Raw genomic sequence first — 68408 nt, forward strand, 5'->3', positions numbered from 1 at the left:
CAAGGAGCTTCCTGGATAGCTCACGGGGACTCGGAACTGCCTGGGGCAAGATCTCAGAGCAGCACTGAAAGCCCTTGCACGGCCGCTCAAGGGGAATCTCTGTTAGCGGTGAAGGGCCTATGACACACAGCCGAGAAGTTTGCGATTCCATCCAGCAGGGAGCACTGGTGACTCAGCCACGCCCACCGGTTGGTTGCCGAGCTGTGCGCGGCCATGGTGCCGTTCATCGCAGACACCCAGCGCTCCACAAAGGGAGCGATCAGTCGGCAGCATTGTCAGCACTTTGCCGATGGGGAAACTGCAGGTCAGAGGAGGTGGGACTCGCCCCAGGTCATGCAGGGAGTCAGTGGCAGAGCCAAGAATAAACCCCAGGAGTCCTGGCTGATGGCCCCCAGCTCAGTCCACTGCTCCTACGGCGAAGCTGGGAACTAGGTCAGAGTCAGACTCGCTTGGCTTCAGCTGTCGTTGCAGAGAGACAGGGTCTGAAGTGCTGAGCGCCCGCAGGTCCCGCCGGAGCCAACAGAAGGGTCAGGTGTCCGGCACCTCTGAAAACCAGGCTGTGAACTTGCGCCCAGAGGCCTTTTCATCACAACCCAGGCCTGACTCTGAGCTGGGCCCAATCTGCTTCTTGACTTCGCCTTGACGCCAGGTGGAATTCGCTCAGCCAACGGGGCCTGTTCTGCACCCGCGAAATGCAGGCTCCTCGGGGATGACGCTGGAGCGAGGGGCCAAACCCCCCACTCTTGCACACCCACGGTACCAGGGCCTGGCCTGGCCCATGTCTGCAGCAATGTAAGTGCAGGGCCCCCGCATGGAGCTGGCAGGGACGCAGCTCCTCCTCCAGGTTCCCTTCCAGGCCGCTGCCCAATTACCCTGGCAGATGGCGAATGGCACCGTTCTCTGTTGCGAGTGCAGGGCACGTGACTGGGAGACCCTGGGTTTCGTGGGAGGGGGATCAGGTGATCTGGGCACACCAGCCAGCCAGCCTGGGAAGGTGGGTGGCACTTTGTGGGGAGAAACAGATGCCAGGAAAGAGAGAGAAAAGAGAGAGCTCAGCACAGCTCCCGCTGCCCCTATCCTGGGGGGAAAGTTCCCTGTTGTTTCGGCTACCGCAAGTCCAGAGCGTTCCCCCGTGCAGCTTCCACTGCAGTAAAGAGCAGGGTGCGTGGGCACGGACAACCCAGCTGCACTCCTGCGGCGCCTGCTACGGGACACAAGGCCACTGCACGGCTGGGGATGGGCCCCGCTGGCAAAATGCAGCTGTGGGGCTCGGGGGAGATCTGGAAGGGGCTGCACTAATCTGGCGTGTGCGTGCGTGTGTGAGAGAGAAAGACCATTGCCCCCTACTGGATTGAATCAGAATGACACAACTGCTGTCATAGGCCCCTGTCTCATTAATAACCAATGGGGCGTCTCCCCTAGCTTAAGCCCTCCGGGCTCCGGGCCTGGGCTTTGGTGCCGGAGGATCTGGGCTCTGCCGTGGAATTCTGGGGGGCCGCAGTGCGCCTATCGTGGGTGTGTCAATAATATTTGGCCTCCCTCTAGCCCCTCGCCAAGAGGTTTGTGTTTGCAGTGGGTGATGTGAGACAGGCGTGGTGACCCCCTTTCCAAAGACTGGGAAACCGAGACGCTGCCACTTCAATCTATGAACCCAGGAGTCCTGGATTCTGGACTAGCCCCTGTTATTATCTATCATGTGTATTAACGGCAACTCCTCGAGGCCTGCAGTGAGAGCGAGACTGCTCTGCGCACAGTTCCTGCCCCAACGAGCTTATAGTCTAGCTAGACTAGGAGGTGGGGGGGAGCGTGTCACGCAGCAGGTCACAGGAAGGGATCCCCCCGCCGCCCCCCGGCAGCTCTTTGGAGTCCCAATTCACTGTCCTAATCACAGGATCATCCTGGATCTAAGTCAACACCCCCTCCCCAAATCACTCTGACCAGGAGCCTCAACGAAGCAATAAACAGCAAAGGAGCTGGAGCTGGGGAATGAAGAATGAATCAGGTGCCCATCAGCCCTGAAGCCAGCCTGTGCTGGGATGCACCTGGGAGCGGGTAGCCAAGAAGGTGGCTTTGATTCTGTCTTCAGCGCCGGGGTTGCCAGCTGCAGCACCTCCTCGAACGCACAGCTGCAGCTCCCAAGGAGAACATGTCCCAGCTCGAGCCTGGCTGGGGAGGCAACACGCTGCCTTGATCTGATTGGTGAGGCCCGCGTAGACAACGGGTCCCAGCACGTGAGTCAATCTGCGGCTTTGCACAACTATTTTGATTGTGCATGTGGCAGTAGCAGAGCATTTCCAGCCCAGCATTGCCACATCCCCTCAAGACGGCGAAGCGAATGAAGATGATCCAAAACCATCTGCCGGGTCTGCCCCTTCAGATGGCCTCCCTCAGCCGGAGGGCTTGGCTAGAGATGTGAGTGCCAGGTTGGAAAGAAAGCGCTTTCCCCTTACAAGCCTGCCAGTTGTCCCAGAGAACGAAAGAACGGTACCTCTGTATTTGCAGTAAGTAGAGAGAGGTGCAAAGGATTGGTACAAATACTGGAGTATTCCAATTTATCTCAGAAAGGGGCTCCCAAATGTTCCCTCTTGTGGATAGCCCTCCCCCCTCATCTTCTTATTTATTATCTGTATGGCCCTACCACCCCTCCATGGTGCTGGGCTCCGTACAGACACAGAAGGAGATAATCCCTCCCCCAAACAGCTTACAATGTAAGTATAATACAAGAGACAACAGATGGACACAGACAGGGGAGTACAAGGAAATCTCTCCTCCCATTCCTCAAGGCCTGGCCCCCACCTCCTTTCCCAGTCCCTATCACATCCACGGGGGATTGTCCATCACTGGCCATTTGAAAATCAAGCTTGGATGGTTTTTTTTCTAAGAGAGCTTCTCTAGGAATTATTTGGGGACGTTCTGTTCTGTTCTGTTACCTGTTCTGTTCATTCCCACTGGGGCACCTGGCATTTGGCCACTGTCGGAAGACAGGATACTGGGCAAGATGGACCTTTGGTCTGACCCAGTACGGCCGTTCTTACGTTCTTATGTTCTCTGGCCCATGTTACGCAGATGGTCAGACTATATCACAATAGTCCCTTGTGGCCTTTGAATCTACGGCTCTTGAAATTGGGGAAAGTAATACTGAGTGAATTATTAAACATGTCGCATCTTTTAACATGGTGTAGCAGTTGGAAAGGAGGGGAGCCGAGCCGACCCCAATGCCCCACGTGCCCTGCCCAGAGCTCTGCGCAAAGACAACGCCAGTGCCCAGCCCGTTCCTCGGGGGCCATGGTTTGAAACCCACTGACTGGAGGAGAGACGACTCCTCAGAGTGGGAGCAGGTGCCAGCCTTCCTGGGTGTTTGGGAAGGGCCTGGCACTTGGCCCACGCTACCGTAAATAAAGAGTAAATAACTGTAATTAACGATGCCTGCTGAATCTTTCCTGGGGTGGGATGGGGGCGGGTCACAGCCCCTCTGGCTGCGGCGCCCACCCCGGGATTCAGCCCCATTTCTCCGCAACCTGCCGGGGGCCAGCACAAATGTCTGTTAATAGATTCCAACTGGCAAAGGGGCACCAATAAATAACCCCCCAAATAACAGTAAAAAAAAACAACCCCGACCATTTGCTATAGGCTGGAAAACACCACCGCCCCACCCCCCATGCCAGAGGGGCGGCCCCGATGTCTCTGCCTAGGACCGGTATTTGTAAGTATTAAACCCCCCCCCACGCTAGTGCAGCCAGGCTCAAAAAAAAACTACCACTCCCAGCAAGCTCCGCGGCGCGCGGTGCTCTTCCAGCCAATCCGTGGAGGGGTTGTTGGTGGGTGCCAAGATGGCGGAGCCCAGGGGCTGAAGGAGGTGCTGTTTGGGTGCTGGTTGCGAGGGCTGGAAGGTGAGAGAGCCCCTCTCCCCCCGCGGGGTGTGTTTCCAGGTGGGGGCAGATTCTGGGTGTATTTCCGGGGGGGGGCTGCCCTCTCCCCCATAAGCAAGTTCAGGGGGTGCTAATAGGAGACGGACTCACACACCCTTCCCCTGGGATGCCCCACTGGGGGGGGGGGGGTGATGGGCTTCACTCCTCCACCTCTAGCCACAGGCGCCTGCCCCCTCCCAGAGCTGGGAGCAGAACCCAGGAGTCCGGGCTCCTATTCCCCTGCTGTAAACACTAGGGCACACGTGTTCCCCAGATCTGGGAATGGGAAGGGAACCCAGGAGTCCTGCCCCCCCGCCCCAGCACCCTGTGCTCCCTCCCAGTGTGACTAGAGCCCAGGAGCCTTTGCTCCTGCTCTAACCGGTGGACTGCATTCTCCCCCTTATCATGGGAATAGAGTCCTGGCTCCCAGCCTCCTGCGTGAACCAGGCCGCCCTGCCTCCTTCTAAATGAATCTTTGATTATAGAAATAAAAGATGTGTTTAATGTATAGAGCCCCAGGGGAGATGTGCGGGGGAGCTAAATCTATGAGAGGAATGGGTGCGAAATGCTGTTGCGAACAAGCTGCTGTATCTTCTCTCTCCCTTTCAGAACGGAAAGATGAAGGTTGTCAATCTAAAACAGGCCATTCTCCAGGCCTGGAAAGAGCGGTGGAGCGATTACCAGTGGGCCATAAACATGAAGAAATTCTTCCCCAAAGGAGCCACGTGGGACATACTTAACTTGGCAGGTCAGGGTTTGGTTTTGTTTGACTGCTCGGGTGCACATGTCTGTTTGCGTTATGTGCGTGGTACAAAGTGAGACAAACGTATGGTCCAGAAAAGCAAACTGCAGCACTTGTATTATGTTCAGTGTTATTTCTCTGCTGGTGTTGAAACTTACCCTAGTTATCAGGGCTGAAAAACTCCCCATCAGGAAACTTGGAAACAAAGGCTCCTACCCTCCAAAGACTTGTATATGTGTGGAGCCGTTCACTGGGGCCACTCATGTGCTTAAAGCCAAGTATGTAAATCTTAGGAAGAGTGGGGTATATAGCGTGATTGTTGGTTGCAATAACTCGCTGAGCTATTACTGACACTGAGAGATGCAGGTTGGCTTAGTGGATAGAATACTAAATGGGGATTAAAGAGACCTGGGTTTTCTTCCCAGCTGTGCCTCTGGTTTGCTTGGAGACCTCAGGCATCCCCTTATGCCTCAGTTTCCCCACCTGTATAGTGGGGATAATGATCCTTATCTCCCCTGTAAAGCACTTAAAGATCTATGGATACAAAGTGCTGTATAAGAACTAGGTACTTCTGTTGTTATAAGCCTTAGGGATTATTGTTTATTAAGAAACCGAAAGCATCTTCCGACCCACAGATCTCATTAGAATTTGTTTTTCTCATCCCAGTTCAAGAAGGGAGATTGACACAAATCCTGCTAAATGGTGGTACCTGCTGAGTATACGTAGGTAAAATAATTGCCAGGCTTTTATGCCAATTATGGTAACATGTTGTTAGTTTTTGCTGTATATGGTGTGTGTTTGAAAGACCTGTGTAAACTAACACAAATCACTTGTTCTCGAGTTGATGTAAAGGAGTGGTTTTCAAGGGAAATATTCCCCATTCAAACCAACATGGAGAACTGGACTGAACGTCCTAATTATGCTAGATGAGGGTTGGCTCTCCCGTAACCTAAGATCATATCTTCCCCACATGCGATTCCATTCATTTGGGTCCATTTTCTGTTTAGTGAGAGGTGGGGAATTTTCTGTTTCACTCGTGAGATCCCATTTCTGTTCCTTTCAAAAGTTCTTTATTGGTGCATTAACATAGTCTTACAGAATTTACCAGACACCTACTGGCCAGAGGACTAGCGTGGAATCTGGATTGCAGGGACACCAGTAAGGTCCCAGGGCTGTGGGTGAAAAGTCCAGCTCAAACCTGCTGGGTAGAAGGAGGGTACTGTAATGCTATGCCTGGACATTGCCTGAGAGTACCATTTTTGTAATCTTACTCTCTGGCTAGAGGGTAATTGCTAAATTTTGAAGCCTCACCTTGCCTGCTGGGATGGAAAAGAGTTCTGCTTTGCTTGCCCTCCAATTGCAAGCCTACTGTAAAGTGAGGTATCTGCTACTCTACCCGACCCCATCTTCTCAGCTGCTGCAGAGGGTGTATTCTTCTGCTACAGTCACTGTCCCCTGTGAGTAGCTCCATTTTCTGCTTCTGCTGTTAGCTATCTTGGGCAGCAGAAGAGTAAAATGTCCATGATTATTTTCACAGTTGTGAAACTGATTAGTGTTCTATTATTTTTGCTGTGGTGCTGCTTGGAAAAGCTCTGAGCAGCGGCACTGAGGCAGTCTGCAGGCTCAGGAAGACGACGCTGTATTTATATTTGGCGTGTGCTCTTTAGAACTACTAGGATTAGAAAGGTAGTGTTTTGAGAGCTGCAGAAATGTATCATTTAGTGCTCCCCTCCCCTAATTATAGAAAGCTCCCCATTCACCAGTGGTGAATAGCTTTTGTTTTTAAAGCCCTGCATGATCTGATACTTGTCATACAAAAGAATTTACTGGGTACCACATGATCCACATGGAAGATCTGTGACTCTGAGTTACCACTTATAACTGTCGTGTACTGCAAATCAGTCCCAAGATAAAAATCCTTCAGATAGCATTGTGATAGGATATAGCTAACCCCTCTCCCCCTCAAGTTCTGTAAACGGTAACCGTAAAAATACACCTATACCGAGAGACTAACCCGCTTCAGAGCTCAGCCACCCGTAGCGGCTGTGTATTCCTCCTCCCAGCCCTACGCTCCTCTCTGCCTGTTGTTTCCTGCCTTCACTCCTTTGTCTGCACTTTATCTTCTTAGATGGTAAGCTCATTCGGGGCAGAGATTCTGCCTCTTCTAGGCCTTGACCGTATTTAGCACCGTTTGGGCACGGTGGGTGGCTAATATTTTCAAACCCAGGTACTTAAAGTTAGGCTCCTACGTCCAGATTTAGCCACGTAACCTCAGCTCTGCTGGGGCAGGGGAATTGCAGCCGTTCAGAATTGTTGACATTCAGGGCACTTCCATGTCGTTGCCTAAATCTGCATGCGGGAGCTTGAGTTTACGCTCCTGTATTTGAAACTTTTGGCCCATATCAGTTATAACAGAGTCTCTCTGTCATCTGTAGAGTTTGTGTAGAAATGAGGCAGCACAGGTGAACCAGTGATTCCCCGTTATGAAGAGGCTAACCTGAGTGATGTGGGTGGCAGGGGGATGGGAGGCAGCGGAAAGGCACTAGGCAGATTCTGGAGACTTTGGTTCTAGCCCCAGTTCTGTCACTGCTGTGCAGCCTTTGGCAAGTCTGTTCCCCTCGCTGTGAGTCTATATTCCCTTCACCCACGGCCTGTCTCGTCTGTGTAGGGTAAGGACTGTCTCTTACGATGTGTCCATAAAATGGGCCTTTGGTCTCGATTGCGGTTTCTAGCAGTGCTACCTTAATACAAATAATGACAGGGTTGTGGGAGTCCAGGGAGGACTGGTTTGTCACGTGGAAGAGCTCTGATGATCATCCTTGTTCGTAATTTCGGATTAGGTGATTTCCTTTAAACCCCCCATGCATTAGCCCTAGAACGGTGCTTTTTAACGTTCAGACGCTGCTTTCAAATCCAAAGACCGAAGGAAAATATCTGGCCGCGAGATGCCAGAACAGCCCCAGTGCCTGGCGGAGCTGTAGTGATACATCCGCGATGGATCATAATGTCTCGCCTGGGTTGTGTCATGCTCCCTGGTTACAGGATGACGGGAAGGGGAAAGTTACCGTTAGAATTCTCTCTCTCTCTGGTGAGCAGAAAGATGCATTTAGTTTCCCAGTGTCCATAATTGCTGAGCAAGCTCTAGGATGTGTCTTGCAGCCAACAATTCTGATTCAGTGCTTGTGATTTATTATAGTCTGGGGATCCAGACTGGTGCATTATTTTTGAGCAATTGCCCTCCAAGAAAGTGAGGGATGCACTTATGTAGAGATTCCCAAACGGCAGCTTCCACCTCCAGCGTCTGGCTGCCTCAGACTAATTAAAACAAATGCTGCAAAATATGGGTCTGCCTTTGTGAGGCAGCCTCCGTGCGCTGCTGCAGTAGTTCAAATGGTCAATTAAAAGCTTGACTGAACAGATAGGACGTGCACTGCACCCGTGAGCTGCCAAACCCAGGCTTTGGCAGGGGAATTGCCCGGGGAAGCGGGCGCCAAAAGCACCCAGACATTCTCAGCAGAAGGGCCATTCGCCAGGCCTGGAGAGTCAGGAACCAATAGCAAAAGCCACCCAGCTGTGGCAACAACCAAGAGATGTGTGTGAGCAGAGGTTTTCTCCCAGATCATTGGGCCCCAGTAAGTTGGAAGTAAGTGATGGGATGTTAGATGGGGTGGGATCTGAGTTACTACAGAGAATTCTTTCCTGGGTGTCTGGCTGGTGAGTCTTGCCCAAATGCTCAAGGTTTAGCTGATCGCCATATTTGGGGTCGGGAAGGAATTTTCCTCCAGAGCAGATTGGGGGTTTTTCACCTTCCTCTGCAGCCTGGGGCACAGGTCACTTGCTGGAGGATTCTCTGCACCTTGAAGTCTTTAAACCATGAGTTGAGGATTCAGTAGCTCAGACATAGGTTAGGGGTTTATTACAGGAGTGGGTGGGTGAGATTCTGCGGCCTGCGTTGTGCAGGAGGTCAGACTAGACGATCATGATGGTCCCTTCTGACCTTAAACGCTATGAGTCTAAGAAGGGTGATGCACCTTGATAACAGCAACTTTCAGACAGTGGGTTCCATTTTGGCCCAAGATTCTCTGCAAGAGCTGAGTTAGCGGCAGGATGCTTTATGCTTCCTAAGTTATTTATTGTCCTCTGCTACTGGGAACGGACCGTTGTAGGATTGGTTTAATTTAAAGAAGGCGTTGTGCTAAATCTTTGGGATCAGCAATATTTTCTTTGTCTCCCTTCCTGCTTGTGGGATGTGCCGACAATGAGAGATCATGTGTTAGCTGAACTGAAATCTCCGGCCTTTCTTGTTTTCATTTCAGAAGCTCTTCTTGAACAGGCCATGATTGGCCCATCACCCAACCCACTGATCTTGTCCTATCTGAAATATGCAATCAGTTCCCAGGTAACAACCTCCGTAGCACTTCCCCTTTTCAAAGTGCCTCACAGACACTGAGGAATTACCCTTCCCAACCCCGAGTTGGGGGACTTGTTGCTCCTGGGAAACCAAGGTTCAGAAGATAAGTGACTTGCCTAGATCCACAGAGGGAGTCGGTGTGTGAGCCAGGATTGGAATTCAGAATTTCCTGTCTCCCAGTGTGGTACTCAATCATGCTTCTCTCCTCCGCAAGGAGATAGTGGCGGAGTGTCCCCCTGATCAGTACGTGCCAAAGCAACGAAGCTTCTGATGGTGGCCTGTGCATACAGGCTGGCATAGAGATCCCTTGCCCTCTAGACAGTGCCTCAGCTGCCAGACACTTGCTTTCCTTAGCTTGTTATTTAAAATTGTAGTTTAATGTGAAGTTTGTGTAAAGCAAATCAGTGATCACCTAAAAATGTCTCTTTAAATTTGTGCTGGGTCACTGCCAAAGCCCCTTTTTAAGAGACAAGTTGCGCAGCTGTAAAATGACCTCATTATTCCTTGGCAACAGCAATTGCATTTTAAAATGTTAGCTAATAACTTTCTTGCTCTCTCTTTTTTGTTCCTAGATGGTGTCTTATTCCACCGTCCTGACGGCCATCAGTAAGGTAGATCTTGACGGATGCTGTCTTTCATTTTACCTACAATCTATGCATCCATTTCTGTCCTACTAACTCCTACCAGATATAGGTCAAGCGGAAAATGACATCCTTTGCTGAGTCAGCAATGATCAGATGGCACAAACCAAAGAGATTACATTTCTATGTCCCTGCTATGTGGAACAGGCTGTTCACCATCAATGGAAAGAGACCACTTTGCCTTTCCTTTGGGAAACTGCGCGCAGTTCCTTGCGAGACAAGTTTAAAAGCCTAATCCATCTACCATGTGGGTACGACACATTTAAAACCACATGCTGGCACATCCTTTTCACAGCAGTCGACAACTCCAGCAATGGTGGCGTTAATACTTAAAGCCAGCAACATTGGGCCGCTGTCGGAAGACAGGATGCTGGGCTAGACGGACCATTGGCCTGACCCAGTCTGGCCGCTCTTACTGGGCAATGAACCGTTCTGAAAATCTGTCCATGGAGACCTTGTGTTTTAGTGACGGAGGGAAATGCACTCCCAGCACAGGGTGCTATGGGTAAAAAGTGGTTCATATGAAAGAATGCTAGTGGTTGCTAGAGTAAGTTACCTGATCAGTGTTCCTCAGCCTTTTAAGGTGGGGAGCCCTTGTTCTCAGTCAGAAATTTTTCACAAGCCCTTATGTTTACTATAGAAATAAAGGGAATAAAGGTTTGATGATGATAATGCTTTAATATTTATGTGTGAGAGTTGAGAGGTTAGGTTGTGGGGAGGGATAGCTCAGTGGTTTGAGCATTGGCCTGCTAAACCCAGGGTTGTGAGTTTAATCCTCAAGAGGGCCACTTAGGGATCTGGGGCAAAATCAGTACTTGGTCCTGCTAGTGAAGGCAGGGGGCTGGACTCGATGACCTTTCGGGGTCCCTTCCAGTTCTATGAGATAGGTCTATCTCCATATATTCTAAGGTTGACAGAGATCACGTGAAGGGTAAGAACATGTGGGCAGTGGGGGAGTGAGATTTTCTTTGCTTTAGATTGTAATAAAACTTCCAACCCTTGGTGGCCCCTGACTGCCTTTCATGATCCCCTCCCGGCAGGTCGCGACCCACCAGTTGAGAAACATTGACCTAGAATCATAGAAATGTAGGACTAGAAAGATCTTGATGGGTCATCAAGTCCAGGCCCCTGTACTGAGGCAGGACTATGTATTCTCTAGACCATCCCTGGCGGGCGTTTGTCTAACCCAGTGATACTCAGACAAGGCTCGTGAGCCGCAAGTGGCTATTTAATGTGTCTCCTGCGGCTCTTTGCAGCACATGATATTAAAACACTGTGTGATTTAATTATTAACCAATCAGGAGGCTTTTACTGTGTTGTTAACCAATTAAGTTATCAACTTGCACTAAGTTATTAACTTATTTGCTATGAGAATAATGTATATAAATATTTCCCCGGTCCTACTGTTTACATCGGAATAGTACTATAGTAAATGAGACAATGAATTCACATGATTGTGGGTCTTCTAGGTAATGTTGATCACTAATTTGGCTGATGAACCACTGAGATTCACTGCTCTAACCTGTTTTTAAAAATCTCCTATGATGGAGATTCCACAACCTCCCTAAGTAATTTGTTCCAGTGCTTAACCACCCTGACAGGAAGTTTTTCCTAATGTCCAACCTAAACCTCCCTTGCTGCAATTTAAGCCCGGTACTTCTTGTCCTGTCCTTAGTGGAGAAGGACAATTTATCACCCTCCTTTTTATAACACCCTTTTACGTACTTGAAAACTGTTATCATGTTTCCCTTCAGTCTTTGCTTCTCCAGACTAAACAAACCCATTTATTTCACTCTTCCATCGTAGGTCATGTTTTCTAGACCTTTAATCATTTTTTGTTGCTCGCCTCTGGACTTTCTCCAATTTGTCCACATCTTTCTTGAAGCGCGGTGCCCAGAACTGTCTCATCGGTGCTGAGCAGAGTGGTAGAATTACTTTGTGTCTTGCCTACACCATTCCTGTTAATACATCCTTCATTTCTGACTAGCTGTGAACTAGCTGCCAATACAAACTCTTGGCTGGGAGCCCTGTCCTATCCCAGAGTGGGACGCAGACTATCTTTTAATGTTTCTGTTTAAAAACTGAAATCTGGATTCAATGTGCCTGGTTTCAAGATCCCCTTGTATTCCTGTGTTGTAGTTCGATGACTTCTCCCGAGAGCTCTGCGTCCAGTCCCTGTTGGAGATCATGGATATGTTGTGTGATCGGCTCAGGTACCATGCTGCTGTTCTGTTCCATCGTGCTCTCTTCTGAAGGGCTGTGTGATGACGCTGTGGGAGGAGTTGTTCTAATGCCCCTCAAAGGCAAAGATCCATAACACTGACGAGCCAGGAGTAGTGGATATGTGGGACAGCGGTTCCCAAACTGTGGGTCGCACCCCCAAATGGGGTCGTGCCATCAGCCAGTGGGGTCGCAGTGATCCCTAGTGGACGGAGGATGGCACTTGGTGACCTCGCATGTATGATGCATGCGAAGTCACGATGCATGGAGGACGCCATTTTGTTCTACAAAGTAGCATCCTCTGCACAGCATGACCTCACATGCACCATATGTATGAGGTCACGCTGCATGGGGGACGCCATTTTGTAGAGCAAAATGGCATCGTCCATGCAATGTGACCTCACCTGTGGTGTGTGCGAGGTCACGCTCTGCGGAGGATGCCATTTTGCCCTTGAAAATGACGTCATCCTGCTGTCTGGGGTCCCAGGAGGAAGTGGTTCGTTACAATGGGGTCATGCCAAACAAAAGTTTGGCAGCCCGTGGTGTAGGATCTGGGCAGGTCACTTCTCTCAGCTCTGCCTGTGCACCTTGATTGGCAGCCCTCCTGCTAGTCTAGTCCTGGACGCCCCACACAGCTGCGCTAAACACAGGGCATATAGGAATTGCCAGAGTGGCCTGTCCAGGCCAGTGTCCTGTTGCTGCCCATGGCCAGTGCCTGCTTTATAGGAAGGTACAAGAAACCCTGCATCTGGCATTATGGGGTAACCTGCGTCCATGGAAAGATTTCTTCCTCAGCCCCAGTAGTTAGAGGTAGGCTTAAACCGTCAATGGGAGGGATGATATCCCTGCTAATGCATCTCAGTCCTCACCTGCGGCACCTCCTGCTCCATGGTCCTGGGCTGTGCACACCCAGCACTGCCAATGCACCTCACTGTTGCAGCCCTTCCTACTTCTGTCTTTGAACACAGCTGGCCATTCTTGCAACCTTGAGCATTTGCGTTTTGCTAGTCAGTAGGCGTTTGCTGTGACGCTGCTGAGACTGTGTCCAGAGAGCGAGCGAGGGGCTGATGTTCTGTCGATGATTCGGGGCATTAAACCGTTTCTCTCAAACCCAGAATGCTTGTAGTTTACCTTAAAACCCAACTAAACCTGTTTAAAGGCATCAACGATATTGCTGAGGTTAGTCTGTGCAGGGGAGTGAATAGATGGGGTAGGAAAGCAGAAATAGCTGCTCTTATATTTCATGAAGCAGAATTGCAACAATTAATATTAATTTGTCACCAACTGTTGACAAGGAGCTGCCGCTGGCCAAATACAAAGCTGGCCGCTTCATCCAGTCCCCGGTTAATTTGATCCTCCATTTAATTAGATCCAAACCTCTGATTTGTGCTCCAGAAGGAGAACTCCCACCCCATAGTTTGTTGATCAATGCTGATCACTTTTGGCAAGATAATTCAATTGGGGGCTTAGAAAAGTATCCCTTTAATTAAAAGACCGGAGAGGCCAGGAACACCCCGAGATGGTGAGATTTTTCAGCCTACTGGAGGTTATAAGCGTGACAAAGTGCTTTGTGCGAGTCGAGGAGGGAAAAACAGTCAACAGGTGGATGAAATTCAGCCACATGAATAGGAGGAAGGATGGTCCAGTGGTTAAGGTGCAGAGCTTGGGGTCAATTCCCCAGCTCCCTGTGTGACCTTGAGCATCTCCCTTTGGGTGTGTCTACACTAGAAACGCTGCAGCAGCACCCCTGTGGCACTGTAGTGCAGACCCTTCCTCCACTAACTGAAGGGGTTCTTCCCTCACTGTAGTAAATCCAGCTCTCCGAGAGGTGGTAGCTAGGTTGACAGATGGATTCGTCCATGGACCTAGCGGTGTCTACACCAGAGCTTAGGTCAGTGTAAGTACGTTGCACAGGGGGTGGTTTTCTCACAGCCCTGCGGGATGTAGTTAAGCTGACCTCGCTCTGTAGGATTGTTAGCTGTTTGGATGCTGCAGTGGTGGGGGAGCCTGGCTAGCTGGAATAAGGGGAAGGTCCCATCATGAGACATTCAAACCTACTCTTTTCTTCTGCCCACCTCTCTCAGCTGCCATGGCAAAGCGGAGGAGTGCATTGGCCTATGCCGGGCCCTGATGAGCGCCCTCAACTGGATGCTGCGCTGCGCGGCCTTCTATACGGAGAAGTTCAAAGAGATGCTGGACCAGGCGGCTGCTGAGAACCAGCTGAAAATGTGCCTGGAGCGGCTGGAGAAGATCCTGGGGAGCGCCAAAAACCGGGCCCTGATTCACATCGGCAAGCTGGAAGAGACGTGTATGTCGCTGGGCCATTACCGGTGTCGCTCCGTCCGTCCCACCCCCTCACCTTGTCTTGTCTTGCTGGTGTCTCTGCCATGGCCAGACCTGAACTCCGGAGCTTCCCTCCCCTTGACTCTCTCGCTGCCATCCCCTGGGGGATGGTCTTCCACTCCTCCTCTCCTTTCCCCCGCTCAGCCAAGCCCTGCCATCACTGCTCCCGTAGCCTTCTTTGTCCCTGCTGCTCCAACACCTGTTCCTCTGCTGTCTCAATCGCTGTAGCCACCTGCTCCCTGACATGGCACCCGTGCTGCCTGCCCTCTGGTCCCCGCCGCCCCGGAAGAGGAGTCGGCTTAGCATGAAGGCTGGGGGAGCTAATGGCTGCTGCAGACTCGCTCCCTTGTGGTAGGGCTTTCCCCAGCACACCTGGAGAGGTGCTGTGCAAAGCCGAGCGGTGTCCCAGAGCAACTCTGAGGCAGAACAGATCTCGGCTGCGATTCCCACAGGCGCCTGTGGAAGTCGGGCACCTCGTTCCCAATGAAATCCAATGGGATTTGGCTGCCTACTCCCTTGAGCTCCTAGGCAAGTCCCAGCCCTTGCCAGGACCTCTCCGCTGTACAGACCTGCTGGGACTCTCAGATACTCCCTGGGATCCCCGCATTGAAAATCTTACGTTTCCCGCCCCCCCTTTTCCTTCCAGCTTCGTGGAGCACCATAGAGCAGTCGCTGATCAAACTGGGGGAGAATCTGAGCAGCCTCAGCCACCCCCAGCTGCGCAGCCAGGCAGACGAGTGCATTTCCCTGATCAAGAGGTAGCCCCACTGTTTTGCCTTCCGGGCGCTTGGGGTGACAAGTTGGGGGCGGGTGGGGCGGGGGATCCATGCACCTGCTCTGCCTGTTGGCTGGGACAGCAAGGGTAGCTGTGGGAGCAGCATTGGGGATGAGCGGGCGGCTCACGTTGACGCATCCCAAGAGGGCTCCCGGCTGATGCCTGTGGACTCTGCTCTCGCCCTTGTTTGCGTCCCTGCTCCTCTGCTGCTGGCCAGAAGAAGCCCAAGAGGTCAGAGAGCCTCATGCTCCTCCCGGGCGTCTCCTGTGCCCATTGTACAGCCTGTCCTGCCCCTGAGTCAATGGAGGGGTTGGGAGCTGGCAGCGGGGAGGGAGGATGCCGGGCTAGGTGGAACTCAGTTGCGTCGCCGGCTGGAAGCCCCATTCATGGTACCCCCTCAGCAGCCCCTCCCCCTTTAACTCTCCGGCCTTGTCTACATGGGAACATGGCAGGAATAGCGATTCTGGAATAAGGCCCACGTGGATTCTGTTCTGTACTAACAGTGTCCATGCAGGGAGCTAGCCAGAGTCTTTAAACTCTCACCCGACCTTATTTCGGACTCACTTCCCCATGTGGACAAGCCCAGCGCCCAGGGTGTTAAACACCAATGACCTAGCCAGTGCCCAAAGGTTCATCTGTCAAACCAGAGAAGAGTCTAAGGGCCGTCCCCTGTCCTGACCCAGACGTGGCAGCAGCATAGGGGAGGGTTCAAACCCAATGACCTTCAGCTCTGGCAGGTGTAGGGTGTCCCCCACGATCACTCGAGCCCCCTGCCCGATTACCACTGTTCTTCTTTGGCAGCATACCCACCATGCTCTCAGCCCACTCCGAGCAGCTGAACAAAACCGGCTTCCCCACCGTGCATGCCGTGGTGCTGCTGGAAGGAACCATGAACCTCACGGGAGAGACCCAGCCTCTCGTGGAACAGCTGATGATGGTGAAGCGGATGCAGGTACAGCGAAGGAGCAGCAGCTCGTTTCCTCCCTGTCCTGGGTGAATCCTGACTCAGAGAGGCAGCGTGGCCGAGGGGGACTGGAAGCCGGGCCTCGTGAGCTCTAATCCCAGCTGTGGTGCTGAATCTGTCTGGCCTTGGCAGGCACTTCTCGTCTTGCACCAGAGGGGGTGAGGCTGAGGCTGGCCCCTGATCTCGCACAGAAATGCAGGGAAGTACGACTCCCTCCAAATCCAGTTGTGCGTCACCCCCATTAGTGCCGGGTGGGTCTCTGCCCTACCCTCGTGGCTGGTCCGTGTAGGAGTCTGCTTGTGCCTCTGGTGAATGGAGTTACTCCTCCAGCTCAAGCAGCAGAGGCACCTGCTTTTAAATCAAGAGGCTCCAGGTTCGATCCCCGCTGACGACCCACGCAGTAGGGTGTGTGTATGGGGTGGGGGGTGGAGTGGGTGGCATACCTTAGACTCTCTGGGTCTGAGATCTGTTCCATCCCACTTGTAGCGCATTCCTTCACCGCTTTTTGTGCTGGAGATCTGGAAAGCCTGCTTCGTGGGCCTGATCGAGTCCCCGGAGGGGACGGAGGAGCTGAAATGGACGGCCTTCACCTTCCTTAAGGTAACCCCTTGTCCTGCATCCCGCCCCTGCTGAGAACCCAGAGTCTGCCACTGCCTGGCTCCTCCGGAACCCTGCTGAGCGCCAAAACCTGGCGCAGCAATTCTCTCTCCTCTCCCACTGCGTCCCCCCGGGGACCCTTTTCATGCCCCAGCTGTACACAGCATGTTAAATCGCAGGCTCGGAGGCTGAGCCCCCAGGCAGCAGCCCTTTACACAAGCCACCAAACATTGATTTGTCGGGCTTATTTTAGTTTTGCAAAACAGCTTTCATCTCACTTTGTTCCTGGCTGTGGGGCGCGGTTGGTCTTGGCTTAATGGAGAACCTGCGCCCTTGTGGGACATGACATCGGCTTGACTTGATCCAGCTGTATGCAGAGATGCCCTGATCTTATATGTCAGCCGAGAGCTGGCTCAGCAACGTGGCGATGATCCCAAGGTTCAAATCTCAGTAGCTTCTCTGCCTCCTCCCCCCCATGCCTCATGCGTTTCTCCTCAGAGCTTTTGGTCCCAGTGTGCAATGTGGGGATGGTGGTTAACGCGCATGATTGAGAGCCAGGAGACCTGGGTTCTGTTCTTAGCACTGCCATGTTGCTTTGGCCATGCCCGCCTCAGTTTCCCCAGCTGTAAAGCAGGGGTGATCGCCTTCCAGGAAGGCTATGCTTGCAGAATGCCTTCGAAATGCTAAGTGACTGTCTGGTTTAGATCAGAGGGGGAAGTAAGTGTTATGCTAAGCCCTCGGTGCTGTTGCTTTTTCGCATTCCTCCTTTGTCCTTGGCAGACGGAAAGGTTATGTGTTCAGCTTCTTTCTTCCCCCCTCCCCAATGTAAACAGCAGCAGATGGCCCTGGATCCCCTGTCCCAGCTCTTGTCCGCTCTTTGTAAAAAAAAAAAAAAAAAAAAAAAAAGGACGGGGGATAGGAACTGGTTCCCCAGAACAAGCTCAACACGTTACAGCTTCGTATTCCTCCATCTCGTCCCCTGTAATCTCTGCTGGGACTGACAGGTGTGAAGGGAATCGGGGACCTCGTGGAAATGAACAGATGCTCCTGCTTCAGGGCCGAAGCCCGCTCTGAGTGATGGGGAGGTGGGTTAGGAAGAAACTGTGACGCTTCCCTTTTGTGCGGGCGATCCCATAAATGTCCACTAGGGGGCTTCCCTCCCACGTTCCTTGGGACCAGATGGTCCCAGGGCGTTGACTAGATGGATCTGTGGGGCAGCTCTTAGGGGGGGTTCCTCTAGGTTGGGTGTCTTCTGCCATGACTCCTGAGTGGGAGCCATGTGTCGTGCTGCATGAGCCTGATTCTCTGCACCCGGGATCTCTTGGGCTAGATCTGAATGTTTGAAACAACTGTTTCTTTCAGATCCCTCAGGTTCTGGTTAAACTAAAGAAATACCCCCAGGGAGAGAAGGTGAGTTGCTGTGACTGTTCGTATTTAGTATGGATCATTTACAGTGCAGTAGCGTGTGTGTGTACACAATGCGCACACACACAGATCATGTTTGTAATGGAGGTGCCCAGGGACCAGATGAGATGAAGGCCCTATTGTGCTAGGCGCTGTACAATCCCAGAGTAGCGGACAGTCACTTCCCCAAAGAGTTTACGGTCTAATAGCCTGGGAGGTCACGTGCTTTGTAACTTGTGTTGTCTGAGCTTGTACACACCAGGGGCTCCTTGCATCCCTCCCCCAACTCCTGAGTGCCACCCTCCTACCTACCTCTATTTCAGGGACTCTCTGAAACTCGGCCCCTCTGCCTGGGGTTGTGTGTGCCTCCCATACCAGGGTCCTCCTTCCCCCTCCGCCTTAGCAGGGGCTCTGTATAAACCCTCACCCCTCCCAGCCAGTTTGGGGCCCTGTTGTTCTAGACACTGTGCAAATATAGACCTTGCTCCCTCAGAGACATAGGCCCGTGCTCAGTTTTGCACCAGGAACGATCTGATTGGTCAGCAGGACCCCTCGTGTCCGTAACCATAAGTCTCGGCAACATTGGGGCCATGTGGCCAAGGGCAGTCCCTGCCCCCAGGAGCTTACAGGCTAAAAGCCGAGACGTCACCAGGGGAGGAGACACCTCCTGGCCTCAGGGGTGCGATGGGAGGATGGGGTCCCGCTGTAATAGCTGGTCTAGGCTGACACACGGTGTGGGAAGGTTTATAGCCAGTGGTCACAGGTCGTCCCTGCTGGGCTGCGCTACCCCAGCGCTCTTTTACTATCGCTGTGGGTGATTTTGTTTCGAGGGGTGGGAACTCCACAATAAAACACCAGCCCAGCCCGTTCCTGAGAATCTCCCCCCTCTCCTTGCTGAGCAGTGGATGTCAGCTTGTAATGCCCGATCGGAGGGCGGGGCCTGACTTTCATGGCAAGCGTCTGCAGCTCCCGTTGGTGCTGAGGGTTGTGTTCCTGCAGTGCTGTGACCGCAGTGAGAGCCGGCACCTCTGAATAGCAGACTCTGGCTGCCCAGCCTTCCCCTTGTCCTGGAAGCACGATAGGATAATCCGTCCCTTTGCTAACGTCACACTGACCGGCCAACACTCTGTTGGGCCACCAGTGTGAAGTTGTGCAGAGTTATTCAGCTGATGGGGAAGAATCGAGCCCAGTTTCTAAGTGGCTTTGTTGCTTGAGCTGAAAGAATCTCATGTACCTTGTGAAGCGAGGTCTGATCGAGCGCTTGCCTCTTGTGTGGCTGCAGGATTTCACCGAGGACGTGAATTGTGCCTTTGAGTTCCTGCTGAAACTCACCCCTCTGCTGGACAAAGCTGATCAGCGATGCAAGTGAGTCCTCCTCCCTCCTGTGTCTGCGCCTGACCTCGGAGCACCCAGGGGACAGGGCCTAAGCATGTGGAAAGGCCCGGCTGTTGTATGCCATGTGCAGGGTCTTTCCTCCGCCTCACTGCCGTGGGAATGGCTGGATTCCGTTGAGAACCATTGGGCTGCACACAGAACCATGGGGACAGCACGTCCCTCTTCCTGGAGGAGCCCCACAGCCCCGAATGGGTAAAACTGGCCTGTGTCCTGGGCTTAACACCTAGTAGAAAACTTGGATCCAATTTTACTTTTAATCCCTGGTTTCTGAGCACCTGGATCTGTGGCATAACGCCCAGCCCAGCCTTCAGTGCCTGGTTACAGCATCCTGGCTTTGCTCTTCGCCGTTGAGGCGGTATTGAACCACTGCCGGCACGTTTCCCGCTGGCTGTTCCTGAGGCTGGCGTACAGTCTGGAGGGCAGATTTTCTCTCCCCAAGTTTCCCGTGCCTCATTTCCCCTCCTAACAGCTGAGTCCCATGTTCATAACGCTCTCCGCTTCCGAGGCACCTTACAAACAAACAAGCTGGCAGGCCCCTCTGTGAGGTGGGTAAATATTGTTAGCCCCGTTCTGACAGAACTAATGTGCCCAGTGGTACAGTGGCCTGATAATGCCAAAGAGAGAGAACTCAGTTCTGAGCCCGTCTCTTGTCTGAGTTACTAGGCTCCCAACATCTGCCTAAACGTGGGGCTGGAACCCCAGAGTCCTGACCCCGCACTTCACAATGCCGTCTCCTTTGCTTTGGTCAGACGCATGAAAGCTCTGGCCTCTCTGAAGTAGCTGCTTTCCCGCTCCCACCCTAACGTGGGTCAGTGAGCGTGTGTGTGTGTGATTCCTTGTGCCCTTAGCTCCATCTCTCTCAATTCCAGCTGTGACTGTACCAGTCTGCTCCTGCAGGAGTGTAGCAAGCAGGGACTGCTGTCTGAGGCCCACATGACCAACCTGGTCGCCAAACGGTAGGTCCCCAGCTCTGCTGCCTTGGGAGCTCCCCTGTGAAATTCCTGCACATTGATAGCAGCTGGGTCTTGCTGCCATCCTGTCCCCCCGGGAATCACTTCTGGGGGCTCTGAGTGTCTTTATTCCGCTGTGAGGAAGTTAACGGGACAGCTTGGATCTAACCAGCCATCAAAACCCTAAAGAAAGAGCCAGTGAGACGGGGGCTAAAAGATTCTAGGTGTCCCAGCTTGAATAGAAAGGGCTTTGCTGGACTCTGCTGAGCACACTATGGGGGCTGGGAGGGAAGGGGGCCTTGTTGACCCAGGGAACTGCCTCCTTGGCTCAGATCTGCTGGTCTGGCTGGCCACAGGCTCCCTACGTGGGGAGGGGCGTGGGTGCTGCATTCCCGCGGGCTGTATTGACCCTGACCCTCTTGGTGTAGATGGCACTCTTGGAGAAGGGAGTGGGGGATCGCATTGTTTGGAAAGCAGGGGGAAGAGGGGGCTCCTCCTCTCTGATTCCCTCATCTCCATGCATATCCCCTCCCACCCCCCCAGGACGGCCGACCGGGAGCATGCGCCACGCTTGAAATCGGCAGAGAATGCCAACATCCAGCCCAACCCGGGGCTCATCCTGAGAGCCGAGCCCACTGTCACCAACATCCTCAAGGTAACTTCCCCAGTGCCCCCTGTCCCAGACCGCTGCTGGGACCCTTGATCGCTCGTGAGCGGCTGTAATGCTCCAGGTTCTCTCCCAGTGCTGGGGGAAAGGCGGCACCTCTAGCCAGCCTTGGGGGCAGGCTCACTGGGGGCGGCTGGCCGCCAGCAGCCCTATGCCGCGCCATTGGGATCGACCGCTGTCCTGTTCCACTCTAGTGGCGGTAAGAGTCAGAGGGGCTGTTCCCCATGCCAAGCCATTCCTTTAACTGCGTCTGGTAGCAGTGATCTTATGCAGCATGTGAAAGCATTGGGCTGTAACAGCATGACTCAGGCCTTTGCAGGCAGAGAACTCTGTGACCGTCCTGCTCCCAGCTCCTTTCTCTCTGGATAACACGCACACAGCTCATGCAGGCGGATGCAGTCTTTCCCTGCATTGTTATGGCCACCACGCTCCCCAAGAGCGCGTAGGAGCCCAAGCTTCGGAATCAGCAAATACATTTTGTTCCACAGGTCCCTCTTGAGCTGCAGCAGGTGGTGGATTATGGGTAATTACAGCTGTCCTTGGGTGGTGGCTGAGCAATGCTAGAGCGCTGTCTGGCAGGTCTGATCCCTCTCTCATTTTCTCATGTAGACCAGAACCACATGGCTTCTGATGATGACTGACTTGCATATGGTGTTACCGACAGCCAATCAGAGAGCTCCAGTCGTGCCCAGAGTTCTACAGCCGCTTTATAATACTGTTTAAAACTGCTTTGTTCCCCGCCCCCCCTGTTTTCACTAGACCATGGATGCAGATCACTCCAAATCCCCCGAGGGGCTACTCGGTGTCTTGGGCCACATGCTCTCTGGGAAGAGCCTGGATCTGCTGTTGGCAGCTGCGGCAGCGACGGGGAAGCTGAAATCTTTTGCTCGGAAGTTCATCAAGTGAGTGACTCCAGAGAGACTGTCTGTGCTGGGTTATCACTGGGCGCAGGGTGCCAGGGCAGCCGTGTAGCATGTTTGTGCCTCAGACCTCCCACCTCTGAGCAAAATGAGGGAAGCTGGTGGCCGCAAACATGCAGGAGATACGACGAGGCTGGATCAATCTGGTTTGTGTGTCCTCTCACGTGATGGATGCAGCGACGCAGCCGGCTTTGGCCACGCATCGGCCTCGGCTGGCAGTGGGAGCTGTACTTCAAAGCGCCCTGTGGTGCTTTGAGAACGTGTCTTTAATCGGTGCTTTTCAGCAATCCCTAGATGGGTCTGCGGATGTTCAGAGCTCAGATCGTTATGCGGGGGGTTTGTTAGCCTCCTGTGCTGGAAACATACCACCCTGGCACAAAATCCACCTGCCCCTGCCACGATATCGAAAACAAACAATCCCTTGCTGTCCCCAGGCGGGCAGGGGAAAAGCTGTGCTGTTGGATGGTGCATTAAAAATAACGAGCTAGAATTGTGGGGTTGCACTCGTTTACTTTAAAACCAGCTGATGTGGGAGTGCACGTGCTAAGCCAAATTGAGGCAGCTGGGCCCAGTGGGCAGGGCATACACTTGGAGTCAGGACTCCTGGGTTCTATTCCCAGCTTTGCCATGGACTTGCTGTGCAACTTTGGGTAAGTCCTTTCCCCTCTCCGTGCCTCAGTTTCCCCTCCATCCCTTAGGTTATGTCTACATTACAAAATTCTGCCAGGGTAGCTACATCAGTCAGGGATGTGATCCCTGAGCCGCCTAGCTGTGCCAGCAGGAGCCCCTAAGTGTAGACGCAGCTTTACTGACAACGCTGCGCTTTTACCGATATCGCCTGTTTCGTTTGTGTGGGGCGCTTTTACTGTACCAGGAAAGCGCAGCTTTAACTGCGTCCACACTAGCTGTGCTTTCCTGGTGTGTATATACTGGTGTTCCTGGAGCAGCAAAGCGCTCCTAATGTAGACAAGGGCTTAGTCTATTTAGCTGGCGAGCTCTGGAGCAGAGGGATGCCCCTCACTAGTTTTCTGTGCAGCACCCAGCAAACTCCGAAGTGGGGTGTCCAAGCACTACAGTAATATACATAAGCAGGGCCTTTTCCTATTTTGACACGTTAAAGTCCTGCCTGTCAGCTGGACTCATTCTTGAGAATTGTTACTATCGTCAGACCAGTCTTGGGCAGAACCCAGGCTGGGGGTTTGGAGTTATTTTTACTTTGCACACGTTCAAAACTTCAAACCACTCAAGCATATGAAAAGAGAGTGCGAACCAAAGAGCCAATGCAGCTGGGGCGTGATAGTGGGTCAGGCTGATGTGGGGGTACCGGCTTCTTAGAACAGGTGTGCGTGTGCAGTGTGCCATCTCCTGTGTTAGCCTGGATTCCCCTGTTCAGTGCACCCAGGTCAGATGTGGCACGTGCTGTTCCTCGGCTAGGATTGATGGCTGGAGCAGCAGCGGCTAGAGGCCCCAGCCGAGATCAGGGTGTGCTGCGTGCTGCACTGACACAGGGAGACAGTCCCGGATGCAGGGACTCCCAGGCTAACCAGACCGGGCAGACACCGGGTAGGGGAGAGCAAGGACCCTGGGCAGTGGAGGCCCCGGGAGATGAAGTGACGAGGGGACGCGTCGTTGAGCTGGGAACTGAAACCAGACCTACAGAGTCCCAGCCCAGCGTCTGGTCTCCTTCCCCTTCCATCTTTGGACAGGGCCTGCGCCATGGGGCCAGCAGAGAAAGGAGCCGGTGGGAACTGGGAGGCTGGTGCTGGTTGGGGAGAGGGTCCCAGCTGGGCCTGAGCTGCCGTGGAGGGTTGGCGGGGGGCAGCGTGCGTGGGCAGCCTGCCCTGCTCTGGGGGGAAAGAGGTTTCAGTTTCACCAGCCACAGAGACCGAACCCACGGCTACGGCGCCTCATTGCTTCTTTCTCCGCCTCTCTTCAGGCTGAATGAATTTACCAAGCACATCAGCGGAGAAGGCTGTAAGTGTGACATGGCAGCTTGAACGGTAGAGCCCCTTACTGCTGAGTGTGGAGGAGCCATGCCCGGGCCCTTTCAGAGAGCACCCCGGTCTGGCAGGGTTAACGCCGTGGGGTAACAGTAGCGAGCACTGTCCCAGCCGGGGGCTGCCTGCACAAGGGGGCATTGATTCGCTCTGGCTGGGTGCAGGGCTCACTGGGGTTTCTTATCCTCTCTAGTAGCACATGTGCATTACCCTGCAGCCCGCGCAGCTCGTCCCCCGCTCAGTCGCAGGTCAGGGGGCTCTGTGCTGGGGGGGCGGGGAGATGAGTCCCCCTTTCCTCCCCCTGAGGGGGGAGGGGGAAATTGGCCTGCTGCCAGTGCCCCTTAGCCCCTCCCTCTTTGGAAGGGATGATGTCTGAGCACAGGACCCAAGATAAGGATTCTGAATATATTTGCATGTGATTAAACTTGTGAAATGCTCTGACCTTCCATTGGCTGGAGGGAAGGCTTAGCTCCAGGCTCGGTGCAGCAGGTTCTCGGCTTAGGATGTGGGGTGGGGGTTAGTGAAAGTTCCCTGCCCTCAGGTGAGGCCGCTATGCAGGAGATCTGGGCGGTGTGAGCACTGCCCTGCTCTCCCTGCCAGTAGGAGCGCCGGGCGCCCCAGGAGAGGCAGCATGTGCCAGTGCAGTGGGGTGTGGGGGGGTCCCTCCATAGCATCCCACTGGGGCCTTGAGCTGGGCGAGCTGGGGTTGGAAAGCTCCGGTAACAACTTGATTTCTCCTCCACAGCCAAAGCTGCCTCCGTCAGGGCCCTGCTGTTCGACATTTCCTTCCTCATGCTGTGCCACGTCGCTCAAACCTACGGCTCTGAGGTAGGCTCCCCCCGTCCGTGCGGCTCTGCGGACTGGTGTCTCCAGGAAGCCTGAGCTCGTGCCATCTAGCTAGGAGATCCTGAATGAATAACATGAGCTCAGGCCACGCAGCGTGTGTGTAGCCCAGCCTAATGCACCGTGACTCTTGGTGTCCCTCTAGTGGCTGGGTCACGTAGAGGGTGCAGCTAACGGAGCTGGGTCTTTTCGTTTGGGCGGCAGAAGCTCCTGCTTTTGGATCCAAAGGTGGTGGGTTTGATCGCCGCAGACGGTGACCCGCTGGGGGTATCTGTGCAGAGATCATCTGGTCATTTATTTTCACCTGCTTCCTTTCAGTCTGGAAAAGAGTGGGCTGGGCTTGGAAAGAGCAAGAGTCCGGGAGCTGTGGGGACTCCCGTTCTACTCTCGTGTCAATGGATACATGAAATTAACTTCCAGCCAAACGTCTGTCAGTGGCTGCTGACTTCAGCTGCTAGCCAAGGGCCTGCTTGGTTTTTTCCTCTCCCCAGAAGCATTGAGCACCCAAGACTCCAATTGAAGTGAATGGCGGGTGCTCAGCACCTGTGAAAATCAGGTCAAAGGGCTGCCAGCTGGGTGCCCCCAAACTGAGGCCACCCCCATTATTGGGCATGACAGAATGGTTCATCTGCTGCAGGGGTGCCTGGCCGAGCTCCTGGGGCTGTGTCCTGCAGGGGTCAGATCAGATGATCATAGCCAGCCCTTTTCGCTTTGAAGCCTGTGAACCTGTGAAAATCAACGGCCGCTCCTAACTTTGGCTTAAGCTGCCCGTTCCTTCGCAGCTCTCACGTTCCTACTCCCCCTGCCGCTCGTGTCAGACCCACGAAGTGCGGCTGTTTGGCGTAACCTTGTAACATCACAGGAGTCGGAGATGGAAAAAACCATCCCCTCCCACTCCTGCTTTGTTTCCTAGAACTGGGTCCAGATTAACCTCTGGCGAGACAGGCTCAGGGATCCACGTCTCTTCCCATCTCTGAATCCTGTGTCCCCCTGCTTAGTTTTGATATTCAGGCAGAGATTAATATATAAAGATGCCCACCTGGGGGCGCTGTGCAACTACAGTTAACATTGTTGACGCTCATGAAAGAAGGTGCTAACGCTGGCTCAAGCTCCTTCACTTGTCCATGCCCATGTTCCTGTTGGATTCTGGGGGGGTCTGTTTCTCACCCATTTGCCCCCAGGGCCCCAGTTGGGTAAGGAAGCAGCATTGTCCTAGCCTGTATGAATACCATACAGACAGCTCTAGCAGTGAGCAGCTCCAGGGGTGGTTACGGGGAACTCTCTCTCCGCTATTAAACATGTTAACCTCTCTATCCTGGGCAAATTCCCATTCTCCCTTCCTTTTTCTAACTTACGGAGGATAAAGCTTAGGACAGGCGAGTCGGGACTCCTGGGTTCTGTTTCTGGTTGTGCTACTGACTCGCTCTGTGGCCTTGAAAAAGCCACTTCCCTGCTCTCTGCCTCAGTTTCCCAGTCTTTAATGCCCACCTCTCAGGAGCGTGGTGAGGATTAATTCACTAAGTTTGGAAGGTCCTGGTAGATCCCTGGGGGGAAGGGATAGAAAGGAACAAAGGATTGCTAGTAAACGCACCCTGCGACTTCAGCTGGCTTTGTTGTTAATTATTTCCCATCCTAAACCCTTGTGCAGCTTGGCTGGGTTCTGCTGAACAGCAATGGCGTGTCACCCCAGAGGCGGCTGCATTTTGGTGCTGCTTAAAGTAATCCTAAAAGGTCTCTCTCCGGGGGCTTGTGGGGCTTGCTTACTGTTTGTGATGTCTTGGAGAGCTAGGGAAGTGCGCAGTGATATTCCTGTAGACGCGGTAGGGAAATATGCAGGTATTCGTGGATCTCCGCAGCTCAGGAGCCAGCCGTACTCCACAATCCAACCCCGCTCCGTTGTGTCAGTGCACAATCCAGCCGGTAGCCCAGGCAGCAGCCTCCTGTACTCTGAACAGGGAAATTCACAGCCGTCTCCCCCCCTTGGAGAGTCTAAAAGCCGAACTGCCCCGGGGGGGGGGGAGGGCGGACTGCAGCCCCCTTACATCTGGGGCTCCCACAGGCCCCCCGTGACGGTACCATACAACTAATGAAGCGGCAGTGCCAAGGAAGGCAGTGCAGATGCGGTGCCTGTTGGGCTGCTTTTCCCGTGCCTACAACCTGGCAGTTCAGTCCTTTGGCGCATCGCACACGCTCATGAAGGGGGCGGATAGCTGGGCAAGGGAATTGGGTGGCTAGTGAAACAGCTCTTTGGGGGGGCGTGTCTCCTCCCTAGCCAGGTTTCTTTTGGTTTAACCTTGTGCTGTGGGTGGGTTCAGCTGGAGTCCCCGGCACTCGGCTGCATTGCAGCTGGTTTGCATTCTGGTATTTCCATGCTTTACTTGGCCTGCTGTGCAGCAGAGCCTGCTCCTTGTCGGCTCCTCCCACAGCCCTGCTTCCAAACGCGGGCTGTGGGGGCCTCGGGGAGGCTCCACACACCAGCAAACCAGAGGTGAGGAGGCCAGCCTGATGCAAACCTCCCAGCTCCTGCAAGCCCAGGATAATCCTTGGCTTCCTCGCTGCCGGGATTTCCTGTGCACAGGTGTGTTGGGGAAGTCCTTGCCCCAAACACTGCCAGGGACCTGGAGTGATTGGTTTGTAGGGAAGCAAGGGACGCACCCTAGGAGGGTTTGGGGCCACTCTGCACCTGAGGAGTTGGCCGGGCAAGAATCCCTGCTCGGGACAGATTCGCCAGGTCCCAGTGGCAGTCGTGTCCGCCTTCCAAAGAGCACTTTTTAGAGGCTGATGTAGGATCTGCTTCCACTCTGTCACTGAAATGCAGCCACCTCTGGAGTGGAATGTGCAGTCTGTGCACAACAGGAAGGGAAGGAGATTCCCTTGGGAGAGTGACCTTTCGAGGGCAGAGAGTAACTCACCTCATTGGACCTGGCCAGAACCACGGGGATTTGCCTTTCCATCAGGAACAGTCACCTGACATTAGCCACGATGGCCACTATGTGTTGCTGTTGCTTCAGCTGTGAGCTGTGTGTTGGCTGGGCTGCTCCGCGTTCTCTTAGGATGCCTTTGCTTGGGGCCTCTTTCCAGGTGATCCTCTCCGAGTCCAGCCCCACTGGGGAGGTGCCGTTCTTCGAGACCTGGATGCAGACCTGCATGCCGGAGGAGGGGAAAATCCTCAACCCAGATCATCCCTGCTTCCGGCCCGACTCGACCAAGGTGGAATCGCTGGTCGCTCTGCTGAACAGCTCCTCGGAAATGAAGCTGGTGTACGTAGCTCCCGTGTGTGTGGGGGGCGGGTGTGTGTGTGTGTGTGTTGGGGGGGACCCGACTCCCACCCATACTCCAGTCTGGGCTGGGCTAGATTCCCAACAGAGCAGTTTGCTTGAGCCCATTCCCCTCTCAAACAGCTACCAGAACCCAGCCTAGGCGGAGGGCCAGTGGCGTGGCTTGCCCGTGGGACCCATGCTGCTGCCAGTACTTGACTTGCCTCTTTGGGCTGCTGCGGTCATGGTGAGTGAGCGTTTAAAGGTATCCTGTGCCCCTGACCAGTTCTCCCTCCCCCTCCCGGCAGGCAAATGAAGTGGCACGAGGCATGTCTGAGCATCTCGGCGGCCATCCTGGAGATCCTCAATGCCTGGGAGAACGGAGTGCTCACCTTTGAGTCGATTCAGGTAGCTGCTGCGCTGGCTCGTCCCCGGGCACCTTGGGCGAGTCCTCCCCCGCTGGGGTAGAGCCGAGGCACAAACCTCCCTGGGCTGGTTGTTTCCAGAAGGGTTTGGTAAACAGGGACGTTGGTCTCTAGAACGGCCAATCCAGCATCTTTCACCAGCCTTCAGCTAAAACAAAAAAACCAGGCTTGGAATTTCACCGCTCACCATGTGTGTGATCTGCGTCTCACGCGCTCAGCGGTATCAGCCTTCACAATGCACGTGTCTAATGCCAGCAAAGTTGGATGCGGGTGTAAACTCTCGCTTAGGACCGAGTCCAAATCTCCCTTGTCCTGCATTGGGGGATCAGATTTTGCTCTTTGCTGGGAGCTCTCCTCACTGGGCATTTACACCCCCAGAGCTCGAAACTAACAAACATCCAGCCCTTTGGTAGGGGGAGACACACCCTGTGACCTGGGGCGAGGTGCTGCGCCTCTCTGTGCCTCGGTTTCCCCATCTGTATTGGGGGGATCTCGACGCTGACCCCGCTCCACTCTGTCAAGTGCTCTGCGGTCTGGGGAGAAAGATCACCGTAGAAACGCTGCGTATGACCGTTCGCTTTCAGCACTTGCCACCAAGGGGCTGGTCCAAGCTTTCCCCTGACTTCAGCGGGATTGGGCAAGGCCCTGGGGCTAGACCCACCCCCCTGAAACGGATGGAGTTACACCGGGGTGGATTTGGCTCTGTCACTTCAGGACCCCCCAGCGACACGAGATGGAGCGGTGTCTTTGGAACGGGGGCGGGGCTGCATTTGTGTCTGGTGCAGAACCTCAGCTGTCTGCCTGTGTCTCACCCTCAGAAAATCACGGATAACATCAAAGGGAAGGTGTGCAGCATGGCCGTGTGCACCATGGCCTGGCTGGTGGCCCACGTCCGCATGCTGGGCTTGGACGAGCGAGACAAGTCGCTGCAGATGATCCGGCAGCTGGCCACGTCCCTGCAAAGCGAGAACACACTGCAGTTCTACAACGAGCGGTGAGGAGGGAGGTCAAGTGGGGAAAGGCAGGACCCATGGGGCTGGGGCCTTGTCTCCGGCGGGGAGGGGGCTCTGTTACTAGAGGCATCTAATACTAGCTTGAGCAGAATTCTGACGAATAGACTGTAGGGAACGACCATGCACTGGTTGGGCGCATGGGGCTGGCTCCTCCTCCTCCTCCTCTCCAGCTGCTGCAGGCAAAGAAGCATCAGTGTTTTCCAAATGTTACTTGCCCCAGGGATGTTCCAGGGGAGGGAGATCTCGAGTGGCAGGGGAGGAGTCGAGCTGTCCTGGAGCCAGCCCCTCCGTTACAAGGTGAGCCATGCTATGGACGTTTGCCACCCTGGCTCAATTTCCTGCCTCTTGTAGCTTTAAATCTCAAACTGGACGTTGCAGGAAGCAGGTGTCTGCAGAGAGCAGGCTGTGGGTGCGGGGCACCCTCTCATTCAGCCCCCTCCGTGTGTCTCTTCGCTTCCCAGCGTGGTGATAATGAGCTCCATCCTGGAGCGCATGTGCGCCGACGTCCTGCAGCAGACGGCGACGCAGATCCGATTCCCCTCCACGGGGACGGACCCCATCCCCTACTGGAACCTGCTGCCCCCTAAGAAGCCCATCAAGGAGGTCCTGACGGGCGTGTTCACCAAGGTGCTGGAGAAGGGCTGGGTCGACAGTCGCTCCATTCACATCTTCGACACGCTGCTGCACATGGGGGGCGTCTACTGGTTCTGCAACAACCTGGTCAAGGTACATCCTGGGGGATGGGCGGCAGGAGGCTGTATGTAGAATGGTGCCAGGTTTACAGGTGGGGAAATTGAGGCACAGATGGTGGTGTGGGGGGGGAGGTTGGAGGAAGTGGCAAGTTGACGGCCAAGCTGGGACTAGAACTCATGAATTCTGATTCCCAGACCTCTGCTCTAACCATTACATTACGCTGCCTCCCTTTTGCTGAGCACAGGTAATGTGTGTTCCTTGCAGGAGTGATAGCCATGGCCGCCAGAGATCCCCGTATCCATGGCAATAGGGGCAGGGTTGCCAATCCACTCCCCACTCCTTGATTTGTCCTCCACCATCTCCTCCTAGGAGCTGCTGAAGGAAACCCGCAAGGAGCACACGCTGCGGGCCGTGGAGCTCCTCTATGCCATCTTCTGCTTGGACATGCAGCAGCTGACGTTATCCCTGCTCGGCCACATCCTACCCAGCCTGCTCACCGATTCCTCCAAGTGGCACACCCTGATGGACCCGCCTGGCAAGGCCCTTGCCAAGTAAGAGAACCGCCCGGCCTGCCTCAGTACGGGGCCCTTTGACAGACAGGTACCGCAAGCTTTTAGAGCTGGGAGGTGGGGGGGACCCATGCTCTCCTGGCAAGTCACTGGCATACCTGGGAATAGAACCCAGGCATCCTGCTGCCTGTTCTCCTGCTCTAGACACTGCCTCCCTCCCTCAAAGCAATGACTAAGCAAATCTGGCTAGGCTAGCAGGAGGCATGAAGCCTCCTGGATTGTGTGCGTGGGGCTCAGTGGGTAGAGCCGTGGGGGCGAGGGGGGAACGATAAGCTGCCGTGTCATGTTGGGAAGCTCATGCTGAGGATGACGCTACCTCCAAACAATAAACCAGCCACGGGCGCAGGAACCCACATCCTCTTGAGCACCGTCTGCCGTGCTGCTCAGGTAATACTGAATCCAGGGAAACCGCCCCCTGCAGTTCACGCTGCTTTCCTTTCCCGTGATTCTCATGCTAGGCTCTCTGTCTGGTGCGCCCTGAGCTCCTACTCCTCCCACAACAAGGGCCAGGCATCGGCCAGGCAGAAGAAGAGGCACCGAGAGGACATAGAGGTACGTGTGTGTATGTGGGGTGCATGGATCTACATCCTGTGGACAGTGCACGTCTGGGCAAACCCATCTTAAGCAGTCACTGAGAATGGGCTGGAAGCCGGGTTGTTTTCGCGAGAGCTGGTTTTCTAATAAAGGGACGGCTGCCATCTCAGGGATACTTTGGGGTTGGCTGGTGAAGTTCGTTCTCTTGACCGTTTTCGCACGCACGCGTGTGTGCGGTGATCGCTCCGCACGGAGCTGGACCACACCTCTGATTGCTGCCGTGCGAGCTGCGTGTTAAAATCCCCCACCTGGCCACACGCTTTGCCCTTGATTTCATCCCGCCGTGCTGTGCCCTGCCCCCGGGGAGGGATGCGGCTGTGAGGTGCTGGGGGTGCGCCGTGAGCTCCAGCTCAGCCTGAATCTTCTGCTTTCCCCCTCCCAGGACTACATTAGCCTGTTCCCACTGGACGACACCCAGCCGTCCAAGCTCATGCGCCTGCTGAGCTCCAACGAGGAGGATCCCAATGTTCTGTCCAGCCCTAGTAAGTGAAATTGTGGCACCAGCTTCCCAGAGGCAATGTGGCTTGGGGGCTGGGGATCTGGGCATCAGGAGACCCTGGTTCTATTCCTGCCTTTGACACCCATAATACCTGGCCTCAGCCAATCACTTCATTGCCTCTGGTTGGTCTGGGGCTATTAATACGGACCCGCCTGCCTCACGGGTTAATCGCTTAATGTTTGAATGTGTCAACTGCTGTATCGATGCAAAGCGTTTGTCTTAGTCGCGATCTGTGCAGCTGACGCGGCTGAGAGGAGGGTGCTCAGCACTTCATGGATTCAGGCTTTCTACGGAGTGCGACTACCCAGTGGGCTTACAGCGTTCTCTGTGCCCAGCGGTGCAATGCAGCTACCTCTTGTTTGGAACGCAGCCGTTATTTAACGGTGATCAGCAGACACCGCGCAATATCTTTAGAGGTGAATTGCAGAAAGCCGTAAGCAACGGCATGGGATGCGCTGTGACCCCAGTTCGGGGATTAGACGGAGGAGGAGTCGAGGAAGGTTTAGAGACTTCACTAAAGAGGCTTTTGTGACTTGAAGCCATAAAGGTGGGAAGCAGGAGCAAAGGCTGGGCCTGGGCCTCAGTTTGCTTCCTTATGAGGCATGAAGGACATGGGTGGGGATGAGTGTTAGGAAGGCTGCCTTGCTTTTTAACACCTGGTTAACGCCAGCGTCTCACACACACTTGGGAACACGGGCGTTTTTTGTTAAATCTTCATCACTTTTGCCCTTTGCGTAAGGGGCAGGAGAGCTCTCTGTCTGCATCAGAGACCACCAAACTAGTGTCGGCAGGAGCTGACATTACTGGTACCTCAGGTAAAAATGTACGTGTGTGGAATTTCACTTGGCCGCGGCCTTCGTTAGAGAAGCAAAATGAAGCTAATTTTAAGAATTCCATGCAAGTCGCCTTTAATGTAACATGAATGGATGAATAATCATTGCGACAGATCCAACAGGAAATGCATTCTGGGCTCTTGGCTTATGTATAGCAGGATGTTACAGGTCAGAAGTATGCTCGCTCAGATTTGCCTGAAGTGAATCAGAGATGCCCTTGCAATTCTCCAGCCCATCAATCTGTTGAGTAGTTTCCTTTCAGCACGTGTCCTTTAAACCGGTGGTTTCTGATGGTTTTGTTGCTGTTTAAACATGCATGACCTTCGGTGTGGTTTTCCCCTTATTTCACCGTCTTTCCTGTTCTTCCTTTCGATGTGCCTTTTTCTCCCCTTTTCCATGACGTTGGATTTTTTTAAATTTGCTCTGATGGAGCAGTGATTTGGAAATCCTGCTTTCTGAGTTTACCCGTAGTTCTTGAGCAATTTGCATGGGAATGTGCTTTTTATTGGCATCCTTAGCTACCTGTCCGGTCCTGTGTGATCTCAGAAGGCTGAGATGTAAACCCGAGGTTCAGACTGCCTTGGCTAGTCTTTTCCCGAGAGTTGCAGTGTTAAACTCTGGTGTCTTGCTCAAACTTCAACTCCGCTGATAGAATTCTGCCTTCTAAAGAACAGAGCGATTAGGCTCTGGAACAGGCTTGTGCAGGAGGCTGTGGACTCCCCCTCACCGAAGATTTTTAAGAACAGTTTAGATAAATGCCTGTCCGGGATGGTCTAGATTCAGTTGGTCCTGCCTCAGCGCAGCGGCTGGACTTGATGACCTCTCAAGGTCCCTTTCAGCCCAACGTGTCTATGAACCCTCCTGTCCCCGGTTATGACATTTAAGTGAGTGGTCAGTAACACCCTGCCCTGTCATGCAGTGTTGTCGTGAGGCTGTTAAACAGCTGCCGTGTTCCACCCCAGAGCTAGCTGATTTCAGTGCTGGTGATGAACAAGATGTGCATCAGTTTAATTTTGTCAAGTATTTTGGCACAAAAGGCACTATAGAAATGTTCTACTGCTTTACGTTAATCATGATTTTACTGAGTGTTGGTTCAGAGCCATTATTCAAAGCAAATCAGACGTGGATTGCTGGGGAAATGAAGATGGATACATCTTTGTAATAAACACGGTTAAGCTTTGCCTGCCTCGCTGGCTTTCAGAAAGCACCATAAGCATCTGGGCTTGTGCAACAGTGAAGCACAGTGACACATCCAAAAATTAGCCATGGCATTTTTAGTCCAATCCCAGAATGCCTAAAACCCTGTGATACGTCCGATTGACCTACAGTAATATTAACGATAGGAGCCAGTGGGCAATAACCAATCCCCCCAGTGTGCTGATCAACATAGAAATCCAGATGATGAGTGCAAACGGTGTGTCTGTGGGTCTGAGTTTCGAGTGTGGTAGCAGAAACAAGTTTTCTCTTACCCCAGTGTTGCAATGGACTAACATGGCAACTCAAATCCACATGTGTGTTGTCTTCAGAGATCATCTTAACACCTCGCATTTGGATCTTGCTCCGAACCTCTTAGCTCACCTTTCTGCCTGATGGACCAGACCAAAGCCCTGGATCCAAACACCCCCAAAGGCTGGGAAAGCTTCAAGGGACCTTTCTGGCTTTGATTGAATGAGAGCAGTGATTCTCCGACTGAGTCTGGAGAGCCACAAGTGGCTCTTTAATGTGTCTCTTGCGGTGCGTTGCAGCGCTGGTTAATAACTTAGATTGGTTAATGATTACATCACACAATCAGGAGGCTTTTACTGTGTTCTTAACCAAGTTATCAACTTGCACTACGCTATTAACTTATTTACTGCGAGAATTATATATACACACTGCATCTATAAAACTAACTATTTCTCCTGTCATACTGTTTAAATATGAATAGATAGGATTGTAGTAAATGAGAGAATGAATTCACATGACTGTGGCACTTTTGGGTAATGTTGATCACTAACTTGGCTCCTGAACCACTGAGGTCTGAGCGTCACTATATTAAAGACAAAATTGAGGGTTTGGGGAAGGCATCTTATGTGCCCCCCATTGAGGGTGGAGGGAGACCCCTCAAGTGGCAGAGCAAAGCACACCCGCAGGTGGGCTCTGTACAGCAGGAGTTTTCTGCCGTCCCTCTCCGCAGGGACGGGGCCGCGTCTGGCTTGGTTTTCTCCATGGTCTTGCGGGGTTGAGCTTAGGAAGGGGCAGCAGTCCCTGGGGTGGAACGTCGGCGGCTGTGGTTGAGCGCAGGTGCACAGTGGGGTTATTCCAGCTACCCTCCTGACCGGGGTGTGTTCTCCTCCGCAGCAGATCGTTCGATGAGCAGTTCGCTCTCTGCCTCCCAGCTTCACACCGTCAGCATGAGGGACCCTCTCAACAGAGTCCTAGGTGAGTCCCGAGCGGGAGCTGTTCCCCAGGCGTGATAAGGAGGCTTGCACGGGCTGTACAGGAGCGTAAGCCTGGATCGGATCAGGAATTGGCCTGTCAGGTCGGGTATCCTGCCTGCAGCTCCCTTTGCATCAGAGGAAGGTGGAACCACCCCCTGCCGTGCGGTGAGGCACCTGGTCAGTTGCAGTGTCTGGGCTCCCCAGGGAGAAGCCTTTCTGAACTGGATGCTCTCATAGTCACTGCTCCTGTTGATTCCCCTCGGCGTGGACCTGGCTTGCGTCCCTGCGCGGCAGGCTCGCAGCATGGATCCCTTCCCCCCGGCGGCAGCAGAGCGCTGGCTGGCCTCCCGAACGCAGGGGGTCGGTACATTTTCTGCTGTAAAGCCATTCTGGTGCTGAATGAGCCAGTGTTGCTTTTGCTGCCTGACTCTTCTTGAGCAGACCGGCAGAGTCAGGTGCCCTGATAGAGCTGGTGCCCACGAGTGGGTGAGCGTGGTGCACCCCAGCCCTTTGGAAGGAGACCCCAGTCCCCGGGTGTTGAAGGCACCGCCCAGCCCTTTGCCAGTCCTGAGGCTACAAATACCCGTTCATTTCCCTTCCTCCCCAGCGAACCTCTTCCTGCTGATCTCCTCTATCCTGGGGGCCAAGACAGCCGGCACGCATACCCAGTTCGTCCAGTGGTTCATGGAGGAGTGCGTGGACTGCTTGGAGCAGGGCAGCCGCGGGAGCATCCTGCAGTTCATGCCCTTCACAATGGTGAGTTCTGGATCTGCTCCTGCTCCGCAGCCCCTGCTCCGCAGCCCCTGCTGAGATCTGGGACCCAGCCCCCAACGTGGCAGACCCACCTGCTTCACTCGGCAGTGCCCGGGCCTGGGGCTGCTGTGGCGTGGAACTGGGGGCAAGCCGCTTGGCACAGCGAGAGGCCTAGTCAGGCCTATAACTCCTCCCCGCGACGGAGGGGAGGGGCTGTTAAGGGAGGTGGAGGGTCAGTAACGGCACCGTGGGCGACTTGGGTGATTGCTAGCGTTTAACTGACTCAGGGAAGCCCGTTATACGGGGCAGCGTCTCCGGCCAGTATCCTGGGCCTCGGCCTAACAGCAAAGGCTAAACGGTTACAGCAGCTCCGGCCCGTCGCTTGGGGCAAAGTTGGTCTGGCGGTTTAAAGCCTGGGACTAGGAGTCAAGAGATCTGGGTTCTGTTCTCAGCTTTACCAGTGATTCGTTGTGTGACCTTGGGCACCTAGCGTGCCTGCTCCCGTGCCTCAGTTTCCCCTTCTGAACAATGGGGTTAATCCCCGCCTTGCAGGGGGTTGTGAGGCACAAAGTGCTTTGAGATCCTCTGATGGGACTCTCTAGAGATGGGCAAAGCATTGCTGTTGTTATGAGAACCTGATTTGCTAGCACTGAAGAGCAGCCCCATAAGTTGCCTCCAGTTGCAGCGAGGTCATCTTTGGGCTCAGATTCCTGTACCATAAGCCGCTGGCAGCAGGGTCACCTCCCTTTTCTAGTCTGGCTCATGTCCCACCATCTGGCTCAGGTGACCTGCATGCTGGTAGCTTTTGCAGCCCTCTCTCCAGACCGCTGGCACCTCCAACGCTGACTGGAGGCATCCGTTTTTCTCCTCCCCTCTCTCTCTGGGCAGGTGTCAGAGCTGGTGAAAGTGTCCACCATGTCCAGTCCCAAAATTGTCCTGGCCATCACGGATCTCAGCTTGCCCCTGGGTCGCCGGGTCGCTGCCAAGGCCATTGCTGCTTTGTGAACACGGCTCCCCCTTCCGCGATGCTGCGTGAGGGGAAGGCGGGACAGAAGCCAGGGGAGCTAGGAAAAGTGGCCAATGGATCGTCTCTGGCTGCATGGATCCCGCCTGTTCTCCGTGCCAGGGGGACACCATTACAGTGGACTCTGAGTCTAGCAGTGCCTCATTCCCAGGAACAGCCGGGTGGCTGGAGAAGCACCTTTCCCCAGCACTCGGCGTGTTAGAGGTACCATTCTCTCCAGCCCACGCGGGATTGTGGTTCCCTATCGTCGTCTGATGCCGAATGCTGTTTGGCTGTTGCTCGGATCTTTTTTCCTAATGTTTTAAGACCTAGTTCTTTATTCTCATAAAGCCCAGATGCTCGGGGCTTTCCTAATAGCCTTTGTGCCAAGACGTGGTGTCTCGGGAGACTGATGGTTTCCCTGGGGGCCCAGTAGCTGGTATATTTCTCCACTTGCTGTTGGGGTCTGCGGAGTTGTGACTGAGTCCTGGACTCCTGTTGAGCAAAACATCCTGCACGCGGGAACCGGAGCTGAAGAATGGCTACGGGGACCCCGCGGCTGCTCGACGCCTTCCTGCCTCCAGCGCGTGCAGCTTTATCCGCTTCATCCATGGACCAGTGACTCTGAAACAAATGTGTCCGGGGCCTTCATCTCCAGACACCCAACTGAAAAGCAGCCACCCGACATCTTGTCTGTAGCAAAGGTGCTACCTGCTGCGACTTACAGATCCCAGGGGTTTCTGAAGTGGTATTTTTAAATCTATAGGGGCTGCATAACTATTATTGCTAGATTAAAAAAGGGAGGCGTTGTGGTGGTTTCTTCTGTAGCCTTCTCGGGTGCAATCCTCTGCTGGTTTGGGAGTCTTCAAAGTCCAACTTCGCAGCCGCCACGGCTCTGCAAGCAAAACGTTGCAGCAGATCGTTCATGCTTCCCTCCTGTTCTGATTAGCTCCATCACGTAACGTCGCCTGCCCATGTGTCGGCAGGGAGTGCCCGGATTCCTGTGGGAATACAGCTCAGAACTGGATCCTGGCTAGATTTACCCCGGCTCCTAAGTTTTGCTAAGATAAGCAGCTAGAACAGTGCAAGGGAGGGCAGAGACGGCACCGCTGTCGCAGGGGGAAGAGGTGCCAGTTACTGCTTGTGGAAGACAGCAAATAATACTATGGCTTGGAGCCAGCTATTTGCTGTGCTCGCTTCCCCCATGCAGTTCTGCCGATGCCCCTCAGCCCGACCTGCTCCAGTCCCTGCCCCGGGCCTGTCCTGAGCAGGTGCTGCCAATCAATCCAGATATCCCTGCGGCTCCGCAGTACATGCCTTCACTGAGCCTGGGCAGCGATGAGCCAAACTCGCTTCTGCCACGTGGCACAAGCTGAGTTCAAGTCTGCGGGCAATGCTGGTTCATCCCATGTGACGCCAGAAGGGGAATTTCAAGCATGGAATTTGCCCTCACGCCTTCATAGGTTGAAACGCTCCTTCCCCTTCTGCCAGCCAGTGTATTTCTGACACCGTGTAAGACGCCTGTCGTGTGCTACGACTGACTTGTACCATGTCTAATGAGCCTTCTCCTGGGCTTGCATAAACCCACAATAAACCGCTGAGAGCAGATCGCTTTCTGTGGCATTTCTCTCCCGTCGCCAAGCAGAGGATGGAACTAGCGATTCTGAGATACAGTAAACCGAAGTGCGAGCGCACCTTACAACTTTCAAATGCTCCTTCTTTCTCCGTTCAGCCTGGTGCTTTTCTCCTCCTTCCTATAACGCAGCCTTATTGTGCTGCGGGGCTTGCCTGCTTTTTCCAGCTGTTCATGAAGCCAGCCTAAAACCTGCCCATTCCCCTCTCCTGGTGGAATGCATCGCGACGGGAAAGCGGGGTAGAATGATTTAACGCAATCTTAATGTAAGGGAGTCCGGAGCTTGCCGTCCCCAACCAGAGGAAACCAACATTGCTTGCAAGAAGAAAGGATTCTTACCCTCGCTGAAGTCTTGCCCTGTGTTCCACCCCAGAGGCAGCAGCATTATCTCAATCTGTATCATCTGTAATTCCCTTTGGACTGTTTTGTGCCTAACAGATTTATATTTTATCCATTCCTGATGCTTTCAGATCTGCGGTTCATGACTCTTACGTACAAGATGGATTTTAAAAATAAAAATACCTCTCTAAGGAGAGAACAAGATCTATGCATAGGGTGAGGGATGTAAACAGACTTCCCCTCAGCTCTGACAAGTGCTTGGAAGCCAGAGCACTCTCTGAAATGTAATGTGAGCCTCCCTGGGGAGAGTGCTTCTGATAACCACCGCATGTCGTGTTGCTGGAAGGTCTGGGGTCAGGGTCCAGCTGACTCGGGGTAGCAGTCAGGGACGCTGGACTGAGCTATCCTAGGAAACCCTGTGAATGAGTGAGTGTGACAGTGGCTCATGCAGGCGAGTAATTGTAAGTTCCTTTTGTTACAGCACTCGCTTGGCAGTGATGCCGTGAGAACAGAGCTTTGATTCTGTGCAAGTCGTTTGCCTGGAGTAAATAGCGCATGGCTCCTTTTAATCGCCCAGCCCTGGGCTTGGTCAGACTGCGAGGGTGTGAGTTGCCTGGCGTATTATCTTATCACTGACAGGCTGAGTGGGAGCGGTTGGCTTTGCTGAGTTTTTGCTGGTTTGTCTTTTCTTCGCTCACGTGTTTTGCTCGAGACAGGAAAGTGAAAAGAAGGGTCGTTGAGGGGCTCCTTTAGGATTAACTCTTGGCTTTCCCTGTTAGCATCTCTGTAACTGGGCCCTTCCCTTTAAGTTCCCTGTGTCCCCAGGCTCTGATCCATCCCAGCTGCCCTTCTCCCATGTGCCCTAGGTTCAAGGGCAAGGTGGAGCTTGCCGTGTGTCTATCCCGACATGGGGCTCTCAGCCCGATTCCAGCCAGCGGTGGTCGGCTGCAGACCCCTAGTATGGCTAAAGACACCATTGACCCCTGCTTGAAACTGGAGTGAGCTGCTGTGGTGCCAATTGTGCCAATCCTTGTCTACACCTAGTGGCTGCCCCAGTGCAAACGCTGATAGCTGGGGGAGGGTCTGTTAGATTCCCCTCTGGCCAATTTCTACAAATCTCTGCTGTGTTAACTGGCCCTTTACCCAGAAATCCTGTCTTACTGCGTCAGGCCGCTGGTCCCTCTCACTAGTATCCGGGCTCTGAAACTGGCTAGCCACTGCTTGTTGAGTGGGGAGGTGAAAAGTTAGCACCTGGCTGGCTGGGCCGTGTTACCCAATGGGTGGAGGTTGACGGACTCCTCCTTGCTCTCTGCAGCCATTTGCTGGTCAGACGGGTGGCAGATTTGCAGCGAGAGACTCTCCCTATACAGGTGGCCGTTCTGGCACTCACCAGCATTGTCATCTTTGGGAAGAGTAGCTAGGGGCTAGCTCAGGGCATGATCTGACTCTTGTAAGCTCCTTTCCTAATCATCTCCACTCCTGGTCACAGCTGGAGCGAACCAGGCCAAAGACCTCAGTGCCATGAGTGGAGTCTCCGAATTCGTCCCTTTGCCTGGGTCTGTCGTTCTAGTTTGTCCTCAGCAGCCATGGGGTTGTACCATAGTTGAGCAGATGGACCCCTGTTCTGGAACCTGCTGTCGGGACCTTTCCATGCAAAGCAATGTCCATGCAACATGCCTGGAAAGTGGATTCACCGCTAAGCAATTCCATTGAAAAGGATGTACAGAAATTCCTGCCGGGAAACGTCCATTGGGATTCCTTGCTGAACACCCCATGTGACTCACGCACGTGTTTGATTCAGGCCATGAGCCATTGCTGAGACAGCACAGCCTGGAACAGAACATCCCCCTGACGCAGCCCTACATGGGAAATTCAACACCTATCTCGGAATCGGCCTCGCCGAGCAGAGAGATTGCGGGGAGTGGGGACCAAGGGGCTTCTCACCAGCACGGTTTGCTTTCGCCTCAGTCCCTGCTCTGCTCCACGCCTGCGACCCCTAGCAGCAAGCAGGCAGCGTGCCCCCAGAGTTCACCAATCCGCGGGAGGTTTGCCCACTTCTATCCAGGAGTGGCTGTTTGTGCTTAGGGAGACAGTGCAACTGCTCTTGCAGAACAGCTGCCTTTGAGACCAGTGGGCATCTTGCCATCGCCTGGGATTCTGCATTGGCCTTAGCGTGGCTGGCTGCAGAGTCAGCTCAAGAGCGTCCTTGAGAAGCTCTCCGGGCTCCTGTGGGATTGGGTAAGGGAGCACCATGTCCTAGAAGCCTGATGAGCATTTCCTTCCTGTTTGGCTGTCCCATGGAGCCGCCCGCCAGCCCACAGTCATTGTGCGATGTCAGGGAAAAGACAGTGTGTCCAGGTAGCTGACAAGGAACGAGAAAGGGAGAGTTGGGACGCAGGCTTCCCAGCCGAGCCAGCTCCACTGTGTGTAGCAACAAGGCTGGGCCGTTGTCCGCTGGCTTCGCCAAGTGGATTCAGAGAGCAGCGCTATCCAGCCCGGGACTGATGTAATCTCGTTATGTAACGTGGACCGGCTCACCCCACCCTCGTTTTTTCAGAAGGGGAGGGAGCGGCAATAAAGGGGGCTCGTAAATCACCTGCGGCGGCTTTCAAGTGGTTGGGGTGCTTGGGGCGGTTGAGCAAGACTCCTGCCAGCTGACATAGCGAAGGGAGGAGAGGCCTGCGAAATGGGTGATAAGGCTCATTGGCATGTGGCTGTAATGATAACATAGTCATTCCTGGAGCCTGGGGGGTGGGGTGGGAACGAACCCTCCCCTGCCCCCCGACCACTCTTCTTCCTGTGATACAAGAGTAATGGGCGCTGCTCTTGGGTAATGTACAATTAACCTGTGCAACTCCCTGCTGCAGGAGATTTATCTTCAGCACCTTTTAAATTAGACAGGAATGGCTCAGCGTAGCGTCTTGAGAGGCAGGAGGCAGAGGAACGAGACGTGTCGCTCCTGTTTTAGGACTTGGTGGGAGCAAACAGTTCCTGTGGATGGCCCAGAGTTGCACAGGCAGGTCCATTGGGGGTTTTTATGGCTTCCCCTAAGACATTTGCCCTGGGCTATTGGCAGAGGCTCTGCCACTCTAGGGTGGCAGCTTTCTACGGCGCCCTGCCTGGCATCCCCTTTTGTGACCCGTTATCGTTGCAGCAAAGCAAACTGGTTCTGACCGCCTCGACGCACACACATCCTGCCACCAGCCCAACCCTCGCCAGTTTTGCAAATATTTGCCCTGCTTTGGAAGGGCTTCCAGAGCCACCGCAGCAGCAGCCCAAAGCGGGACAGTCCCGGCAGCTCAGTGCCAAGCAGCCGGCTTTGCCTGACGGGAAGGGAGCAGGGTTTGGAGAACAGGTTTCCCGTAAATGCTGATAAGTGGGGAGGGTGGGGGTGGGGGTATGAATGAATGAGTTCATTATACTTGTATGTCTCCTAAAGCGTGTGTGTGGGACGAGCCCCAAAAGGGCCATGGCCATCAGCGATATTGTCCAGGCAGTGAGCTGGGATCGTCTCCCCCAGCAAGGGGATGGGAACTCCAGCGCTTGGGACATTTAAAAACCACTTTGAACAAAGTAGTGGAACACAATCACTGAGGAACTCCATCATGCCACAGCAGCAAGGGGTGGTTTAGAGGGCCCCGGAGGGGTGTCCAGTTCTCAGAGCTGATTTCCCCTAGGGTTGACTGGGTTTGGAACATTACGAGGGCGTGGTGGGGGGGTTTAAAAAAAGGGAAACCCTTTGCTCATGGGACAGTGAATGATAGAGACTCTTGCATCACTCTCCCTGTGTCATGCTCCCCACCTAACACCTACAGCAGGGGAGTCTGGGGGAGGCTGTGGCAATGTCATAGGATGCGGGCAAGTGTTTCTGGTAGCTGGGGAAGTAGCTGCTGTTGTAATCCAGGGAATTGGGGGAGAGAATCATAACTACAAAATACCCCAGGACCAGGAATGAGGAAGAGATTCAGCTCCGAGTCCATGCCGTCATAAAGTGACGCAAGAGAGCCATCCGTGTCTCTTCTGGAGAGCCCCCTCCACGCCTGTGCTAGTGTTAACCCATCAGAGTGACCAGTTTTTTGCCAGGCGGGGGAGTGGATTTATTTCAGGCCAGGCTGACTCCTGAGCTCTCACAGGACAGCTGCCGGTTGTTGAGAGTGATGCAGCTTATGTGTGTGTGTTAACACGAGAAAGCAAGGCCTAGAGAGCTGAAGTGACAGCGCAAGCTATGCAGCGAGTCAATAATATACCTGGCAACCCAGACATCCCCTGCCTCAGTTTCCCCATCTGTAAAATCGGGATAACGATCCTGACCGCCTTTGTTGAAGTGCTTGAATTTCCACTGATGAAGAGCGAGCGTCTGTGACCATCATACTAGTCCGGCCCACTCCTGAAATAAATCCCTCTCACAGCAGTAATGAAAGAGGAATTTGTCGAGCTGGAGTCACCCACGTCATGCCAACTCGTGATGTGACCGAAATTGAAAGTGACAGCAGAAGAGAAGGCAGGAGCAGGACATGCTGGTGGGTTACTTTGTACATTTCATTATTTGAAACCAGGCCACGCCCTTCCCCCTGCAGTTTTAAGGAGCCACATGGTAGAGCTGTGAGTAGTTGTAAGGTAACTGTGTGTTATGTCCCTCCCCACATGACTTTGTTCGCTGAGGACACCAGTATACCACTGCTGCCTGCTGATGGAGTTACTCCTTTAGTCCAGGCGGTAGAGGTCTGTGCCATGGTGCTGACCCGGCATCTTGTGCCCGTTGTGCGCTGACTGGTGCTAAAGGAACCCTACAGGGCTGGAGGCTGAATTTCTTCTGCAGAAATGTTTCCTGCCTCCTGTTCGCATCAGTATTCCTCAGTAGTTCACTAACGTCATAGAAACGGGCTGGAAGGGACCTCAAGAGGTCATCAAGTCCAGCCCTCTGCGCTGAGGCGGGACCAAGTGAGCCCAGACCATCCCTGGCAGATGTTTGTTCAACCTGTTCTTAAAAACCTCCAGTGACGGGGACTCCACAGCCCCCCGGGAAGCCTGTTCCAGAGCTTAGCTACCCTGAGAGTTGGAAAGTTTTTCCTAATATCTCACCTAAATCTCCCTTGCTGCAGATTAAGCCCGTTACTTCTTGTCCTACCTTCAGTGGACACGGAGAATAATTGATTACTACCATTCTCTTTATATCCGCCATGAACATACCTGCAGACTGGGATCAGGTCCCCCTCAGTCGTCTTTTCTCAGGACTAAAGGTGGCCCGTTTTTTAACCTTGCCTCATAGGTCAGGTTTTCTAAAGCTTTCATCGTTTTCGTTGCTCTCCTCTGGACTCTCCCCAATTTTCTTAAAAACGTGGCGCTCAGAACTGGACCCATGACTCCAGCGGAGCCTCACCAGAGCCGAGTAGAGCGGGACAATCACCTCGCGTGTCTTACATCTGACATGCGTGTGGCTGCACCTCAGACTGATACTAGCCTTTTTCACAGCCGCATCACATTGCTGACTCGTGTTCAGTTTGCGCTTCCCTGTAAGCCCCAGATCCTTTTCAGCAGGACGACGGCCCAGCCGGTTATTCCCCATTTTGTAGTTGGTCTCGCTCGCTCGAGGAGAGAGTCAGCGTTCCCTTGGTGTGGCATAGCTGAGGAGTGAGCGAGTGGCTCCACTAGGATTACCTGGAAAAGCACCAGCTTGCAAGGTCAGGGGCTAGCTGAGCCGATGTGCAGGTCCAACCATCTGGCCTGGGGAAGCTATTCCACTTTGGATAATTGGTGATAGAATCATTGGCCCAGGGAGAGCGGGTGCAAACATGAGTCTGGTGCTTGGAGCGCTCCCCTGGGAGGCGGGGGACCCAGCATTCAATCCCTCTGCTCCAATGGCTTTTTATTATGTATTATCCAAAGTGGAACAGGTCCAACAGGAGGCCGGGAAGGAGCCCTGCATCAGACGATCCCCTCACCCCATTGTTGGGGCATTCACCTGAGAGGTGGCAGAGCCCCGTTCAAATTGCTTCTCCCCTCGGGGGGAGAGGGGACATGAACCAGGGGTCTCCCACATCCCAGCTGAGTAGCTAACCACTGGGTGGCAGCTGCTCCTGCTGCCACTGTTACCTGGTGTGTGTAAGCTCGCCCCAGGGGGTCTCATCCGCTCGGTGAGCTCGGTGCATGCTCACTGGGTCTGGCCTGGAGGGGAGCTAGGTGAACACCCATCCGCCCTGGTTTGAGTGTCACTCTGGGGCTTATCCAGCCGCCTGGCGTGGAGCTGCAGCGCGCATGGTCAGAGGCAGAAAGGTAGCTGGGAACTTTCACTGGCACAATGTAGGTGCTTGGCCATTGTAGGCGCCTATGGGGTCTTGTGAATCCTGGAGGAGCCTGATTCTGGGTTTAGATTTAAAAATGTTATTCAGGCTAATGTTGAATATTATATAATACACAGTTGTGGGAAAGAGTGTCTGTACATCTGGGTGTAGTGCTTAGATTATCCACAAATACAAAGTTAGTTTTTTAAAAGTCACATGATACAGAGTACATAATCAGCAAAAACCCAAATTTAGGTGAATAGATTTAACAATACAGTTTAGATATTAGAATCCGAGTACTCGGGTACATCCCTCATGAAAAGTTGTACAGAGATTTGCTTGTGGAAAGCAAAATATATCAATGAGTGGAGATTGTCCCTCGGTAACTGAGAATTAGGTTGGTTGTCCATTTAGAAAATACAATCCACGAGGAGAATATTTGTTACTTTCCTCACTGCGCTTCTCATCGGCCTCCAGTTCATCCCTCCTGGTGTTGCCGATGTCCGGTGATGTGTTCTAGGTAGATGTCCCTCAACCACCTGATAGGGCAACTCACGGTGTTGGACACCATCAGACGAGCGTAGCGCTGACCGATTCCGCATTCTCTCAGCATAGCTCGTTACTGGGGTCCCATGCGCCCAGCGCTCCGACGATCAGTGCGTGTGTCTGGACCTGGAACCCTTAGCTCTCAAGGTGTCGGCCAGAGGGGCGTATTTCTCTTCCTTTTGAGCTCGGGCATCGTGGAAGGCCGGGGTCCTGTTCTCGAACGGCACCGTGACGATCTTCTTCCACTCCTCATTGGTGATGACGATGTCCGGTCGCAGTTGGCTGTCGGTTCCGGGGATGGCGGAGTTTACGGCAACCTCCCCCACGGGTGGCGGGATGGCTCTGGCCGGGCAGTCTTGGATGGTGTGTCGCAGCTGCCAAGCTCTCGCATGGGGCTTGCAGCTACCCAGGACGTGGGGTAGCGTCTCGTTGGCGTAGCTGCACTTCCTGCATCGCTTGTCCCGATTCCCGTGGCGGACGGCTCCAGCCCTGGCTGCCTTTCTGGAAGAGCTGCTTTAACCAAACACAAGGGATTGGGCTCGGGGCAGGGGGCCTGGGTTAGAAGCGGGTCCTACTAAGGGAGACCGACTGGCTCCTCCTGGTCTTAACCTCTATTAGCATTAGGCCTGGGGGTACTTATCCTAGGAGGTCTGCTTCAGATTCAAACGCAAAGGTGATCTCAGGCTTCGACAGAGGAGCAATCCCCTTATCTGCATCCCCGCCTCCAGCTGGCCCTGGGGGAGGGGAGGGGGTCCAGACTGCACGGGAGGGGCTGTATTTCCTCTGGGCCATTAGAAATCAGCCCTGGGCTCTCCGAACAGCTGGGAGTTGGTGAATAATGACAGGGGCGTCCCCCTTTTCCCTTTATCTTGAGCCAATGGTCAGACGGGAGTGTAGCAATAGTGGAAAGCTCTCTGGTTTCCCAGGGGAAAACCCTCCTGCCTCCGTTAGATGTACATCACCAGGACTGGTATCTACATGCCTGGGCAGCAGCCTGGCCCTGATACCATCTCCCTCTGGATCAGCCCCTGGTTCTTGCTCTGGGTCTTCCCGCCCTGCTGACTTTTTTGGCCTTTGCAATAGTTTAATCCCCTGCAGCCGCAGCCCCATTGGTTTAACGCTGCGCTGAGGCCAGAAGCGGCCGAGGCAGAGCGCCTGCTGAGGAGCCCACTCACACCAGTGTCCAAGGGGGAGCAGAAATCGCTGGGGAGGCCCTGTTTGCTGCCCAGTCTAACTGTGCAGCACCCAGAGAGTCCAAGGCCCCTCTGCGTGGTGGGGCTGTAGATAACGTGTCAAGCCTTTGCAGCAGTGAGTTCCAGCGGTGGGTTGGGGGATGGGATGTAGTGAAAGGTAAGGATAGTCCTTGCTCTGAGGAGTTCACCATCTGAAAGTCTCCTAACCTGTGTCCCCCACCTTTGTGCCTCAGTTTCCCCATCTATAAAAATAGGGCTAATGATCCTGACTCTGCTTTTGTGACGTGCTTTGGGATGTGGGGGGGAGGAGGGCAGCCCAGGAGCTAGGCATTGTGATTAAACTGCTGTGGTGCCCACCCACCCGACATTTGGTGTTTCACGTAAAGTCCCAGTCCTGGAAGATGAGAGACCATGGGAGAGCCTCACCTTACTTAAAAAGTCAAAAGTCTAGATGCTCCCAGGTTCCTAATGTCTGGGCCCAAGTCCTCTAGCAGTTGTGGTTGTGGAGAGCAGCTTGAAAACATGATCCGAGTGCACCTAGAGGTTAAAAACCAGAAGGTCAATTAAATAGAACCTCATATGCTATATATGTGTGTGTGTGTGTGTGTGTATATATATATATTTTAAACCTCATGGTTTTCAAACCAATCCTTCTGGTGCTGGATCTGGTTCAGCCTGCCAGTCCCCTGAAGGCTGTTTTCAACCCCAGAGAGTTCGATCCAGCCATTAAGCATGTTGCAGGGGACGGTCTTTTGTCCTTAGCGGGTGATTTTTTAGGTGCAGTCATTCTGCTGTCAGGAGGTGGGGTGGGGGGCGGAGGCCAGGTCACTTGCCATACCTGCACTCAATGGGGGTGCCTCTGGGACTGGTTTGGGAAGCAGACCCCTTCGGGGGCACAGACCAGCTTGTCCTGTTATGTTTTGATGGCTTCTGATTCAGATCTCGAGTCACTGGATTGGCTGGCTCTGATTGCACTGAGTGGAGATTAGGGGAACGCCTTGTGTGACGCTGTATGGAATCTGGGGGACACTTCAGGATATTATGAATACCAATATTGTAAAATTGCCGTGAGTTATGCCAGATATGCCATGTAAGATATCTGCAGAAATGTTATAATCTGCCAGATATGATCATCTCATTTATGTGTTTGTATCACCTTTATATTGTGGGTTATACACATGTAGGTATGGCTGTATTTCAAAACGTGTGTTATACTTCTGGGTGACACCCCCCAGACAGTTTGGCATCAGCACTTCCTAGCCTGCTTGATGGCCCCTTAAGGACCATCAGCTCCACCTGACCCGTTGAAAGGGACGTGCCCATGGACAGAACTCTAAGGCTTCCAAGCCACGTGCTGGGCAGCTTGTACTTGGAACAAAGGAAATCAAACTGCATAGCAAGAGACTATAAAAGGCAGCTGCATCTTCTTCCTTTTGTCTTCAGTCCTGCTTCTTACCTCTGGAGTAACCTTTCTACAAACTGAAGCTCTGAACAAAGGACTGAATGACCCTTCCAAGCTGTGGGTGGGTTCCAGAGGGAATTTCAAGTCAGCAAACTCACCAATACTGCTAAGAACCTGATCTGTGTGTGTATGTGACTGTTTTACCATTTAACGTCTCTTCTTTTTTCTTTATAATAAATCTTTAGTTTTAGACACTAAAGGATTGGCTGGCAGCCTGGTATTTTGGGTAAGATCCAAACCTATAGTGACCTGGTAACGGGGCTGATCCTTTGGGGTCAGAAGAACACTTTGTCTACGTAAGCAGAGTTTTTTAATCACTTCTCTCTGTGCTGGAACTAGGTGCTGATTGGGAGCCAGAGAACTGGAATGCAATAAGGGGGCTGTGTGATAACCAGTGCGGGGGATCAGAAGCACAGTGTGTGCCTGGTTGGGGAGTTTAACTTCAGTGGTACCCACCAGTCTTGGGAGGATCTGCTCTCCCTTTTGCAGCCTGCCCTGATGGCGGCATTTCCAGTGCGGGCTGCCCTAGGCACTCCGGGTCTGGCCCCACTCGTATCAGGTCCGAGTGCTGCGGCGGCCATTGTTCTCCTCGCCCATTGCTTTGCCCTTGTCTCCCCTCTCTTTGCATCCCACGGCGGCTTCCCCTTCTTCATCGCATCAAACAATCGCTGCTTGTCTTCGGTCAAGGCCCTTCACAGCCTCCCCCCTCCCCTCGTCTCATTCGCCATCCAGCTATCGACTGCCTCCTCCGATCAGCCTCCGTCACCCACTTGTTATCTTTTCAAACTAGCACCCGTGTGCTTTCTTCCCTGCTGCCCCTGGCGCTTGGGCAGGGCTCCTGATCGAGATCCACCTTCAAATCCCCCCACAAAACTCTCCGAGGCCTCCAGGTCTACAAAAACTGGGTGAGGCCGCTGTGGCTAAGCTCACTACCTGCCATGCTGACCAGCATGGGCTCCCTGGTTCCTTGCACTCCCCTGGCTGTCTCCATCTCTTGTCTTGTACTTAGATTGTCAGCTCTCTAGGGCTGGGATGGTTTTGTTCAGTGTCTGGACAATGCTCCAGATATAGAGAGCCCTTGTCTGAGCAGATGCCCCAAGCGCAGGGGTGTTCAGGAGAGGGACAAGGATTTGGGGTACTGCAGAGAACATGGGAAAGATTCTTCTCCCCTTCAAGTGCTCCTTGGTCTGGTGACAGCTTTCCCCTCCCTGCTCCTGAGATGTTGTATCTCCCTAGGGTCCTTGAGCTGTTGAATTGCCTTCCATGTGGGCTGGAGCTGGAGCTCCTGCTCTCCCTGAAGCTTTGGGTATGAACTTTTTCAAAGGAGCTGAAGATATTTGGTGCCAAAATCCCACTGGGGGCTGGCACCAACTCCTTAGTCCCCTTTGAAAATCCCCATCTAGCTCTGTAATGGGCTGAAGGGTTAAACGGCTCTGACCTTCTAACAGGCCTTGCGTCTCTTGCTTTGGTTAAGCTCAGTTTGCGTTTAATATTAGATTAATTCTCCATGGCTGGGCTGGATGGGCCTGTGGGCTGGCATGAAGCTGTGCACTTTGAACAAGTAAAGAGAACTACTAACTAACCGCGTGGCGGCCTCTCTGCTGTCATCCTAGATAAGGGACTGGTTTATTTCTGGTTAAAAGTGTTAGCGCGTAGGACCGTGCCTCCTGATACATTCAGCCAAACATACATGTTTTAGAAAGTACCAAAATATTTTTAATTCTTTGTTTTAAATAAAAATATAAATCGATTTGGTCTGAGCCAAGGCCAGCCACAGTAATAAATACAACACATTGAAATATAAACCAGTTCAAGACAATTACAAAATATCCCACTCTGCTGGGCATTTTGCCAAGTTAATAGGCAAAACTCCAGAATTTGTCAATGAAGATCTTGCATTTGTTTTTTTTTTTAATTAAACTCCAACCATTCAAGAATGGACATTCTTCAGCTGGGGAGGTAGAATTGCACAGTCTCCGCTAATCTAGTACAATGTGATTCATATCGAAATGCATGGGGGCTGGCTGTCGGTGACCGCTTTGAAGCATACGGGCAACACCAATCCCTCCAGCGCAGTTCACACTGGTTGGATTCAGATTAGCTGGAATTTGAGCCAGGCAGAGTCTGGTAGGATTCAGGTTTGAGCCATTCTCGGCAAAAAATCATTTGAAATGAAAGGAGCGATGACCGTTAATAGTAAGAATGAAGATGTAAATCATTAAGTTAAATTATAATAAATAAAATCAGTTTGACATGAAGGTAAATCTCATGGGTGAACGAGGAGGAACAGTGGATTGTGCATTTGAAAAATATAAATATATAAAAATAATATAAGAAAAATTACAGAAAAGCTGGTTTTCTGGGAGGGTGAGCTGGAAACCTCAGAAACTCATAGACTTTAAGGATAGAAGGGACCATTATGATCATCTAGTCTGACCTGCACAACGCAGGCCACAGAATCTCACCCACCCACTCCTGGAACAACCCCCTAACCTATGCCTGAGTTATTGAAGTCCTCAACTCGTGGTTTAAAGACCTCAAGGTGCAGAGAATCCCCCAGCAAGTGACCCGTGCCCCACGCTGCAGAAGAAGGCAAAAAACCTCCAGGGCCTCTGCCAATCTTCCCTGGAGGAAAACCTCCCTGTCATTCAATGAGAAGGGCTAGGCATAAGCAGTACCCCAGCCAAGGACTTTGCTAATTCAGGAGCCTGCTGTGCCGTCCTACTCCCCCAGATCCCACGGGGAGCTGGGCCAGGAGCTTTTGGCTACCACAGAGCAACCCCCCCGGTACTGGAGACGCTCGTTTGTTTAAATATTAAACAGTAACTCCATTGCACGCACATGTAAAAATGCACAACCAGCAGCCCAGGCCCTGCTCCCGGATTTGCTGATGCTGCAAAACATTCAGTGATGATGCCCGTGGGTCGTTATAAAGGGAAAGGAGTTTGGCTTTAAAAACATACCATAGACCAGTTGCACTTAAATACGTCAGCCAACAGCTTCCAAACCCCTATAAATATATTAAATAAATAAGCCGGGCAGGGTTTGCACTGGGGCTGCGTGTGTGGATGCACCAACCAGTGGTGAAGCTCACGAATGAGAAATAAATAACCTTTAAATAACACAGGGTGACCAGATATCCCGATTTTGTAGGGACAGTGCCAGTATTTGGGGCACCGATTACCCCCACCCCTGTCCTGATTTTTCAAACTTGCTATCTGGTCACCCTAAAAGAGAACCATGCCCAGCCTCAAACCCCGGGGAATAGTAAACGGGTTTGGGGCAGGGTTTGCCATTGACCCCGAGAGGGAGGGGCAGCTGCTGCTGATGCCCCAGTACAATAGTTAAGAGCCTTGGTTGTTGCTTTGCAGAGTGGAGGTGGTGGGGGGAATAAGGGAGAATCCAGGCTGGATGAGCAGAGCATCCTCCGGCTGGGAGACACCCCCCGTAAAACTCCCCCTTAGATCTCAAAGCCCGGAGCCCCTCCCCAAGGCATGGGACTTCTCAGGCGCCAACCCCTGCGCCCCTTCACACCAGCGTGAGGTGGCGGAGGGCCCGCAAGGACGTCTCCAGGAAACGCTTGAAGTTGGCGAGGATGATGAATCCGCCGGCTTGTTTGTCGAAGTCGGACGAGAGGCTGGGGAGGGTGCCCTGGCCCTCGGCCTTGGGGTACGTCACCGTGTTCAGACCCAGATCCTCCATCTAAAGGAGCGGGAGACAGCAAGCAGCATGAGCAGGAGCCCAGTGGAGCCGGCGCCTGACGCACCCGGGGAAGCTTGGGCCTGCTCTGAGACAGCCGGGCTCTGGCTCGGGCCCTTCGTGCTGGCGAAAGGAGCCCGAAGCCTCAATCTAGGCACAGGTCAGGGCCGGCATGGGGGTGAGCTCCCCGCACCCTGGGAGGCCCCGCTGTGAGGCTGAGGGCGGGTCGCTCTCCCCATCCCATTCAATCCTCCACAAGCACGTCGGGCCCAGGAACGCAGCAGGGCTATGGCAAGCAGGGATTGGCTTCACCTTTGCTGCCAGGCCCTGCCCTGGCTGGCTCCCCGCCTGAGCCACTTGATCTGGGTGAAGGCCGCCAGGATTCTGGCTGCCCCCAGGGGCCCTGACCCCCCCCTCCCCCCAAGGGCCTGGTCCCACCCACCGGGGGAGCAGGAGCAAGTGGAGCGGTGTACCTGCTGCTGGATGTTAGTGGACAGGTTCGAGACGTCCAGCTGGAGGGCATCCACTAGGCTGGAGTGAGCCGGCAGGAGCTGGAGGAGGAGGGCGAGGTGGCCGTGGTAGATTTGGAGCCCGTCCCGGATCTGGCTGAAGCAGGCATCCTGTGGGCACGAGAAGGAAGGAGTTGAGAGAGGAGGCCGGAGCGGGGACGCTAGCTCTTTAGTGACCCGATTGGCATCAAGTTTCCTGTGCAGTGTCTATCCCAGCGAAACACCTTGGCTGCGGTGACTGTGCAGCACGGAAGGGGTTAACTGTAACTGCAGTGGGCCAGCTGTTCCCTTTCCCCCCGAGGGGTCGGAGCTTCCCCTGGGGCTCCTTCCTTGCCGGGGACCCCTAGAGCAGGGCTGGAAAACGTGACCATCGAGCTCAAGACCCTGCAAGGACCGGAGACTTCCCCCAGCCCCAGCTGACAGATCCGTGAAGCTCAGTGAGGCAGCACGGACCTGGGCCTCTCCCTCCCTCGCCGCCAGGCCGGCGCTGGGGATCACCAAGGCCGGGAAGTGCTGAGTTACAGCAGCGTTTGCCAGGGCTGTGAGGAAGCCTCCCCCTCTTTCTAGCTCGCTGCCCCTGCCCAGCTATTTTGGGCTGGACTATTCTTAGGGTTGGGTTTATCAGCCAGGCCCTGGCCTGGGAAGGCTTCGGATGAAGCCGAGAGGCGTTTGGGAAGCTGGCAGAGGAACAGGGTCGAAGTGGTTCCATTGTTCTTGTTTTGGAGAAGGCTGCCGTGGCTGGAGAGAAGCCAAAGCTGAGAACCAGCAGGTCATTGCAGGAGTGCCTTTCCTTCACCCCCGGGGCCGGGAAGCACCGCGGCGTGCTGCTCCTCTAACCCTTTCGGAGCTGATCCTCACTCCTGCCCCAGGCACAGACCTGCTGCTGGAGTCAGTCCGAGTCCGACCTGCGGCTGCCACCACTGTCAGTGGGAGCAAGCTGGGGCCCTTAGGACGCAGCCCACAGATCGCTCCCGCCCCCCCGCCCCGACCTTGCTGTAGTCCCGTGCGGTCAGACTCACCACTTCGAAGGTCTTGCTGTGACACTGATCCAGCGGGGCCTGGGAAATGCCCAGTTTCTGCTTGACAAGCATCAGCTCCTCCTCGTTGCAGAGCTGGAGGGTCGTGCACTGAGGTGGGATGAGAAGCAAAGGTACAGTCAGGTGGGAATTATAAGCCAAGTATTGCCTCGGCGACGGCTAGCGATTGCTGTTCCGGGACCCCAGTCTAGGCCGAGAATGCGATGGCCGGGGTGGGCTCCAGACACCAGCCGCAACCCTGCAAACACTCCTGGGAGTAACTTTACCCACTGAAGTCAAATGCAAAGTTCTACACTTAGGGAGGGGGGAAAAAAAATCCAATGCACAACTGCAGAATGGGGATCTAGGCAGTGGTCTGAAAAGGATCTGGGGGGTGAGTCACAGATTGAATATGAGTCAACAGTGTGATGCTGTTATGAAAAAGGCTAATCCCCGTCGAGGTGTATTAACAGGAGCATTGTATGTAAGACACGGGAGGGGACTGTCCTATTCTGCTCTGCATAAGGCTTCAGATGTATTAAGGGTTGTTATAAAGACAACAGGGATCAATTGTTCTCCGTGTCCACTGAAGGTAGGACAAGAAGTAACGGGCTTAATCTGCAGCAAGGGAGATTTAGGTGAGATATTAGGAAAAACTTTCCAACCATCAGGGTAGCTAAGCTCTGAAACAGGCTTCCCAGGGAGGTTGTGGAATCCGCATCATTGGAGGTTTTTAAGCACAGGTTGGACCAACACCTGTCATGGATGGTCTGGGTTTGCTTGGTCCTGCCCGGAGTCCCTTCCAGCCCTGCCTTTCTAGGATTCCGTTAGTCTCGCCTGCCTTTTCCCAAGCACTGTTTTTCTGTTTTCATTTTTGCATTGTCCTTTCCTTTGGCACGACCCCGGGAATAGCAGGAAAGGAGAGGGACTCAGTGCTGCACATTGGCTGGCGTGGTCGTGCGAGACTTTGGAAACTGGACCAAAGCAAACAAATCCACTGGCTATGTGAATAAGACTGGCTGCCCCACAGGGTTAAAATACTGACAAGCGGGAGCTGTAATCTCCAGGAAACATGCCCTTTCGGATCCCCCGGGCCAGCGGGCTGGCCAGCGTCTGCTTCCCAATTTAACACCATCAGTGCGAAAAACTTTTCTGGGCCAAATCCTAAGGGCCCGATCCTGCAAACGCCTCGGTGTGGGAGTAACACTGAATAAACAGGGCTGCTCGCCTGAGGAAGGAGACCTGCAGAAGTGCATGAGGATCAGGCCAAACAAACTGCAGTCCAAAGCAGGAGGAGGATTCACCGTCCTCAAATCCGCTCTCTGCCTGCATCAGGCAGGGGCAGAGCGACCAGAAGGGGAAGGCTGCAGTTTGCACTGGCTGAGTGGACAGATCCTCTACCTAGCGGCTGGGTAAATTGTCAGGCTGGTCCCTGAGAAGACACTTGTTCAGCAGCCTGCAACTCCTCTGGGAGGGATGGGTCCCTGTTTCTGGTTCTTGCTTTGAGAGAGGCGAAGAGACACAGTTCCTCTTGCTCCTGTTGTGTACTTCCTGACAGGGGTTGAAGTTTGCTAAGTTTGCTGGATGAGGAGGGCCCTTGTCTGTGACCCTGCCAGCTGGAGGTAGTGGGGACCTGGACAGGTGTCTGTCCCTGGGGAAGATCAGCACAGCTTCACGCTGCTCTACAGCAAGGGGTCTGACGCCGCGGAGTGATCTCCCAATCCGTCTCGTCCTGCTGCGAAGTCCTACCGCCCAGCCCAAGGCATAGCTACTGGGGAAGCCTGTCTGTCTGGGAGCCTGGGGCTGAGATCCTCAGCAGAGATGAAGCCTCCGGATCAGAATGTCAGGGCCCCACCCCTGAGTGCTCAGGGCCCGGCTGCTGGCATCCTCCCTTGTTACAGTTTAACCCACTGCGCAGCTCTCCCCTGAGTCCCCTCCAGCCCGGCTGCAGCCCCCAGCATCACTGCTGAGCGAGAGACCCCAAATCGCCAGGGAGGCGTGTAGCTGCAGCTTTCTCGTCAGATGTCAAGAAGCCCCTTTGTGCAGGTCATAGATGAACCTCTGAGTGCATTGCATAGCCCACCCCAGACCTCTGCTGCCCTCCATGCCTCTCCCCTTGGTTTGTGTCGAGCAACTCACCACAAGCTCCTCCACCTGGGCGACGTCCCCTTTGATTTTGCGGATGTATTCCAGGTCCTTCTGCAGGAATTGCTGGAAATCCTGATCCCCGGAGAACTCTGGCAGGGGAGCTGCGTGCAGCATGGTGCACCCCAAACACAGCACAGCGCTGACTAGCAATGGTAGAACAGCTGGAGGCGAAGGAAGGAGAGAGAGGAGCAGAGTCAGGCAGGTAAGTGCAGAGGAATCCAGCTGTGGCTGGAGATACAGAGCGGGAGAAACGCCCCCTTTCTGTGTTCAGAGGAGATAGTAGGGTTAGTCCAGAAGCCCCAACTGAGGTTGGCGGCCCTGTATGCTGGGCACTGCACATACACCTAGTGAGAGACAGGCCGTGCCCAGGAGAACTTCCAGTGGAAACTGTTCTCATGTAAGTATCACCCCAAAGTGTGTTGGTTCCCCCAATCTCTGCCCAAGGAGCTTAGTCTAAAGAAACACAATCTAGACATTAAAGCTTTTAGAGTTAAAGTTAGAATGAGACTTTGATTTAAATCCCCTCTGCTTTCAGCTGCTCATAACTCAGAATTTTTTGTAGCGAGGCAAACTCACCCATAACATGCAGTAAGTAACCCCACCTGTTAAAAACATAATCCAGCCTGTATAAAACACATGCCTCTTAAATGTTCTGCATTTGTCCCCACAGCTATTCTTTTCCTGGTTATACATAAAGAGGCAAATATACCAGGAAGAAGGAAGAAAAAAAAATTTTTTTTTTTTGTTTAAATCAAACAACCCAAACGGTAACTGTAGAAGTTACTGTTCCCCAAATCACACTTACCAGCCCCCTCACCTAGAATAAATCCAAGCAGTTTGCTATTAGGAAATCAGTGGCTATGGTATCTTGCTGTCGAGTGAAGGTTCGTACTTACTTTGGAGAGATCTCATTCTAAATGCGTGGAATCTTCTCAGTATCTCCTCCCCTTTTGAGTTTATGACGGTTCCCGGGAATGTGAATAAGACAGACGCAAAAGCTGTACTAGTCCCTTTCAGTTCACGAATGCTGAACCTCTCATCAATACAGGGCATTTATAGTCTTGTCAGGGAAAATTCACTCTGATGAAATAAGTGTGACAAATCGCTTGGGCAAATCATTCCTAGAATTTGTATTTTCACAGATTTGTATTTTCAAGTTTGACAAAATGTAGGTTTTCAAATGGTCCTAATTGATTCTACTTGGGACCCCAATCTTAGACCGCTGGACCTGTTCTCCAGCCCACTGGGGCAAGATCAATAGAAACTCATTAATTCTCATTGCTCTTTAAACCCCAGAATGCCCCCAAAGTCAGCCACTCCCCAAAAGATCAGCCGTTTCTTATTCCCCATCAGAGATTTAATTGTGAGCTAACAAGACATCTCAGTCCTGATCAAACTTTGTTATCCTTACAGTAGAAGCAGCTGCTTTGTTCTCCAGCAACGTGAGTAGATTGTTTGTTAATTTAACCAAGTAATTAGGTCATGATGAAGAGAGAGAAATCACCTTTACATTCCTCTCTCCTTGTTGCTGTGTTCACTTGCCCTCAAGTAGAACCACTAACATTCCCTCATGTGATATGTGCTTCGCCTAGAATTAAAACAGCATGTGTCTGCTTGCTGAGAGATCCTATGCCTTAAGTCTGGAGGGGCCCACACCATGGTATCTGGGCCCCAGACAGTCATGAATGATTGTGATCCTCACAGCACCACCTAGGGAGATAGGGAAGGATCACATGGGGAAACTGAGGCACAGCAAGGCTTTAGGCCAGTTTTCCAAAGTGGCTAGTGATGGTAGATACTCAACGCAAGACCCTAAAATTCAGGAATTGTCCTATGAAGATCTTCATAGAATCATAGAATATCAGGGTTGGAAGGGACCTCAGAAAGTCATCTAGACCAACCCCCTGCTCAAAGCAGGACCAACCCAACTACATCATCCCAGCCAGGGCTTTGTCAAGCCGGGCCTTAAAAACCTGTAAGGATGGAGATTCCACCACCTCCCTAGGCAACCCATTCCAGTGCTTCACCACCCTCCTAGTGAAATAGTGTTTCCTAATATCCAACCTAGACCTCCCCCACTGCAACTTGAGACCATTACTCCCTGTTCTGTCATCTGCCACCACCGAGAGCAGCCGAGCTCCATCCTCTTTGGAACCCCCCTTCAGCTAGTTGAAGGCTGCTATCTTGGTGTAAGGGACGTGACCGGGGTCACATGAAAAACCCGTGGCTGTCTCTGGCCTGCCTTGTCTATTTAGATAACAAGCTCGTTTGGGGCAGGGACTTGCTGTGGGTGAAATTCAAGTCACTGGGAGTCTTGCCATTGATCTCGGTGGGCCAGGGGTTCACCGTGTGTGTGCAGCACCTTGCTCTCAGCACCGCTGGGATACAGACACCACGAGGACTCTGAACCCCTCTTTCCAGCAGCGTTAGCTGGCTCGGGGTGGGGGAATGGGCCTGGGAGGTGCACTACAGCGATAGGAGCTCCAGCCCCCTTGGCAAGGCCCTGACGGGAGCGATCCTGCACCGGTCTCTGGCGATCGTTCCCCAGATTCGGGGGATCTGACCCCGGCGCTGCTTCCTAACTCCTCAGTGTTCTTTTGTTGGCAGGCTGGTGGGGAAAACGCGACGCACATTTCCATCTTGGGCTGCCTGGCCCAGTGCCAGCTGAACCAACTCCCGCCCGGCTGGGGGCAGGGGGACGATTGCTCGGAAATGGAGCTGGAGGGGGCTTTGAGCCCAGCCCCTTGGCAAAGCGGCTGCGGCACTTAGTGGGATGGCGTTGGAATGTATTGTCCTGGCTCCGTTTAATCGCAAGCTCCACGTTCTACCTGCCTGGGAACAAGGAAATGGGATTCTGGGCAGGTGCCAAAGTAATAAAAAGTCCAACCCGCCTCACCGAATCCCGGCATGGGGATTTAAACCATCTGTCCCAGCATGACCTCTCGGAGAGGCAAAAGCGGGGGGGGGGGGGGGGGGGAAAAAACAGATCCTCCTCATTCTGACCCCCCCCCGACACACTTCCCTTCTGAGGCCTTGGTCAAATCACTTCACCTCGGATAATCAGCCGGGCTCGGCATGTTCCACGGTGCCTCAGATGCCGCTCTCACTGCCCCCACCTGGACTCTCCGTGGACCTCTGAGCCCGGCAGGTGTAGGTCAGCCACAGGCAATGGCCTGTGCTGATTTGCACCAGCTAATGGTTGCGCATGTAACCGTTACACCAGCTGAGTGCAAGCTGAGCCAGCCAGCCCCAGGCAATTGCTCTGAGAGGCATGAATCAAGCCATCCACCTCAATGGGGTGTTAACTGAACCCGAAGGACCTAACTCCTGCTTGTTGTGCTCTGAGCTGGAATTGCTGCTTTGGAAAAGGGCAAACTTAGGAACAGAGCGGGTCACACAGTGGGTCAGTATACGAGTGGATCAGTATACTTCTGGCTCCGTCAGCTCTCAACCACCAGAGCTGTTCTGAGATGGCCCCTTTAAGGGAGCTGGGTGGAGCCCCACCTGCTTCCCAAGCTAACTTGAGGGAGAGCGTAAGGAGGTGGGAGGTGTGGGGCTTGCTACTCTGGCTGGGGCAAGGAGCTGGCTGGGGTTCCCCCTGGGCAGGTAGCACAGGCCTGGGGAGGAGCAAGGCCACATGAGCTGGTTACCTGTTTGGATTTGTGTTGAGCTGAGTTTGTGTTTGAACAATCAGTAGACCCCTGGTGAAAGGGGCTGAAACATGGACCCTTGAGGGGGTTGGGGAGCGGGCTCACTGATGCACTGGCTGGCGGCTTTCAGGAATGTGGGGAAACTGAGGCAGGGGCAGGTCTGATACCAGGTTTGAGGTGTCCCTGTTACAGAACCTGACTGACAATTCCCTACTCCGCCCACTAGACCAAATTAGTCTAGGGGTTAGAGCAGAAGGGGTTGGGGAGTCAGGACTCCTGGGTTCTCTCACTTGCTCCGTGGCCTTGGGGCTGTGGCTCCGCCTCTCTCTGCTCCCTGGACTGGAGAGAATTTGTTACGAATGCCAATTGCTCTGAGGTTCTGCCCCAGCTCCCTCAACGGGCTGCAGGGCTGAATTCAGTTTGCTCCACAGACATTCCTGGCTGATGGTCAGCCCTGCGCAGGGGGTCAACACTCTCTGGGGCCCGTGCGACTGGAGCCGGGCGGGAGAGCCCTCACCTCTGCAGAGCTGGCGCCCAGGGGAATTTCACCTCATGGGAGGCAGAATCTCCCGATAGCCTCTCATGGGAAGGCTGGTGGCAAAGTTTCCAAGCTTTCAAGAGTTCCTCCTTCCGCAGCGAGATTTCAGGCCGTGGCACAAAGCTGGGCTGTGAGGAACAGTGCCGGGTTCACAGTGGCGCCATGGAGCCGGGCCCATGCTCAGAAGGGTTCCCCGGCCTGCCCCGCTTGCACTGGGCCGAGACCCCACCAGCCTGCTGGCTGCTCCCCGCCCATTACTTGCTCCTCTCGGCCTGCCTGCCGGCCGGACCCAGTGCCCCTCCGGCTCCGGGCAGTCTCTGCTTCCCACCACCTGTGGGACCCCGCCTGTCTCCCCGGGGCTGAGCTGCCTGGGACTGGTGCAGAAGCAGACACAGTCACCGCCGAGCAGGGCGGGTGAGTGCGGCCGGGAGGCAGGGGTGGGGGAATGGGTCTCTGAAGCGTCTGGGGAGCTGTGAGGGGGCGGGGAAGATGTGTCTGTGTTGGGGCACTAGGGAGTGGGGGTTCTGTGTGGGACGCAGGACAGTTGTGGTGGGGCTGTGGGCAGGGGCTCTGGCCAGAGGGAGTCACGGGGGTGTTGGGCGGGGGGGCTGTGTGGCATGGCATGGGCCCCCTCCGAGGGGAAGGGGCAGGCTGGCAGCACAGGGCCGGGCAGGACACAGTGCGTCTGGCAACTGCCGGTTTGTAGATAGTGCCCTCGCACTGGGCTGGGCGGAGCGGGGCTGCCCCTGCCATGCCCTTGGCCAGCCCCTCGCTGCAGGGACCGACGCCCCCGCGCCATGCTCCATTGCCCCCATGGGGACCCACAAATATATTTGGCACTGGGCCCCCAAAGGTTAATCCGGCCCTGGTGAGGAAGAAGGGGAGAGGTAGTGAAATTTCCCAGGGCGTGTTGGTCACTGAAGGCCAGGGGCGGGGTGGTCTCCCATGGACTGATGTCACCTCCTTGGAAGTGGTGAAGATGGAAAATGCTGGCTCAGGGGTGAACAGCTGGGCATGGCTGGGAGTCAGCAGGCTTTTATTTTCAAGAATTAGGGCTATTAAAAACAGAAGAGTGAGTCAGAAATAGGAAGTCGCAGCTGCTGGCAGGAACTGGGCATACGCCCAGAAACCACGGGGATGGGTACGAGAGGGCCCAGGAGTGAGCTTTGTCATGGTTACCAAGAGTGGTGGAGTTTCCACTGGGCTTGGCCAATGTGCGTGGGAAACGGGGCCTTTCTTAGCGCAGCTGCCACCGGTGAGCTCCATTTTAGCTGCTCCTTTCCCCACCCTGGCAGGAGGCACTTCTGGCTCCTGGCTAGGCCCAAGGCTGAGTTGAGGTGGGGCTAGCCCAGTGCCATGGAGCGAGAGGAGCGCTCTGAGCCCCCCCACCCCCGTGTGTGTGGGACTCTCTGTTTGAAAATGGACTCCAGTCCGACCTACCCCCAATGCCCACACGCCGGCTCTGCTGTGCCCGCTGTGCATAGACACGGGGGACCCCGTCCTGCCCGCAGAGCAGCCTCCTGAATGCGGCCCCGTGCGGCCCCGCGGGGCCCTCTCTGGGGAACGGGCTGGGTCCATCCCTTTCAGCCCATTCTCCAAGGGCGTCGCTCAGCCCAGTTTGAGCTGACCCCAGTGCCGGGGCGGCTGTGTCTCCTGGAGCGATCGCTCTCTGGCTGGAGATCTCACTGCTCGGGGAGGCCCCTCCTGAGACCAGGCCAGGATGGGCCTTTGGCCTTGAGTCTGTCTCTGCTGTGAGGCACTGAGCCCACCCCAGAGGGCTGGGGTCCAGCCAACGCATAGGATTCCCAAGGGAGAGAACGTTTGTGTGTGTCCTGGGGGGGCAGTTACGTAGAAAGCTGCAGGCTAAGGTCTTCCTGGTTCCACTGCCTGGGCCTTGCTCTTGACTTGCCCTGGGGGGAGCGAGGGCAGGATGTGACCCAGCCCGGTTTGGAAATCCTGGATGCTCTTAGATTTCCCAAGTGGGAGGAGCTGGGAGGAGCTTGATATGAAGAAAACACAGACGCGTCCATCACACTCGGACGGGTTGGTTCATTCTCCCAGCTTGTCACTGCAAACAAATCCAGATGTGCTAGCCCTGGGCTCTACCTCGACTCCTCTGGAAAGGGAGGCAGGCTGGCGTAGTGGTTAGAGACCTGACTTGAGTTCACAGCTGCTTGTGTGCCCTGGGACCAGCCACTTAGCCTCACTGTGCCTCAGTTCCCATCCGTGCAATGGGGACATTAGCCTCACTCTGCCCCACAGAGGGGGTGAGGTTACAGCTGGTAAAGACTGACAGGCTGGGGACCAGATAAATCCCTTAGCGAGCTAGAAAGTGCTGCTTTAATGGCATGGCCAGGGCGGAGTCAACCCAGACCTCTGCCCCCTGCAGATAGGCACATACCAAACTGTCTGGCTTTAGAGGGACTGTGAGAGAGCCCTGGTGCACTGCACAGGACTGAATCTCCCCTTCTGGTTACAATATTTCAGCTTCCTTCAGAAATGACCCAGCGTTGCTGTGTGCTGTTCAGCTGTAGTGCTCTACCCCAGAGCTGGCTGCATTTTAGTGGTGGGTGAGGTGAATCCTCTGTGTGTGTGAGACTTGTAAAGCATCTGAGGTCCCTTCAGGATAAAAGTCCCTGTTATCTGGCCAGCTAGGCTATACTGGCGCCCATCACCAGAGTATCTGGGCTCCCCATGTCAGATGCTGCGAGGCGGGCCCCTGGGATGTGTTTTCTGAGAGGACCCCTCCTGGGTGGCGCAACCTGCATTCAACCTGAATGGGAGGGATCCCTTCAGCACTGCTGTTCATTGAATCAACTGTTGGGGTTGGAGGGGACCTCAGGAGGTATTTAGTCCCACCCCCTGCTCAGAGCAGGACCAACCCCCAAAGGGCAGTTCCTCCAAGAGTCTGACTGGGCGGGTAAAACCCAATCCTGCAGCCCCGGCCGGGCCTGAGGGGCAGCTCTGGCTGGTCCATGGTTCCTGGCTGCAGCGCTTGCCCCGTGGAGGCTGGAGCCAGCCCCTGGATCTCGCTTTTCAGACTCTTATCGGTTGGGGGGTGTCCCCGATACTGAGGCCAGGAGCAGCCGCCTAGTCTGAGCTGCGGCAGAGCCCAGGCCGGAGGCCCCCCCACCCCCCCGGCCATTCCTGGGGCTCAGCGCATCTGTCCCCTGCCCAGGCAGGTGCCTCTCTTCTGGCCTCTCAGCTGGGCAGGGGCCCTGGACATTCCCTCCCCCCCCCACACACACAGCTGGACTAAGAGCGGTGGGGCACAGCCCTGCACTGCCCCCCTGTGGCCATGGCCGGGATGACGCCCACCAGGTCTTCCCCCAACACACCTTCTTGCCCCAGCCGTCCCCATTCAGGCCTTTGCTGGGGGGAGGCTTTCAGCACCACCCTGCACTGAGGCCACCTGAGGCACAGAGGGGACGAGGCCGAGTGGGTTTTGCAACAGCCTCAGCAAAGCCGAGAGTCCTGCCAGGGGCGGGTTAGGAGGGTGTGGGGCTCATGCCCTGACCCAGGCAGGTTGCAGCACGGCTCCCAGCTGAGCTCCTGGCTCTGTGCACTCTGCCTGAGGCTAGCTGGCACCTGAGCAGGTCTTCCATCGGGTGTGGGGCAAGGCCTTTAGCCCCAGGCACAACGTGACCTTGATGAGCTGGGCTTTAAATCCATGCGGCAATGGGCTGTTCCGGTTCAGCGAGACACCAGCCCCGGGACAGCGGGGGTTTCGCCAGCCTCCGTGTCCTGATCGCCTCACCCCTGGGATGAGGCTATGGGGGCTGGGGGGAACAGCAGTATTGGCTGAGAATTCCTCAGTGATACCCGAGCCAGAGCTGCAAGGCTGGGGTAGCTGGGGGCTGCGGGGTGGGAGTGAGGGGCACCCACAGAACTGTGATGGGGGGGGGGGGGAGCCCAGGGTGGGGCTAGCAGGGGGCACTGGCAGAGATGCAGGGGGGGGGGGCTGTTGCAGGATGCGCCCTCCCACTTGCCCTGTGCCGGGCTCCAGCCAGAGCTGTCCCTCCCGCCAATGCTTGGCCTGGCACCTGGGGCTGGGGCTCCGGTAGCTTTACTGCTGGCTACCGCGGGTTGTGCCCTCTGCCTGCTGGCAGCACATGTGCTGCCCTCCTGGGAGGCCAACGGCCCCTCAGACTCAGGCCCAGCCGGCAATGGCTCAGGGCTAATGGGGCTGATGAAGAGCCCACAGTCTGTGCCCAGCGGGACTCTAAGGATCGTGCCTCCGGCTTGAACCCATTGCCCAGCTTGCCAGAGGCTGCAGTGGGGATCCTTCAGTGATGTGGCGCCCTCTGGTGGTGCAGTGTAGTCAAGGCACATTACTCACACCAGAGAGGGGCCCAGAGTGCACCAGCAGCTAGCTGCCCTCCTCTCCCAGGTTCTAGGAATGGCTGTGCACACTAGGCGTGCACTAAGTGCATTATTGGCACAGTGGCATTGGAGGAGCGTTCCCTTGGCAGTTTCTGATGGAGGGGGTAGGACTGGACTAGCAGGGGGCTGTGGGTGGGGATTGGGCAGATCCCCCATGTTGTGTATAAAAGGGAATCACTCCCGGACTGTCCATGGCTCTGAAACCAAACACAAATCATCCACGGAGCCACAACCCAAGCCCCAGAGTCACTCCAGCACTGGCTTCTTCTGCGAGGAACTGGGATTGGTCCACTGAGCTGGGCTTCACTGACAAGTAGGCTCAGCGTGTCTTTCCTAGCAGCCCAGTCATTTCTTCCAGGCCTTTCCCTGCATCACACCTCTGTGGCGACCTTCTTCTGTCTCTCCCAACTCAGTAGGGGGAAGTGGTGACCTGTGGTTAGAGCGGCTTGGCCCAAAAGTTGGGGACCTGTGCTGCGCGTGCACCAGGCAAACTGGACTCCAGTCTGGGCCGATCCCTAGGCACTACCCCTATTGACATGTTTAGTTTCCATGGTGCAGGATCAGGCTTGACTGACTAGCACATCCCTTCCGGGTTTCGTTCTCTGCTTACGGGACACGACCCCTGGCTCCCTGTACATTGGTCCTGCCAGAGGGTAAATCATGAGAAGTGGTGCCAGGGACACACAGAGGGGTGAGGTAGGTTAGAGGAGCCCCTCGGGCCCTGGTTTAGATTGGTGCAAACTAGGCTGTTCTGTGTATCTTGGCCCTGTTTCAGGCCAGGCCTTTAATGAAGTCCTGCGATCCCTCCAGCTGCACTTGCTTTCAGGGACAGTGCACATGCCTGGGTCTGGTGTTGCAGCACCCCCTGCTGGATACAGGCAGCAGCACCAATACCCTGGGCTAGCATATAAGATTCCAAAGTTATTGGTATTGAAGTAATGACCACCGGCCTCAGTCTAACAGAGCCTAAAGCTGTGGGATAAACAACCCTGATCAACAACTTCCCTCCTTGTGCCAGAGGAACTCTGCCCAATAAGGATAAAGCTCGTCTGTGCTGATACCAGAACTTTCGCAGGGTTGGCCTGAGAGCGGAATGAACTCCTCCATGAGCTAAGAACCATCGCAAACCGCCCACCTCCTGCTCCGAGCACCTGGTGTGTTTGTCTTCTCCCACAAACCCAGGGCATTGATACTAAAAACCTGCTAAACCAAGCCATTCTCCAGCACATGCTTCTGCTGGGGAGTAGAAGGGAGAACCACTGTGACAGATGTTAAGCAACGTGACTAATGCACAACTGGATGGCATTTATACCCTAGAGTGGGGAGCAGGTTATAAGAACGGCTATGGAACAGAACAACTCTGTGCAGTGCAGCACAACACTAGTTTTGAGGGCTGCCTGCTGCTGCCTTGAAATATTTTCTTCTAGCAGAGACACGGCAGAGGGAGAGGATGTCTGAGAGCATCAGACCACGGCCACATACGTGGAAAACTAGGGAAAAAGGAGGCCCTCACCGAAGCACTTGCTGCTCTTGTGGGCACTGCGTTCATACACAACAGAGGTCAGGTGTATTACCTACAAATGGGGCAGAGGGCAGGCTGCAAAGAGCAGTTTCAGGGAGTCTTAGGTTCATCTAGTTATGTAGGCCCCCGTAACCCTGGCTCTTGTTCCGCAGCACACAGGTTGGCACCACTTCACACACATGAAGAAAGCCGTAGCCCCCTTAGAGGGAGGGAGAGTTGCAGAAGGATCAGTGCTGCACGACACAGTATGTGATATCATCTGTATGCCTGATGCCTAATTAGTGGTTGAGGTTCTCAGCCCTGTGCCATGCAAGTCAGATTAGATGGTCGTTGTGGTCCCTTCTGGCCTCAAACTCTCTGAAGAAACCTGAGGGTTACTTGATGGAGCTGACGGAAGGAGCCTTTGATCTGGCCAGAGTCCGTTTTTTACAAAACGCCTTTTCCACCACCAGGGAGCTGGTTACAGTAACTAGAGCAAGGGAGACCAGGAATCCCCGACTGCCACTCTTGGGAGGAAGGTCTGACCTTGTGAAAGGTCCCTCCCTTCTCTCACTGCATCAGCATCTGAAAGCTTCGGGATTTCCAAGCTGTTCCACCTCCCCCACCGTGAAACTTAAAGCCGCAAAACCACACACACGTGCGAGGTTTTTTTCCAACTTTTATTTTAAAAGTCATAATTGAAGCTTAACAAAGTCTTAACCCATTATTATTGTGAGAGCTGCGGCTCAGACATGGTCTGTGTAGCAGTAACCACCACCCACCCAGCAGCAGGTCACACACGACGCACCCAGAAGCAGCTAAGAGGTTTGGTGACAGAGCTCAGTAGGTTTAATTCATTAACCCCTTGTGTGCTTCCCATGCCGGGTGCAGCAATGACTTCCACCACAAGCAACCTTAAAAGAAGTTTTATTGGGAATTGGGAGGGTGGGTTTCCCTTAATATGCTGATCTCTTGGGTGATGGTTGTAGGGGAGCACTTCCCTCTGCAATAGGCAGAGGGCGATATAGAACCTGGGGGTGTCTCCCCTCCCCACCCCAATACGTACATGCAGAGAGTTTATAAAAGAAAGGCAGATTCTGGATTGTAGCCACCAGAGGTTGGTTTCTATCAGACAGGATATTCCCTGTGGGAAAATAAAAATAGACTGCAGTCCCCAGAGGATCATGGGAAACCGTCATCGTCATCCTCTGCCATTTCCTTCGCGAATTCCAGGTCCTGCTGCTCCCGCTCCCGGCGCTCCTGGAAGGCAAAGGCAGGGCACGTTCCTAACAGGCCAATTGCAGCCGTGGGACTGGGATGGCTCAGGGCACTGAGCTGCTCGGAGAGGCTGCCAGGTGAGCAGTGAGGGAGAGAGAGGGGGAAGTGATGGCCATTCATGTGAAATGAGTGAAGAGAAGGCTCTGTCCAAACCACAGCTGGCACCGAGGACTGACTGGGGCCCTAGACAGAACTCCTGGCTCGCCACAGAAAGGTTCCCACCAGGGCAGGGATGCGGGGGGTCTCAGCACAGGCTAGACAAGAGCACACAGCACAGGTTGGGAGGCATGTGTCACTCCCAGGGAGGGGTGCTAATGGGGTGCTCAAAGCCCTCTCCCCACAGGCAGGAAGCCCAGAACCCAGGTGGGATCTCACCTCTGCAGACTCCAAGTCCTTGTTGTAAGACTTAGGTGGGAACCTCATGGCCTGGAAACACAAACAAAAGGGAATCAGTGAGGGACTGCCAGGGCCACAGGGCAGAGGCAAGGAACCCCCAGGCACCTCCCAGGCTGTAGCAGACATTTCCAAGCACGCACGGCAGCCAGGGGTCCTGCTCCTTGCTCCATCAGCAAGTTCCAGCACGGCCAGGTAGGCGGCCCGACTGACACGCTGACAGGACAGCAACCTTCAGTTGCACCTCCCAGGGCAGTGGAGCTCAGGATGTGCTCACAAAGGTAGCGCATATTTTGAGGCCTCGTGAGGCCGGGGAATCAGCTCTCGCTCCCGGCAGCTGGAGCTAGAGTGCTGAGAAATTTGCCAGAGATCAGGCCCTTTCAGCAGAGGCTGTCACAGCAGTTTGGCATGAATGAGGCCTCCCAGCGCCCACGTGGGGGAGCTTGCTCCTCTCCCATTTTGCAGAGGCAGTTCAGTAGAGTGGCGAACAGAACCCAGGAGTCTGGTCTCCCAACCCCCAATGTAGTGCACTGTATTAGCAGGCAGAGTACAGAATGGGGGGTGTTTAGATAAGAGGAGAACGTGGGGAGCTCATGGAGGGCGGAGGGACCATGCTTTGAACTGGTGCCCCAACAAAGGATCTGGGGGTGCAAGGGAGAGGAAGGAGAAGAGCCAACCCATCACCCCAGAGGGGCCTGGAACCTGCTGGGGGAGCTGCTGAAGGCCCGAGGTGTCTAAATCACCCTGCTGCACTCACACATCTCAGGAGAGTGGCCCCCGGGACCCCTGACCCAGCACCCGGACAATGGGCAGAGCCTGCGCTGCAGCCTAGCTACCTTGACAGACATGTTGTGGATGTCGAGGCAGAAGGAGATCCTTTGATGGAAGGCCAGCTGGGGCTCCCGTGTGGAGTAGATGTCAATCATCTCTTTGGACTGGACATAGCCTTTCTCGTGGTTAATGCTGGCTTCAATCACGCCGTCCCGGATGGCCTACAGCCCAG

The 68408-nt window shown here is 54.2% G+C and overlaps 3 protein-coding genes and 1 non-coding gene across 6 annotated transcripts in view; 2 read left to right on the forward strand and 2 right to left on the reverse strand.

The window, feature by feature from the left end:
* The first annotated feature begins 3825 nt into the window (after window positions 1–3825).
* Window positions 3826–39024, forward strand: MED24 (mediator complex subunit 24). 2 transcript variants are annotated; one of them, XM_024205192.3, is made up of 26 exons: window positions 3826–3890; window positions 4518–4656; window positions 8967–9049; window positions 9634–9672; window positions 11842–11915; window positions 14007–14230; window positions 14912–15023; window positions 15842–15992; window positions 16491–16604; window positions 17964–18011; window positions 19288–19370; window positions 20270–20356; window positions 20894–21005; window positions 21777–21919; window positions 23874–23911; window positions 24680–24762; window positions 27859–28037; window positions 28343–28442; window positions 29278–29453; window positions 29934–30198; window positions 30535–30716; window positions 31193–31286; window positions 31711–31810; window positions 35001–35081; window positions 35688–35836; window positions 36722–39024. In XM_024205192.3, the coding sequence occupies exons 2-26, from the start codon at window positions 4527–4529 to the stop codon at window positions 36836–36838; spliced, it is 2964 nt and encodes a 987-aa protein (XP_024060960.2). In that variant the 5' UTR covers window positions 3826–3890; window positions 4518–4526; the 3' UTR covers window positions 36839–39024. The 2 variants fall into 2 exon arrangements, with proteins under 2 accessions (XP_024060960.2, XP_024060962.2); XM_024205194.3 differs by having other exon boundaries at window positions 35004–35081.
* On the forward strand, window positions 24284–24391 carry LOC112110297. The gene has a single exon (XR_002908404.1). It is a non-coding gene; the product is annotated as a small nucleolar RNA SNORD124 (small nucleolar RNA).
* Window positions 39025–51375: 12351 nt separating the features above from the next.
* On the reverse strand, window positions 51376–56562 carry CSF3 (colony stimulating factor 3). Of its 2 annotated transcripts, none has more exons than XM_024205210.3 (5): window positions 56480–56562; window positions 55654–55823; window positions 53518–53625; window positions 52463–52609; window positions 51376–51992 (listed from the first exon to the last, which is right to left on the reverse strand). In XM_024205210.3, the coding sequence occupies exons 2-5, from the start codon at window positions 55774–55776 to the stop codon at window positions 51819–51821; spliced, it is 552 nt and encodes a 183-aa protein (XP_024060978.1). In that variant the 5' UTR covers window positions 55777–55823; window positions 56480–56562; the 3' UTR covers window positions 51376–51818. The 2 variants fall into 2 exon arrangements, with proteins under 2 accessions (XP_024060978.1, XP_024060977.1); XM_024205209.3 differs by having other exon boundaries at window positions 56468–56558.
* A 10083-nt stretch (window positions 56563–66645) lies between these two features.
* The window catches only part of PSMD3 (proteasome 26S subunit, non-ATPase 3), a 9309-nt gene continuing 7546 nt past the window's right edge, over window positions 66646–68408 (reverse strand). Inside the window, exons 10-12 of the mRNA XM_024205200.3 lie at window positions 68242–68397; window positions 67388–67438; window positions 66646–66994 (exon numbers count right to left, since the gene is read on the reverse strand). Coding sequence (XP_024060968.1) covers window positions 66917–66994; window positions 67388–67438; window positions 68242–68397 — 285 coding nt within the window. The 3' untranslated portion in view covers window positions 66646–66916. The remainder of the gene's footprint in view (window positions 66995–67387; window positions 67439–68241; window positions 68398–68408) is intronic.

This window comes from Terrapene carolina, unplaced genomic scaffold (genome assembly GCF_002925995.2).
Source record: "Terrapene carolina triunguis isolate 2854851 unplaced genomic scaffold, T_m_triunguis-2.0 Scaffold193, whole genome shotgun sequence".
In the NCBI taxonomy this organism is placed as follows: Eukaryota; Metazoa; Chordata; order Testudines; family Emydidae; genus Terrapene; species Terrapene triunguis.

Coding starts and splice junctions, on each gene's coding strand:
- MED24 (XM_024205192.3), top strand. CDS start 4,527: ATGAAGGTTGTCAATCTAAAACAGGCCATTCTCCAGGCCTGGAAAGAG. Junction 4,657..8,966: donor GGACATACTTAACTTGGCAG/GTCAGGGTTTGG, acceptor TTTTCATTTCAG/AAGCTCTTCTTGAACAGGCC. Junction 30,199..30,534: donor TCTGCAACAACCTGGTCAAG/GTACATCCTGGG, acceptor ATCTCCTCCTAG/GAGCTGCTGAAGGAAACCCG.
- CSF3 (XM_024205210.3), bottom strand. CDS start 55,776: ATGCTGCACGCAGCTCCCCTGCCAGAGTTCTCCGGGGATCAGGATTTC. Junction 53,626..55,653: donor CCCAGGTGGAGGAGCTTGTG/GTGAGTTGCTCG, acceptor ATCCCACCTCAG/TGCACGACCCTCCAGCTCTG. Junction 51,993..52,462: donor CCACTAACATCCAGCAGCAG/GTACACCGCTCC, acceptor CCGCTCCTTTAG/ATGGAGGATCTGGGTCTGAA.